General features: G+C 38.9%; 1 protein-coding gene and 2 pseudogenes across 1 annotated transcript; all 3 read left to right on the top strand.

Moving 5' to 3' along the window:
- Positions 1-11,531: 11,531 nt before the first annotated feature.
- Positions 11,532-26,943, top strand: LOC126594360 (ubiquitin C-terminal hydrolase 13-like; annotated as a pseudogene).
- A 5,306-nt stretch (positions 26,944-32,249) lies between these two features.
- LOC126593646 (ubiquitin C-terminal hydrolase 12-like) lies at positions 32,250-45,842 on the top strand (annotated as a pseudogene).
- Positions 45,843-57,266: 11,424 nt separating this feature from the next.
- Positions 57,267-59,080, top strand: LOC126594362 (MATH domain and coiled-coil domain-containing protein At3g58250-like). The gene is made up of 3 exons (XM_050260653.1): positions 57,267-57,866; positions 57,973-58,130; positions 58,240-59,080. The coding sequence occupies exons 1-3, from the start codon at positions 57,778-57,780 to the stop codon at positions 58,986-58,988; spliced, it is 996 nt and encodes a 331-aa protein (XP_050116610.1). The 5' UTR covers positions 57,267-57,777; the 3' UTR covers positions 58,989-59,080.
- The last annotated feature ends 13,009 nt before the right edge of the window (positions 59,081-72,089 follow it).

Below are 72,089 nucleotides of genomic sequence, written 5' to 3'. Positions count from 1 at the left end.
AACATGTTCTAAATAGTATATCGTCATTCATTATATATCCTACAAAGAACATGGGTTCGATAGAAAATATGGTTTTCCAAAATATTCTAAGTAGTCATGATAATCATATAAGGTAAATCCCATTTACTCATAAAATGTTATCTAAAACGTGCTCATAAAATCATGCTTTTTATGTATGCATTTCTACTATTAAAACATGCATTTTAGAAAGTGTCCACTCACAGATACTTAGTTGCTGAAGAGCCACGCAACTAGTGAAGACGGAAACGTCACAAAGATTGCCCTTAAGCACATAAAGGGTCCAATTAATAAAACTATATTTAAAAAATTAAATTTGGGAAAACGGACTTCAAAATCGGGTCTAGGACGTCGAAAAGGGTCCCAGACGAAAACCCGAAAAACGTCGAAAAGTCAACGTTGACCTTTGACCGGTCAAAGTCAAAGTCAACGAGTCAACAGGGTCGGGTCAAACCTGGTCAACCAATTTGGGCTTAGGGTTGGACTGGGTTAGGCCTAAATGAGTGGGCTTGGGTTCCAAGGCCCAAAGGCCTAATATGATAGGTTTTGGTTCAAGGGGCCTCGGCTTGAAAGCCCGGCCCAAAGCAAAGGGTTTTGGGTTTTGGGCTTAAGAGCTTACGGGTCGAAGCTCTTTGTTCTTGGGCTGAAGGCTTGGCCCAACAAAAGGGTTTTGGGTTTAAATAAAAATAAAAGGAAAATAAATAGGTAAAAGGATTTTGGGTTTGGGCTTAACGGCTAACGGGCCTAAGGTCCAACTCGTAAACGGCCCAAAGGGCTTGGGTTCACTGTCATTCAAACCGTTTCTCGTCGAAGAAGAAGGCCGGAGCTTCTTGAGCTCTGGTCGTCGTCGTTTGGTCACCATAACTTACAATCTACCTACGAAATTGAAGGTAGAGGTGAGAGGGAGAAGTTGGTACCTGAGGTTTGCCGTGAAACGGCCAGAGATGGCCGAATTTGGGCTTACACAGCCACGGTTCACCGTACCTGGGTTTGGTGTTCCCTGGGTACCCCGGAGCTTCAAGAAGACGGTGGAGAGGAAATGGACGTCTATGAGGGTGGTGGTGGTGTCGCGCCGTTGTCAGGGTGTTTGGTTGGGTGTGTGGGTGTCGATCGGGAAAGGGAGTGAGAGGGAGAGTGAGATCCGAGAGTGAGAGAGTGAGAGAGAGAGCTCGGGAAAGAGAAAGAGAGAGATAGTGGATGAGTTAGGGTGGTGCCACGTGGCAAACGGAGAGAGAAGGAGAATCTAAAAGGGATGGTCCGGATTTGTTAAAGATAAGTGGACTAAATTGTAAAAATGAGTAAACCTTTAGGGGGAAAGTAAAATTCACAATAATTTGGGGATGGGATTTCACAGAAAAACCAACTTTTGTGGTCGAGCTCCGCTCTTGCAATCAAGTCGTTATGACTATCAGTTGGATGTCATGGCCGTCATGATAGGATTTTGTACCTCAACCAGTCGCTTACTCAATAGGGTTACTATTTTTGTTGGTTAATGGCACTTGTTTCACCAACTCCAATAACAATCAAACGAGACCAATCAGATATAACCTTTTCATCATGTATTATAGAAAATTATGTCATTTCGTAATCCAAATAGATATATGGAAATGAAAAATGCTCAAGGTGAATTCAAAATTGTGTCCATGTGGTATCGTTTGGTACGTGGGACGGGACGGAACGCAGTGGGATGAGGCGTTCCGTCCCACGTTTGGTGCATCCAAAAATCGTGTAGTGCGCTGTCCCATGGAACGGATTTTGGTCACTTTTTCGTTCCACCTTCCCCTGGAACGACTCGTTCCACCCCGTGGAACACAAAATTATATTTTTTTGGACAACAATACCCCTCTTCTTTTTCATTAATTACATTGTCTACCTCCCTTTCTCTCCCGTAACCTCCTCTCTTCTACCCTCGTCTCTCATGTAGCCTCATCTTCCTCCACTACAAACCCAGCAACCCAACTGCTAACCCAATCCCAGCAAACCCATCCGAACCCAACTATGGTTGCACCTTCTCCGACACCGTCACCATAGCCCGGCTGCCGACGATGACGACGACGCTGAACGGAGGATGATGACGACGCTGCAGGGAGGACGATGACGAAGCTGCAGAAATTGATTGAAATGAATTTGCAGATCCGACGAAGCCTCAGTAAATTGAAAAAAAAAAAACAATTTGGGATTTTTCTATGTTTGATTTGAAGAGAAAGAAATTAAAAGAATCTGGAACCCTAACACCTCCATTTCCAGAATTTCTGCGTTTTTTATCTTGTAATTGTTTGGGGAACTGATTGGTTGCCAAGAAAACGAAGGAAAACAAAATTGAATTGTCGTTTGTTGATGAATTATTCCCCTACAAATTTGGATTTGATCTGTTTTGTGAGAGTAGAAATTGATAGTGGCATTTTGTTTTTCTTTCCATGCTTGTTGAGATGCGGTTCAGGTTGATCCGGAGTCTCATGATCCAGTTGTTCATGTTAATGGCGTGAGCTACTTGTTTATACAGCATAACAATGTTTACTTGATGACTGCGTCCGGGCAGAACTGCAATGCCGCTAGTCTTCTCTTCTTTCTACACCGAACAGTCGATGTAAGCTCCATCAAGTTGAGAACTGCAGCCATTGAGTTCATACTCGCACTCAGCAATTGTACAACTTTTTTTAATTCTCCAGAACACAACAATTTACCGGAGCATAGTAATGTAGAGCAATTCCATTTACATTTTTAACTATCTACCTTTCTCTTTTATATGTTGGTATCAGCTAGCTACTTGTACTTACCCATGCATAAACACTGTACAATCCTTTCATTTTCTTTGTTTGAATATATCTCATCCCGTCCAGTCCTATGTATAAACAATGTACCAAACAACAGACGGAATAAAGTTAAGTTAGTCATTGTAAGCACAAAATGGGCCCACTTCTACACTCCTTTAATGTAGATAAAAAAATAAAAATAAAAAAGGTAAAAGACTGTTTACTACCCTCATGTTTTGTGGTTTTCAACATTTAGTATATCAAATTTTTTTCGTCTCAGATTCATACCTAAAGTGTAAATTTTGGGACAGTCTCATACATCCGTTAGTCAAACTGTTAAATCTGCCATTAATTGTGACGTGGTGCCATGACTGGGCGCTATGTGTCATCCACGTTTTTTTTTCTTTTTTTTCTTTTTTATCTTTTCTTCTTTCTTCTTCTTCCTTCTTCTTCTTCCTTCTTCTGTAACTTTTTTTTTTCCCTCCTTCTCCTTCTTCCTTCCTCCTTCCTTCCCCTTCTTCTCCTTCTTCTTCTTCTTCTTCCTCCGAATCTAGGGAAGTTTTTTTTTTTCTCTTTTTTCTTTTTTCTTCTTCTTCCTCGTTCTTCCTCTTTCTTCCTCTTCTTATTCCTTCTCCGACTGCAACTTTTTTCTTCTTCTTCCTTCTTCTCCTTCTTTCTTCCTCATTCTTCCTTCCCCTTCTTCTCCTTCTTCCTTCTTCTTCCTTCGAATCCGGGGAAGATGAAGGTTTTTTTTTCCCTTCTTTCTTCTTCTTCCTTCTTCTTCTTCTTCTTCCGACTGCAACTTTTTTTTTCTTCCTCCTTCTTCCTTCCCCTTCTTCTCCTTCTTCCTTCTTCCTTCTTCCTTCTCCTTCATCTTCCTCAAAAAAATTAAAAAAAATAAAAAGTTGCAGTCGGAGGAAGAAGAAGAAGAAGAAAGAAGAAGAAGGAGGAAGAAGAAGAAAAACGAAAAAAGAAAAAAGAAAAAAAAAAACTTCCCCAAATTCGGAGGAAGAAGAAGGAAGAAGGAGAAGAAGGGGAATGAAGAAGGAGGAAGGAAGAAGGAGAAGGAGGAAGAAAAAAAAAGTTGCAGAAGAAGGAAGAAGAAGAAAGAAGAAAAAACGAAAAAAAAAAATATGGATGACACGTGGCGCCCAATCATGGCGCCACGTCACAATTAATGGCAGATTTAACAGTTTGACTAACGGATGTATGAGACTGTCCCAAAATTTACACTTTAGGTATGAATCTGGAACGAAAAAAACTTGATGTACTAAATGTTGAAAACCACAAAACATGAGGGTAGTAAACAGTCTTTTACCCAAATAAAAACCTCCAACAACTATCTAAACTGATGTACTAATTAATCATAATTGTTTTTAAAATAAGTATATCGTTTTAATTTTATCCAATGTCGTCAAGGAAATTAAAAATAAGCAGATAAATTACAAATTAGCTAATAACTGGATATAATTTTATTCCCATTAGCCTCCCCATTGGAACATTGATCAGTGTCATAGAATTGGAAATGATCTCTCAATTCTTCTATCCTTTAGATTTGGTGAAGCCATTGCTAGAAATAAGTCTCTCTCTTTTCTTTTTCTTTTTTACCGAGAAACTTATAGTCAACTTTTTTTGTCAACTTTTTCCGTCTATTAGTTTTACAAGGACAGTCGGAACAACGGGTATTCAGCCACATCTGTCCAAACCCTAGGACTATACGTTCTTAGCTCATCATCATAGTTATTCGTGCTGATAATGTGTTGTAAAACTAATGATTCAGGGAGAGTAGAGAGAGTGCAGCAAAACTAAACAGAAAGAGAGAAGGGCGTGAGGAATTCTATGTGTAATTCCTCATGCCTAGTGCCTTTGTGTATGTACGTAGACTAATTCTTTAGACCAAATTTACAAATTATGTGATGTGTCACCAATAGAAAATAAGCACGTTTACGTTAATTAACACTTAAATAATAATTCAATAATCAACAGCTAAGTCATATGGTTTACAAAATTTGGTTCAAAAAGTTATCTCTCTAGCAATACCTTCTATTTATACTAATCATGATGAACTTTTTTGTCATACAGGTAATACAAAGTCTATGAGAATTTGATATCCAAATTCTATTGTGATTCTACTTTAAGTTTACACTATCACATTCCTAAATAAACATGTTATTTACAACAAGATGAACAATTCTTCTTTTTCATTTAAAATATTTGATTATCGAGTGATTGGCAAAAATATATATCCTTTTGCATGCCACATTTTTGTAATAAGTTTAACTATGATTTGGTGTAGATTTCACGTCCCGATACAAAAGTTGGGATGTGATATCACATGAAGGGTTTTTTTCTTACACCAATTCCCTTCTCTTAACATTCAACTAACTAATCAAACACTATCATTTTTCAAAAAGAAAAAAACTTGTGATTTATTCCAACTTTTGAAGGAGATGTCTTATTAGACAAAGTGCTTATTTGGATGTACTTTTAAAATGACTAAAAGAGTTTTTAGAAAAAATGTTTTTAGGTTTCAAAAGCACTTTAAGTGATTTCTATAAGAAGTACCAGTTATATGCTTCATCCAGGAAACACTTTAAGTACTTTTCCAGGATTTAATGATATTTTTACTAAGGATTATTTCTAAAAATATTTTCACCAAAAGCGATTTTAGTTATTTCAAAAGCACATCTAAACAAGCTCTAAGTTTAAAGTTAGACTGTGCATGTCGTGTGATCAAATTTAATAAAATTATGGATGAAAAATTGAAGTAGATAACATTTCCATTTATACTATAATTAAGAGAAGAACCATCGTCAAATTCTCTTTAGAATTTCAACAATGCCCTTTTTCTCAAATTTGCACTTACTATACTAAATAGGAAAAATTACACATAAAGTATACTTTTAGTACTTAATTTTATATTGAAACAACACTTTTTGAACGGGAAACTTTAGATGTGATCCTTAACTACCAATGTTCTTTGACTAAAACCTTTGTGATTTTCAATTTTTGATCGAAGTCCCTGACATTAATGTAATAATGTATTTCTATATAGGTTATTATATTTTTAAATTAAAAATGAAATTTGTAGTTATTTATATTGATGAGATTTTAAATAAAACCCATAATTTATGGGATCAAAAACATTAAATATAAATTATACTCTCCAATATATATTTTGTGTGTGTGTATATATATACATGGGTACGTTTATCAAAACTAACCAAAAAATTATTGTACCAAAACATGGGTACATTTTCAAAAAAATAAATAAAGAAGATATTATGCGTAATAACATTATTAAATTTCTTCTATTAAACTTGATATGGATACATTCTCAAATCAACGAAATATAATGCACCGATATAAGTTTATATAAGGGATTAAGAAAAAGATTAAATGAATTTTATATAAAAAAAATGGGTGCATTTTATTTAAAACAAGGTACATTTCACATATAACAAATTGGTATATTTAAGAATGAGTACTTTTTTTTTTGAACAAAATATATTATCTATACTAAGGGGAGGGGGTTGGGTACATTTAAGATTAGAAAAAATTGAAAAATTATATGAATGGGTACATTTAAGATTAGTAAGTTTCAAAATCCAAAATCAATTACTAATTTTTATTTTTAAAAATTATGTAACTAACATGTAATCATTAATACATTAATGCTAGGGACTTTGATCAAAATCCAAAAACTGATAAAGTTTCAATCAATGAACATTAAAAATTAGGGACTAGATCCTAATTTTTCCCTTTCTAAACATTTCAAGGTTGGACAAAAACTATTCTACCTCACAAGTGACGTCTAACATTTTTAAGTTGTTTTTCACATTTACAATTTTAACCTTTGGGTTTGAACGATCTCTCTATTTTTTTGTTAGCTGTCATAGTTCTCTCTATTTATATTTCCTCTCCATGGTACAATTGTAATTTTCTCTCTTATGCCCATTACCCAGAATTAAAACCAGAGAGGCAACACATAAAAACGGGTGCAACCTCGCCGCCTAATCGTACGTCGCCGTATCCTTTGAGATCTCCAATTATACTGCTGACACCGTCACCACCGGATCTGTGAAATGTCCACCCGTTGGTCTGCAAGGCCTGGAAATATGAGAGGTTTATTTCAATTCGATTATTGTAGTTACATCAGGTAGCCTTGGACATGGCAGTGATGATGGAGGCACATGGTGAACAGATGACGATATTGTACACCATCATTCAATACATGATATTGACCGGCAATGTCACAGCCCGTCCAGGAATTTTAATTCCGAGGACGTGAAAAGACGAAAATGCCCTTAAACGGGACTAAGGGGCGAAAATTTAACAATTGGTTTTACTTAAAGTTCCTAAGTTATTTGGTTTTAGGAACTTAAACTAGGCTTAAGTTTGGATTTTTATGTTGGAATTTATGAAATTGGGATTGGGTTGGACATGTGGGATCCCCACACCTCAAAACCCTCCCCATAACCCGTAACATTGTCCCTCTCTCTCTCCTCCCTCACGATTTCTCTCAGTTCTGTCTCTCTCTCCTTCGAACTCACACGGGCAAGCTCCAAAACCATATAAAACTTCTACCATCGTTCAATTTGAAACCACCATCGTGCTCCTGAAGACCACACGAACACAATGGTACCCATTTCAGGTAAGTTCTACTTCGGAAAACGTAGTTTTTAAAGTTCCCGTGAAGAGCACTGTTCATGATCTTTGAATATGTTGTGTTTTAGGGAAATCTAAGCTCACAGGGAGCTCTAGGAGGTTCCCACGAAGCTCGGAGTACTTCGTTTGAAGGATTTGGACGCCGGGATCACGTGGTTCATCTTTGGCCGGTTTTCTTGGAATTTTTCCGGTGAGATTTCCTGGTTTTTAGAGCTTTAAAGTAGTATATTGTGATTCTACATGTTTGGGGCTTCAATTTGATATATTATACGAAGAAAATGGTTGAGAAACGAAGGAGAACAAGGCATTTGAAAAATGCCCAGTTTTCCGGCCACCGGAGAAAAACCAGTCCGGCGAGCTCGCGAGGAAGAAGGTGCGCGTGGGCGCGCGTGTGCCCGTGCTTGCTCTGGCGCGTGGAGGCGCGTGGCACATCAAAAAAAATAATCTAAAAATATTTCGACGTCCGTGACGTCGAGTAGATCACTGTGGTATATTCATATACCCAAATTGAGCACCGTATGAGAAAGTTATTAAGGATTGTTGGTTAGGTGTTCAAATAACGTTTTATAGTTTTTGCATTTAGGTGAAAATATGAATTGACGATCCGACCGTTGGATCATCACCAAACTTTGATACGTTGCAATACGTAATATTTGAGGATTATAGGAACTTACGGATTGGGAATCCGATTTACGGATCTTCCGGAATTGGAGTTGTAAGTTCATAAAATAGAATGTAAACCGTCACTTAGTTTTGTTAATTGACGGAGATCCGACCGTTGGATGGTGATGAAATTTTAGGATGTTGTCCTAGAGATATATTGTGGACCTCTGGAAGTTATGGATTTAAAATCTGAGTGGCAGCTCTTCCGGATCGATCTACGTAGTGACGTATTTTATATAAGTTATATATTCTATCGATATGAATTCTGAGGCTGGATTTGATTACTGTTCTAGGCGGCGATCGTCATGACACCTTAATGTGTGGTGCTAGGGAGTTGTTGGACGAACTCCAGGTGAGTGGGCAGTTTTGTTTTCCATATACATATATACTTGCCGTTTTCCCAGAAATTGAAAATGCATGAAATTATGCTTTAAATGAAAATGTATAAAAGTATATGAGATATATTAGTTGAAATGCCATGCATAGAAGTATGCGAAAAGTATATAGAATTATACGAAAAATGTGAATTGAGATGCTATGCATAAAAGTATATGAAAAGTATATAGAAATGTGAATCGAATTGCCATGCATGAAATGATATGAAAAGCATGAATTGAGATATGATGCATATGAATGAATGGTGCGGCGGACGCACAGGTGAGTATCAGGTGAGTATTTAATTACTGTTATGATGATGTTGATGTATATTGAGCTCAAATCCTGCACCATAGTTTAGTGCTTATAGTATTCACCGCATCGCACGCTCGCCTTGGATCCAAGTAGATGCTGGTCGCACAGTCCACGCGGAGTGGGTGCGATGGGCCAGTCGAAGAGTGTTAGTGAGATTTCGACTGGTGGGTGACCTTAGATTATGTGCACAGATGATTGATGAGAGAAGCACTAGAGCGTAACTTATGTGCAGAAGGCCGTACAGGTCACAGAGGTGACTCCGGTAGAGTGAGAGTGATAGATTTTGAGCTCTAGGTTCAACCGTACAGGGCTATTAGAGGGCCTCTGGTTGATTACTTCTTGCACCTGATATAATTACTGTTGATGCATTCATACTTAACTGTTGAATTCCGATATGGCATGGCATATTTGTACTGAAAAATGTTGAGTTAATGAATTGAAGTATTGAGAATATATATGTATATTTATATTTTACATTTCTGGGAAAGTATACAGGTTTTACGGAGAGGGGTTACAACGTTTTGAGAAATGTTTGGATTTGGAAAAGAATTGTTTTACTGACCCACTCAATTTTGGTTTTGCGCCCCTCCAGGTTCAGGAAGCACAAAGGTGTGGTGGCTACGAGGAATTCAGCGGTGTTCTGACAGAATGGACAAAATTAGGACGCACCTTCGGGTGTATTAACTTTGAAGTTGTATAATTAAAGCTTCCGTACTGTGCAAATGGTTACGTCACTCTCACGTGACGGCCAGCATGCCCTCCTTCGGGACGGGGTGTGTCAGGCAAGGTGAAAAGAATATTGGGGAAGAAGACGAAAAGCCACATATGCTTTTGATTTTTGATTTTTGATTTATTTTATATAAAACATGATTGGATTTCCAATAAAATAAAAGTTAGATTTCCAATTAAAAAAAAGTTTGATTACGAGTTAAACTCTTAAGTGAGGTTAAGTGAACGACCAAATGTTAAATTGGTTCAACTAAAATTATTAAAATATATATATATATATATATATATATTAAGTGAATGACCAAATGTTAAATTGGTTCTACTAAAATTATTAAAATATATATATATATATTTTTTTTTTTTGAAACTGATGCTGCAAAAAATGGTTGATGAGAGGTTTGATTGATGGTATGCATGTAATTTTTTTTTTGAAAGTTTTGATTATACTAAAACTATACAAACTGAATCTACTAAAAAGTATACAAACTGATTATACATATATTTGATACTGATAAAAATGGTCGATGGGTTGGACTAATGACATGCATGTAATTTTGTTCAAAATATACAAACTAATTCTGCAAAAATGGTCGAAGACGGGTTGAACTGATTTTGCAAAAATGGTCGAAGACGGGTTGAATTGATTCTGCAAAAATTGTCGAAGATGGTCAATTGATTATGCAAAATGGTGGAGAGTAAGTTGAATTGATTCTACAAAAATGGTGGAGAGCGGGTTAAGCTGATTGTGCAAAAATGGTCGAATACGGATTGAACTGATTTTGTAAAAATGGTGGATGACGAGTTGAACTAATTCAGTAACAAAGGTCGATGACTGATTGAACTGATTCTGAAAGAATGGTCAGGACAACTTGAACTAATTTTGCCAAAATGATGTAGGACGTGATAAACTAATTCTGTATAAATGGTCGAAGACGAGTTGAACTGATTCTGCAAAAATAGTGGAGGACGGTTGAATTGATTCTACAAAAATAGTAGAATACGGGTTGAACTAATTTTGCAAGAATGATCGAGGACGAGTTGAACTGATTCTGCAAAAATGGTTGAAGACGAGTTAAATTAATTCTGCAAAAATGATTGAGAACTGATTGAACTGATTCTACAAAAATGATTGAGGACAAAATGAATTTATTCTAATAATAAAAGATACAAACTGAATCTACATATAACTTCAAAACTGATTCTACAAAGTTAGGTGGGAAAGATGGTGCAAAAGAAACTCCTTTTCGCAGTGCTAATTCTTTTACCATCGGTGTCCGAGTTTGATAAAGAATACGCACTGGGAAAAGGAATTTCCTTTTTCTTCACGACGGAACTACTTGCCCTACAAGTTTCCCTCATTCAATGAAGGGGTGGTCCCTCAAGTCTCAACGTGGCAACTTACACCAGAGCAAATTAGAGGGTTCACTTGGCCTTCTTAAAACTGAGTATGATTGATATTTTAAAACATTATTTTTATGTTTTTGGTCTGGACTTGAATTGTTTTTATGTTTTTGTGCCTTTTTAAAAAAATTAGTACAGTTCCTTAAAATATAGTAAAAGTTTTTATCTTTATATATAAAAACTCCTTTCAAATTGTGAATTTTCATCTAACTCTTTGTCATCTCATATTTTTTTTGCACGAAGATTCGTAAGATAAACACGAGAATTATGCAAAAACATAAAAATGGCAAATAGTACAAAAAGAGTCTTATTTTGAGGGAGTTTTTCATAACAGTTCTCTCTGTGCGGAATTACATCTATAATTTTATATTGTGATAAAGACTGAATCGCTTTTCACGCTTTTTTGATTCAGAAAGAAAATTTTGTTAATTAATTTAGATACCTTTCCGCACTGAGTGCTGGATTGTATGAAAGAAAACTAATGAAAAGGCTTGAAAACTTTGAGTTTTAATGATAAGGACAAAATAAAGGGTAAAGTGAATAGTACCAGGATTGACTTTTTAGTGTAAAAATGTGGTTTTTCGTTAAAATGAACAGTAACGGGTGCTTTTCGTTAAAGTTCCCTTGAATGAAAGTAGGAGAATCCAGTCCATCACCCACTTGAACAAAAGCTTGATTACCAGTGTACGAGGAAAGATCACATGCCGTCATTTGCCTGTTAAAAGTAACGCACGCGACCCTCTGGTTAGGTTTTTCTTGATCAGAGCTCTGATTTTTGCTTATTTTGTTAGCAGCAGCAGCAGCAAGAGGACGAAGAGATACTTGTGCCGCACTCGGATTTGGTCGAAGGCCCTCAGCCTATGGAAGGTTTAATTTTTAGCAATTTTTCGATGATTTGCTGTTTGAATTTCTTAAGTTTGTGTTTACGGTGTTGCCTAATCTGAAAGAATTGATTTTTGTGCGAATTTGGCGTCACGAGGTTTGATTAGAGGGCAAGTGATTGCATTTTCTTTAGTGTGGTGGTTTTGTTGTTTTGAAATTTATGGTATTTGGTGTGTTGCTAGTAGCCCAAGTGGAGCCGGCTTGTACAGTTGATAGTCAGCCAGTGGAGGATCCTCCAGCGATGAAATTCACTTGGACAATTGAGAACTTTACTAGGTTGAACACCAAGAAGCACTACTACTCTGACATGTTCGTTGTTGGCGGCTATAAATGGTATTTTCTCTTGTCTACCTGATGTCAAAAACTGATTTATGCTGCTTAAGTTTGGCTTATATTTGTATCTCGGCGTTTGGATTTTGAATTGCTTTTGGTATGTTTGATCAGGCGGATACTAATATTTCCCAAGGGAAACAATGTGGACTACTTGTCAATGTATTTGGATGCGGCAGATTCCAGGACATTGCCATATGGGTGGAGTAGGTGTGCGCAGTTCGGCTTGGCAGTAGTTAATCAGATCCATCCCAAGTACTCAATAAGAAAGGGTATATTTCTCTATTAGTCTTATTTCCTTTTAGCATTCAATTTTGTGCTTTATGACCAGAGTAGTCAAATTTTAAGACCTTTGTCCTTGATTGTTGTATGATATTGCAGACACACAACACCAGTTCAATGCAAGAGAAGGTGACTGGGGATACACTTCATTCATGCTTCTTGGTGATCTTTATGACCAGAGTAGGGGATATCTGGTGAACGATACAGTTGTGGTTGAAGCTGAGATTTCTGTCTGTAAGGTTCTTGATTATGGGTCATATGACTCGAAAAAGGAAACTGGTTATGTTGGGCTCAAGAATCAGGGAGCAAATGGTTATATGAATTCTCTACTCCGGACTTGGTACCATATACCATACTTCAGAAAGGTTGTTTACGTGATCTCCTGTTGTTACTGTAAGCTAAACATGAATTGTCTTTTGAATTTTATATGCAAGATCTTAATGTTGGAGTTACTTACCAGTGTGTGCATCATATGCCGACAACTGAGGATGACATGCCTTCAGGAAGCATCCCTTTGGCACTACAACGTTTATTCTATAAACTTCAATACAGTGAAAGCAGTGTTGCAAGTAAAGAATTGACCAAGTCTTTTGGTCCCACACATGATTTGTTTGTGAAACATGACCTGCCGGAACTTAATAGAGTTCTTATCAAAAAGCTTGAAGATAAAATGAAGGTATGGGAATGTTTCAGTTTTTTCCATGAGTATAGTTTGTGTTTCATTTTCATTCTGATAATTGTTCTGTGGGTCCAGGGAACTATTGTGGAGGGTACAATACAACAGTTATTTGAAGGACATTACAGGAATTACATTGAATGCTTCAATGTGGACTACAAATCTACATGGAAAGAATCATTTTATGGTAATATTTTCTTGCACAATTTAAAGTGTTAAGAGTGTGAAGTAGTTTGTGAATGTCAACACATGCCGCTGGTTTCTTCTTATTTCTTTGCAGACCTCCAGCTTGATGTGAAAGGCTGTCGGGATGTTTATGCTTCTTTTAGTAAGTTTTTGGAAGTTAAACGTCTTGAGGGTGACAACAAATACCACTCCGAAGAACTAGGTTTGCAGGTTAATTACCAAATTCCATTGGTGACTGCATTTATACTGTGATTCTAATCTGAGGCTGCTATTAGTTGTTTCCTTCCACAAACCACTTTATAAAACTAGTGGTCTTGCATTATTTCCTCTTCCACTTAGATTTTTAACATATGGTTCTCACAACGTTATATTTTAAGTTCTGATTGGATGCCGTCCTTAGTTTTGTCTTTTTATTAAATCACTTGCTGACGCCAGTATTCTTACATATATTTCTTTGATATTAAAAATTTAAAATATTGTTCTCAAGGAATATTTTGGATGTTTATTCCAGGATGCTAAGAAGGGTGTCCTGTTTATCGACTTCCCTCCCGTTCTTCAACTTCAGCTAAAGCGATTTGAATATGATTTTATGCGGGACACTACGGTTAAGGTTTGTACTGGAAGCTCATCTTCCTCCTGCTGCGTGTTTTATTACATGAAACATTGAAAGTGTAATGCTTTACTACAAAGCTTCTTAGTTGAAAACAAAACTGTAGCATGTAAATATTAATGGAAAGCAAATAAACTATCATGGTAAGAATGTTGTATTATTTTTTTTTTTGGCAGATAAATGATCGCTATGAATTTCCTCTTCAACTTGACCTTGATAGGGAGAATGGAAAATATCTATCACCTGAATCAGATAAGAGTGTTCGCAACCTCTACACTCTTCATAGGTATCTATTTTGCCTTGCACTATTGCACGATATAATATGGTTCATCTGTTTCCTAAATTTGGCATGTTATTTCAATGAATATTACTTTCTAGACCTTTGTATGCACTCTGTGCTTGGCAATATCTGAAGACGGTTATTCGAACCTGCTTTTTCATCTGCCTGTTTGGTGCTCTTCATGTTGTGTGGAGCTTCAAATTTTTACGTTGTAATTGGTTACTTACTATGATAATTTTCTACTGTTGCAGTGTCTTGGTTCATAGTGGTGGGGTTCATGGTGGACATTACCATGCTTTCATCAGACCAACCCTTTCAGACCAGTGGTACGGATCTCCTGGAATCGATTCTCTCTGTAATTGTTTCCAGTCTCACACACAAAAACACATAAGCACGAGACAGACATTCTCTCACACTACTCTTTTGCTTTGCTTCTTACTTTTCTTTGTTACTCCTTATTCAAATAACTTGGTTTATTGGAGTCTATATTTCTTACATTGCTTTCCCGATGGACTTTGACACCATAACTTGGTTACCTGACTGCCCGTTCGAGAACTTTAAAGAAAGCATCTGTTTTGTTATAACTTATATGCATTTTATGTTTTCAAGTAATACTTTGAAGTTTGCATTTCCTTATTTGGATTTTTATGCATGACTGAGTGTTCTTGTGCATGCATTTCATATGTGTTGATGTAATTTGTCATATCTTGTTTTAGGTACAAGTTTGGTGATAAATGTGTGACAAAAGAGGATGTGAAGAGGGCTTTAGAAGAGCAATATGGTGGTGAGGAAGAGGTAGTTTATTTTTGGCTGTATCCCAACTGCTATAATTCTCCTTATTTTAAGGTTACTTAATTCTCAACTGACCGTTTGTTGTTTTCTTTCCAACGGTTGCCACAGACCAATCCTGACTTCAATAATACTCCTTTCAAATTGACAAGACACTCAGATGCATACATGCTTGTGTATGTACGGGACAGTGATAAGGACAAAGTAATATGTAATGTGGATGAGAAAGACATAGCCGAACATCTGAGGGTAAAATGCTTGTCTTTACTTCTAGTTAATGGTAGTATAGGTTCTGGATTCCAGTGTCAGACTTAAGGGGCTGAACCTTTTTTCTATGATTCATTTCAGATAAGATTGAAAAAAGAACAAGAGAAAGAGAAAAAAGAGAGTTTAAGGAACAAGCACACCACTACACTATTATTAAGGTAAAGCTTTCTAGTTTATCCCTGTTCAGAATCTTCAGATGTGCTAGTACAGGTATTTGGTGTACACAAAAAAATAATAACAAAATTTATTGATATGTTTAGGTTGTTCGAGATGAGGACCTGGCAGAACAAATTGGAAGGGATATATATTTTGACCTTGTTGATCATGACAACAACAACAACAACAACAACAAAGCCTTTTCCCACTAAGTGGGGTCGGCTATATGAATCCTAGAACGCCATTGCGCTCGGTTTTGTGTCATGTCCTCCGTTAGATCCAAGTACTCTAAGTCTTTTCTTAGAGTCTCTTCCAAAGTTGTCCTAGGTCTTCCTCTACCCCTTCGGCCCTGAACCTCTGTCCCGTAGTCACATCTTCGAACCGGAGCGTCAGTCGGCCTTCTTTGCACATGTTCAAAATCACCGGAGCCGATTTTCTCTCATATTTCCTACAATTTCGGCTACTCCTACTTTACCTCGGATATCCTCATTCCCAATCTTATCCTTTCTCGTGTGCCCACACATCCCACGAAGCATCCTCATCTCCGCTACACCCATTTTGTGTACGTGTTGATGCTTCACCACCCAACATTCTGTGCCATACAACATCGCTAGCCTTATTGCCGTCCTATAAAATTTTCCCTTGAGCTTCAGTGGCCTACGACGGTCACACAACACGCCGGATGCACTCTTTCCATCCAGCTCGTATTCTATGGTTGAGATCTCCATCTAATTCTCCGTTCTCTTGCAAGATAGATCCTAGGTAGCGAAAACGATCGCTTTTTGTGATCTTCGCTAGATTGCTCCGGTCATTAGTGTGGATAAGTATATAAATGGATAGAGATAGGAAAGCAAACACAAGATGTACGTGGTTCACCCAGATTGGCTACGTCCACGGAATAGAAGAGTTCTCATTAATTGTGAAGGGTTTACACAAGTACATAGGTTCAAGCTCTCATTTAGTGAGTACAAGTGAATGATTTAGTACAAATGACATTAGGAAATATTGTGGGAGAATGATCTCGTAATCACGAAACTTCTAAGTATCGGAGTGTGGTGTCGTCTTGACTTGCCTTATCTGTCTCATAGGTAGATGTGGCATCTTCTCTGGAAGTACTCTTCCTCCATCCAGGGGTGGTATCTTTAACTGGTGGAGATGCACAAGGTAATGTATCAATTTCACTTGAAGCTTACTTGTAGTTTCAGGCTTGGTCAAGCGCGATACAAACCATGTAGTAGGAGTCCCCCAAGTCGCCGAGCTAGGGGGTCTGCTGAAAGAGGTGACAGACAAGGTAAGCCATCAGAGCTCCGACTGATTGTTCACCTTCTCCCCATCTTGCAGCAGCATGAAGGATAAAGAGAAGAAAAATGAGAAGAGATGATATGAGATACTTTTGCTTTTGAAGAAGTAACTTTCCACAGGCTTATTCTTGAACTGAGCTGGAGGGTTTTCTGGTTTCCTCCAGAGTATAAGGCCGACTGAAGAATTTGAGGGTCAAAACAAGTCCATCAAATCTAGAGTACGTTCCACCCTGCTGATATGGGATACTTTTGCTTTTGACAGAGTAATGAATGTATCGGCACGTGTGCTGTTACGCTTGTCTCCACATGCTTCCTTGTATCCTTCGCACTTGCCCTATCTGTTCCTCAAGCAGATGCGGAATCTTCCCTGGAAACATAAGATGTTGAAGATGAGTACTCGAGAGCAATGCCAGGTAAGTAATCAGGTAAGGGGTTCCAGGCAGTCAGTTCCTGGCTGGAAGCTTGATTCCAAGTGCTGACTGATTGCTCTCTTTCTCCTTGTCTTGTAGGTAAAAACAAGGCCAAAAGAAAAGACAGGGAAAAAGCATGATATGGGATACTCTTGCTTTTAACCCTGATGATATGAGATATTCTTGCTCTAGTATAGCTTGTTTGCAGAGGTATTATCGGGGGGAAAGAAAGCTGAATATTTCGAAAGGCTTCGTTGGGAGTGCCCTCTCAGATATGATGAAGGGTTGAGCATTTTTACAGGTCTGCCTGTCCGTTGGGGATGGAGGTCGACATATATAGGAGTCTCCCTAACAACAAGTAGTAATGCTATTCCTTTACCCTGCTTGGTCATAGCACGGTAGTGGGAGCTGCCAGTTTCACATGTTTTAACTATGTCAGAGCACTTTGAAAAAGTGGTCTGTGGTATCTGGCTCTCGAGATTCGGAGAACGATGCCTCTTCGATTTTTGAGAAAGCAATCATGCTGGGGGTATGACTCTCGAGATTCGGAGAGCAGTGTCTCTTCGATTTTTGAGGAAGTAATCATGTTGGGAGTCTGGATCTCGAGATTCGGAGGGCGGTGCCTCTTCGATTTTGGAGTAAGCAATCTTGTTGGGAGTGTTGTCTCGAATGTGAGTAAAGGTTGGGCATGTTTGCTAGTCTACCTTGCCACGAAGCACAAAGGTTGACACACATGGACTTTCCAATTATCCAGCAATGGTACTGTTCCTTTACCCTCTCTTCGATTTTGAGAAAGTAGTCATGTTGGGAGTCTGGCTCTCGAGATTCGGAGGACGGTGCCTCTTCGATTTTGGAGCAAGCAATCTTATTGGGAGTGTTTTCTCGAATGTGAGTAAAGGTTGGGCATGTTTGCTAGTCTACCTTGCCACGAAGCACAGAGGTTGACACACAGGGACTTTCCAATTATCCAGCAGTGGTACTGTTCCTTTACAGTTGTGGGTAATAATATGGTAGCTAGACCTTCAAAATTTATGTGTCTAAACTTTTGTTAGTGCTGTTTCTTTGCTATTCTTTTACCTTTCTTGGTCAGAGCGATGTAGTGGGAGCTGCAAGCTTCACGTGCTCAACTTTGGCAGAGAACTTTGGCAAAGTTATTTGTGGTACCCATGAGCTATTGTTGCGTGTGGGAAGTGGGTGATTGAACAGTAAGATTCATGTGATTTCTACTTCACCAGAAGTCTTCGACAGAATGCCCATAATTTCTGCAAAGCTGAGTGTGCGTGTGACAGGTGCTGACAAGGCTAGAAAAGTAGGTGCCTCTTCGATTTCTGAGATCGGCCCTCGTGGTCTCTGAGCAGCCCAGCTTTTGAGAAAGCGAGCGCCTCTTCGATTGATTCGGAGAACGATGCCTCATTGATTTTTGAGAAAGCAATCATGCTGGGGGTCTGGCTCTTGAGATTCGGGGAGCAGTGTCTCTTCGATTTTTGAGAAAGTAATCATGTTGGGAGTCTAGCTCTCGAGATTCGGAGGGCGGTGCCTCTTCGATTTTGGAGCAAGCAATCTTGTTGGGAGTGTTTTCTCGAATGTGAGTAAAGGTTGGGCATGTTTGCTAGTTTACCTTGCCACGAAGCACAGAGGTTGACACACAGGGACTTTCCAATTATCCAGCAATGGTACTGTTCCTTTACCCTCTCTTCGATTTTTAAGAAAGTAGTCATGTTGGGAGTCTGGCTCTCGAGATTCGGAGGACGGTGCCTCTTCGATTTTGGAGCAAGCAATCTTATTGGGAGTGTTTTCTCGAATGTGAGTAAAGGTTGGGCATGTTTGCTAGTCTACCTTGCCACGAAGCACAGAGATTGACACACAGGGACTTTCCAATTATCCAGCAGTGGTACTGTTCCTTTACCCTTGTGGGTAATAATATGGTAGCTAGACCTTCAAAATTTATGGGTCTAAACTTTGTTAGTGCTGTTTCTTTGCTATTCTTTTACCCTTCTTGGTCAGAGCGATGTAGTGGGAGCTGCAAGCTTCACGTGCTCAACTTTGGCAGAGAACTTTGGCAAAGTTATCTGTGGTACCCATGAGCTATTGTTGCGTGTGGGAAGTGGGTGATTGAACAGTAAGATTCATGTGTTTTCTACTTCCCCAGAAGTCTTTGACAGAATGCCTATAATTTCCGCAAAACTGAGTGTGCGTGTGACAGGTGCTGACAAGGCTGGAAAAGGCTGGAAAAGTAGGTGCCTCTTCGATTTCTGAGATCGGCCCTCGTGGTCTCTGGGGAGCCCAGCTTTTGAGAAAGCGAGCGCCTCTTCGATTTTTGAGATCGGCCTTCGTGGTCTTTGAGCAGCCCAACTTTTGAGAAAGCAAACGCCTCTTCGATTTCTGAGATCAACCCTCGTGATCTCTAAGCAGCCCAGCTTTTGAGAAAGCAAACGCCTCTTCGATTTCTGAGCAGGCGCCTCTTCGATTTCTGAAGCTTCGTCGAGTGCAGATTTTTATAGGGGCTGGCATTAAGTTCCAAAGCACACTTGAATCTCCACCAGTAGAAGCTTCATTCTTGCACTTCTAAGATCTTGATTTGTCCGACCTCTTCTCTCTTCAACACCTTTGAAAATGTCTGGCCCCTCCGACCGTCGTTTTGACTTGAACGTTGTTGAAGAGGCAGCCCCGCCTTCTCCAGACAACATATGGCGCCCATCCTTCGTCTCCCCTACTGGTCCTCTTACCGTTGGGGATTCCGTGATGAAGAATGATATGACCGCTGCGGTGGTGGCCAGGAACCTTCTCACTCCCAAAGATAACAGACTACTTTCCAAACGGTCTGATGAGTTAGCTGTTAAGGATTCGCTGGCTCTCAGTGTTCAGTGTGCAGGTTCTGTGTCTAATATGGCCCAACGCCTATTTGCTCGAACCCGCCAAGTTGAATCATTGGCGGCTGAAGTGATGAGTCTCAAACAGGAGATTAGAGGGCTCAAGCATGAGAATAAACAGTTGCACCGGCTCGCACATGACTATGCTACAAACATGAAGAGGAAGCTTGACCAGATGAAGGAAACTGATGGTCAGGTTTTACTTGATCATCAGAGATTTGTGGGTTTGTTCCAAAGGCATTTACTGCCTTCGTCTTCTGGGGCTGTACCGCGTAATGAAGCTCCAAATGATCAACCTCTGATGCCTCCTCCTTCTAGGGTTCTGTCCAGTACTGTGGCTCCAAATGATCCCCCTCCGGTGCCTTCTCTTTCTGGGGCTCTACCGACTGCTGAGACTTCTCCTAAGCAACCTTTGTGAAGGCTCCCTCTTGTGTGCTTATTTTGACTCATGTATATGTACATATTTGTAGCTTATCGGGGATATCAATAAATAAGCTTTCCTTCATTTCAACGTATTGTGTTAAATACACCAAAGCCGTCTTCGCTAAGTTCTTTGAATTTTCTTTTGTTAAAGCTTGTATGTTGAAGCTTTCTGAGTGGAGCATGTAGGTTGGGGTAGTGTTCCCTTAATTTCCCGAGTGAGGAAAACTTCTCGGTTGGAGACTTGGAAAATCCAAGTCACTGAGTGGGATCGGCTATATGAATCTTAGAACGCCATTGTGCTCGATCCTGTGTCATGTCCTTCGTTAGATCTAAGTACTCTAAGTTTTTTCTTAGTCTCTTCCAAAGTTTTCCTAGGTCTTCCTCTACCCCTTCGGCCCTGAACCTCTGTCCCATAGTCGCATCTTCTAATCGGAACGTCAATAGGCCTTCTTTGCACATGTCCAAACCACCGTAACCGATTTTCTCTCATCTTTCCTTCAATTTCGGCTACTCCTACTTTACCCCGGATATCCTCATTCCTAATCTTATCCTTTCTCGTGTGCCCACACATCCAACGAAGCATCCTCATCTCCGCTACACCCATTTTGTGTACGTGTTGATGTTTCACCGCCCAACATTCTGTGCCATACAGCATCGCCGGCCTTATTGCCGTCCTATAAAATTTTCCCTTGAGCTTCAGTGGCATACGGCGGTCACACAACACGCCGGATGCACTCTTCCACTTCATCCATCCAGCTTGTATTCTATGGTTGAGATCTCCATCTAATTCTCCGTTCTTTTGCAAGATAGATCCTAGGTAACGAAAACGGTCGCTCTTTGGTATTTCTTGATCTCCGATCCTCACCCCTAACTCGTTTTGGCCTCCATTTGCACTGAACTTGCACTCCATATATTCTGTCTTTGATCGGCTTAGGCGAAGACCTTTAGATTCCAACACTTCTCTCCAAAGGTTAAGCTTTGCATTTACCCCTTCCTGAGTTTCATCTATCAACACTATATCGTCTGCGAAAAGCATACACCAAGGAATATCATCTTGAATATGTCGTGTTAACTCATCCATTACCAACGCAAAAAGGTAAGGACTTAAGGATGAGCCTTGATGTAATCCTACAGTTATGGGAAAGCTTTCGGTTTGTCCTTCATGAGTTCTTACGGCAGTCTTTGCTCCTTCATACATATCCTTTATAGCTTGGATATATGCTACTCGTACTCCTTTCTTCTCTAAAATCCTCCAAAGAATGTCTCTTGGGACCCTATCATACGCTTTTTCCAAATCTATAAAGACCATGTGTAAATCCTTTTTCCCATCTCTATATCTTTCCATCAATCTTCGTAAGAGATAGATTGCCTCCATGGTTGAGCGCCCTGGCATGAACCCGAATTGGTTGTCCGAAACCCATGTCTCTTGCCTCAATCTATGCTCAATGACTCTCTCCCAGAGCTTCATTGTATGACTCATTAGCTTAATACCCCTATAGTTCATGCAATTTTGTACGTCGCCCTTATTCTTGTAGATAGGCACCAAAGTGCTCATTCGCCACTCATTTGGCATCTTCTTCGTTTTCAAAATCCTATTGAAAAGGTCAGTGAGCCATGTTATACCTGTCTCTCCCAAAAGTTTCCACACTTCGATTGGTATATCGTCTGGGCCTATTGCTTTTTTATGCTTCATCTTCTTCAAAGCTACAACCACTTCTTCCTTCCGGATTCGACGATAAAAAGAGTAGTTTCTACACTCTTCTGAGTTACTCAACTCCCCTAAAGAAGCACTCATTTCATGTCCTTCATTGAAAAGATTATGAAAATAACCTCTCCATCTGCTGCTCCTTGTTCCTTTCGTAATTCATAATTCTCATTTCGTCTCAATTTTTACTTTGCTGCGTCTGACACTAAGTTTTCAAGTTTATGAACGATTGATGTACGCTTATAACTGTCAATTTCTCTTGCGAAATTGGAATTTAAAAAGTTCTTAATTTATATTTCGATAATCATTATGCTTCCAGTATTGGATGAGGCATTTTAAATGAAGTTATTATAATATAAAAAAATTCTGATGGGCAGTGATAAACATTTGATCTCAGATTTTGAAATGATTGATAGTGTTTTAGCAGTACATTGGTGCCAAGAAGAGCTAATGATGACCCCTTGTGTTTTTACAGGTTGGACAAATTGAAGGGGTATCAAATAAAATGCACAATGCGGAGCTAAAGTTGTTTTTGGAAGTAGAGTTTGGACCGGTAATCCAATTTTACTATATTCTTGTTATGACCTGTGTTTTGAGGCTTATTGTAGTTCCAATTGCTTTATGGAAGACATCAAGTCTTATATTTTCTTGCTTGTATAAATTCTCCAGATTCTACGTCCTATTTCTCTGCCTAACAAAACCGAGGAAGATATCCTGCTTTTTTTTAAGCTTTATGAACCTGAGAAACAAGAACTACGGTATGGCTCTTTCTGCTCAGCCAAATAGTTCTCTTTTGAGTTTTGACTCATGTTTGCTGATTTAAGTTTCTTTTCTGTTTCCAGTTTTGTTGGCAGGCTTTTTGTGAAGAGTTTTACTAAGCCAGTGGAGATTTTAGCAAAGTTCAATCAACTTGCTGGTTTTTCCCTTGATGAAGAAATTGAAATTTATGAGGTGTGTTTCACATTAACTTTGTAGCTTCAGCTGCGTCTTAACTTAATAAATACGTACATTTAGAATGTATATGTGTTTGTCCTGCATTCAGGAAATAAGGTTTAAGCCTTCTGTCATGTGCCAACGCCTTGACAAGATGACCTCATTTCAGTCGAGCCAGGTAATTGTTGCTATATTGCATGCTTGGTATATTGTAAATATGTGTCTGCTATAAGATTTAAATTTTATGCTTTTATAGGTTTGTTGGTCCTGGTAGTTAATCTGTTGCTTTGCTTTTCCAGATTGAAGATGGGGACATTATATGCTTTCAGAAATCTACTCCGCTTGAAATTGACGAAGGATGTAAATACCCTGATGTTCCTTCATTTTTGGACTATGTGCACAATCGCCGGGTACAGGCTGTGGAAATTTATACTTTGTTTTTAGTTTAAATTAGATTTCATTATTCAATTAGTGGTTTTTCACGTTCTTTTACTTTTGTTGTCAGTGTTTTTTAATTTTGTATTTTGTTGAATGTTAAACCTAACTATATTGAATGATTTGATGCTATACAGATTGTTCATTTCCATTCTTTGGAGAAACCGACGGTGGAGGATTTTTGTTTAGAATTGTTAGTACTTAATCGTTGTCCCTCATAGTTGGACTGTCCATCTTTGTTTTATTGTTTGGTGCCAATGCTATAACTGTTTTTTTTCTTTGTACTTTTCTAGGTCAAAGCTACACACTTATGATGATGTGGTGGAAAAATTAGCTCACCACATTGGTTTGGAGGATCCTACCAAAATCAGACTCACTGCACATAACTGCTATTCTCAACAACCTAGGGCCCAACCCATCAAATATCGGGGAGTAGAGCATTTAACAGAAATGTTAACTCATTACAATCAAGTAAGTGCATCGTATTGGTCTCCTCTGTTGTTTAACTCTCTCTCATAAGCATCATGTGGTGTGGGTACTAATTATGCTTTGCCTTTGACAGACCTCTGATATTTTGTACTATGAAGTCTTTGAAATTACCCTGCCAGAATTGCAAGATCTGAAACATCTAAAAGTTGCTTTTCATCATGCTACAAAAGATGAGGTTCATGTAAAATTTGGTCTGCATCTTCTGCGTGTGGACGATTGTGCACATCATAATCTTGTGTTATTTGTTTGCAGGTGGAGATTCACAGTATTAGATTGCCTAAACAGAGCATTGTTGGGGATGTGATTAATGTACTTAAAACGAAGGTGAAGTCTCTCTCTCTCTCTCTCTATGCATTCCATGTATTATCCATGACTTGCCATCTAAAAATTTCTGCCAATTGTATGAGAAGTCCTCTGTTTGTTTTTAGTTTTTCATTTTTTGTTCAGGAAAGCTAATGATGCTTATCATACATTACTTTAGGGCTGCAGAGCTTGTAAAAAATGTGACCTTTAATTGAAAACTACTCTTTTCCCTTCCTTCTGCTGGTTTCTGTACTTTCTGTCCTTTATAGTTGCCAATAATAGATTACACTCAACTTGCAGTGGTGATCATTACTTGACAAAAGTGGTAGAAATTGTTATCACCGCCTCTTAAACAGTTTTCTTATAATGGATCTCTCTCAATGTGTGGTGTACCTGAAACAGGTAGAGTTGTCTCATCCAAATGCAGAACTGCGACTGCTTGAGGTTTTCGATCACAAGATCTACAAGGTAATTACTGCTGGTATGCCTGATGTATCAGCATGTTAGCTATTTTTTTCTGGTCTTAAGTTATTGTAGCATGCCTCATTTGTGATGCTGATTTGGTATCATGATGCTTTTGCTTATTTTCAGGATCTTATTGTATATGAATCCCTTCTACTGTATAGGACTGATGTAATTTTGTCTGATGTAGTAGCAGTAGCACTCATAATTCCTTGTGTTCTTTTTCAGATCTTCCCAAACAGTGAGAAAATTGAGAATATTAATAACCAGTACTGGACTTTGCGTGCAGAGGAGGCAAGTCCCTTTTCCCCCTCTTCTTTATTTAGTTTTATTTTGAAGAGTTTCTGGTTTAACTCTGTTGAAATTTTTTATATAGCTTTATGGGCAAGGTTCGTAATTCTGTTTGTTTTCACTTTCTGGATCAACATCCCATCAACATCCCATCAATATCCCTTTTTTTTTTCTTTTTCTTTTCTTGTGTAACAGATTCCAGAAGAAGAGAAAAACTTGGGTCTCTATCGTCGCTTGATTCATGTTTTCCACTTCACGGTTACTGTATTGAACCAGATGGTAGATGTAAACTATTTGATTACTGTTAAAGATGATTTTACCCAAAACTGTGATTTTTCGAATTGGTCATATTCTTATTATTTGTACATTTTACAGCAAGTACAAAATTTTGGGGAACCTTTCGTATTGGTTATCCATGAAGGGGAAACTTTAGCTGAAGTTAAAATAAGGATACAAAAGAAATTGCAAGTCCCGGATGAGGAGTTCTCAAAGGTACTTGACCCATGCCTTATATTCATTGGGATGGGGTCACTAGAGGAAAAGAATGTTCATTCGCATGTATAAATGATCTTTTATTTTGCTTCCTTGTCGATTTCCCCATTTGTTGTGCAGTGGAAGTTTGCATTCTTGTCACTTGGTCTTCCAGAGTACCTGCAGGATTCTGATATTGTTTCCAGACGATTTCAGGTGTATCTACGGTCTATCACAACTCGTGTCCCCCTTTCTTTTATATTATGTCTGCAGGCCAATCTAAACCATGTTTATGGGTATTACCTAGGTGGATTTCTTTTTTAACTTCCAACATTTGAAATTTTATTTTCCTCAGAGGAGAGAATCTTATGCCACATGGGAGCACTGCCTTGGGTTGGAGCACTCTGATAAAGCTCCTAAGAGGGCTCACGCAGCAAATCAAGTAAGTGCTGTTGTAAATATTTCTTTTCCAACCTCTATTTGCCAGGCAGAGCCAACTCCACAAGAAGACGTAAGAATCCGACCAAGCCCACATTCATTTTAAAAAAATTTAATCTTCATAATGATCTCTGGACTCTGATGCAGGCTGCCCAAGTAACCTTAGAGTCCATGGCGTCTAATGTTGGCCATGAGACAGCAAGCAGAGAAATTGAAATGCAAAATGATGACCTGGATGGCCCTGCTTCTCCAGCAGTTGATCGAACTCTGAGAAGACTTTCTGCTGCAGAGGATCTATTGAAGTCCACTTCAGCCAGAGGACCATCAGTAGAGACTTTGGCTGCATTAGACACTGTGAGCCGTTATGCAAGGAGCAGCCTAGACACACTCTGCACGAATGGGGCTTATGAGGAGTTCAAAGCAGCCTTGAAACTTGTGACTGAACAAGGGATGATCCCTTCAACGATCACTTCCATGTTCAAGGATCTTCTTTCGTCTTTGGATGGTGAAATGCTGAAGTACGTGGCCGCAGTAAAAGAGCTTACCCAAGCTGAAGATTTTCGAGTCGAACACGAAGGGATAGAAGCTCAAATGGGACTGGCCATGCAGAAATGCCAAGAGAGGAAATACATTGTGGCCAATTATGATGCCAAGGTTACAGAACTCGAGGCTGAACTGGTCCGAGTAAAGGCAGAACGAGCTGAGGCAATGGCGAATCTAGAAACTGCTGTGGATGAAATGGAACCTCTTAAGCAGAGGTTTGCAGATAGCTCATTAAAATCTGAAAACTTGATTGTGAGGCAGGCTACCTTGACATTGCAAAAGTGTAGTTCTGTTGGAACCTGGGCCGTCCTACAAGATGCACTGAAGAAGTACTTTAAGTTTTAGAAATATTTTCCTTTGTGAATAAGCCCTTTCTTGGTCCAAAAGTTTGTATGAACATGCAAAGAAATGAACACGTCGTGCAAAATTCAGGTAACTTGTTTCCTCACATTGTTCGAGTCTGAATGGGAAGGAAGATGATTGTGCTGATGGGTGTTTTTCGTTTACACTCCTACCCCTCCTCGTTTGGTTACTCCGACAAAATTGTGTTTTTGGCTTAATCTGCACCCTGCTAAAAGTGGATCTTTGTTTAACAACCACACATTGCCTAACCAACACTTCCTTGCGGAGGAGTAGCGGCCGATCTACCTCATAGCAGAAGGAATCGGAGCTAGACTTCGAAGTAAAAAATCCAAAATTTTATAAATTAATAAAGGAAAAACCGACCTGGTGGATGGGTCGAGCTTTTCTCTTGCAATCGGGTTGTTATGACTACCAGTTGGATGTCTTGGCGGTAATGATAGGATCTTGTACTTGAACCGGTGGCTCATTCTAGGGGTTGCTATTCAGTTTTTATCATAAATGGCCTATGAAGTTTAGCTAAATTATACAATTTGGGTTGTGTCACCTATTAATGGTCCAAGTGACCAAGTTGTGATATAAGTCTGGTCGTGTGTCCTAACACCTATTATTTTAACAGGTCAAGTCACCCAGTTAAGAACTTTTGTGGTGATGGATGGAAATTTATTTCAATGAGGCAACGCTCAACAACAATCAAACAAGACCAAATGATTCGGATATAACATTTTCATGGAGAGATGAAAAATGCCAAGGTAATATTGTGTCCATGGTCGGACGAAGAGGATAGTCTAGTGATTTATAACTTTATGCTAAAACAGATCCACATGTCCTACATAAAAAATATAAATCAAAATATTAAAATCTCCCTAAAATAATCATCAAAACCTACTAAGAATAGAGTAAAATATATAGTATGAAATCGACTCATCATGGAGAGGAAGCATAGTTAACTTTCTTTGTTTTTTTTTTTTTTTGGTACAACATTTTAAGTATCTACACTAAAGGGATACAGGTCGAGATTCGAACTTAAGATTTCTTAATTATAAGTAAAGAGGAATACTACTACATTGTAGTACTGAGTGACAACTGCTCTATCATTTATAACTTGGGTTTTGAACTTGCCATTAATTAGAGTCGAACATAATACCTTTAATTTTCAAGTGATGTAGAATATCACTAAAACGTAGTGCTAGTATAAAATTAACATTAAATAAATAAAGTATCAAAACATAATCAATGAAAAATGTAAAAATCATATTCGGGTATGGGCTGATAAGAATGATTTAGGCGGGTCGCGTGTGGTTTCTCCGAACCGTTGGCCATTCAGTAGTATAGCGATACGTTTTGCACGATTAGAGCTCTGGATTTATTGCTTTGCTCACACGAACAGATGCTTGTGCATGCCACACTCAAATTTGGTCACAGATCCAATTGCTTATAAGCACATGCATACTCTCAACACGCCGTTTCATGTGTGGACTTTATACTCTCAGCATACCGCCTCACGTGTGGAGAATTTTCAAGCTTAGCATGTGAACAACAAAAATCGGATGACGTGGGTCGGATGACGTGGAGCGGATGACGAGCCTTACATTTTGGACAACTTGCTATGATAACATGAAGAAGATTGAGATTCCATCATAAAACTAACTGACAATATGGATAGTAGCTCAATTTACTTATTTTCTCTCATCTAATTGGCCATATAGAGAGTAGTCTTACTTATAAGCCATGCAAGTCTGTTCTCCCGTCAATCCTCAACAATTTGAATTTCTAAAAAATAATAGTGGATTGCGGTTATGGATAGAGTTTTCTTCTTCTTCCTGAGTGAGTCCAAATCATTCCCCTCCTTAGTATAGTTCAGGGTAACAATGGCGTCTGACTAGAGTGTAACTGATCACATTTTCTGTAGGGTTTTTGAAATATGTAGAAAATGAATTCTGGATACTTTCGTTGAGTTTACATGTATATATAATTACAAAGAAGAACCCTAGCCATATAAAACTAGGACTCTTAACTACAAAGATAACTACTTAGAAGTAAATGAAGCCTTATCAATAATTCGTTAACAAAATAAATGGTATTTGGTGTGCTGGTAGACGCGCAATTGGAGGATCTTACGAGCATGAAACTCGGAAAATTGATAACTTTACTACTCTGAACACCAGGAATGTCTATTCTGATATCTTCATTGCTGGCGGTTATAAATGGTAATTTTTTTCTTCTTCCCTAGATATAGACCTTCATGTCAACATTCGATTTACGCACCCGAAGTTGGTTTATATATTTTTCTTCTTGGTTGATTGGATTTTGAATTGCTATGGTTTGTTTGATCAGGAGGATACTAATATTGTTGGAAGTTCAAATCAAATATAGTGGCCGAAAGTGGTGGAAAACTTTTCAGAAAGTGGTGGAACACTTTTTAGAAATTGTTGGAACACTTTTCAGAAAGTGTGAGCTACTAGCCGAAAGGTTGTGATGTTTGTTTATTAAAAGATGGTAAACACCATCATTGATTGCATGTGTGTGTGTATTTTTTTATTAAAAAGCACTTGAGTGATTTGTAACTTTTGCATGTATAATTAAGCCTCTTGTAAGACTTTAGAAAAAACCATCCGAATTCCCATTCCATTCCAATTCCCATTCTCATTTTTCAGCTTGTAACCTTTAAGAGTTATAAACTCTTCTAATATTTCAAAGTATTTTGTTATCAACAAGTTTGCCACTTCTTTCCTTTCGTTTGTCCAATTTTATTGAGAGTGATAGTGAGAGGTGTGATAAAGTTAGAAAACTTATCACCCACATATTTTTGGCATTGAGTTACTAAACTTTTAAATACCAACATTTGGTATCAGAGCCAGGTTACCTTTATGGCAAGTGCAGTAGCTATGGCATCTAACTTAGTGCAGCTCCAGGTTCCCACATTGAAGAAAGAAAATTATGAAAGATGGTGCATCTAGTTCAAAGCATTGTTTGGATCATAGGACCTATGGGAAGTTGTCAGTAATGGGTATGATGAACCCACTACTGAGCAAGAAGCTGCCTACACTATAGATCAAAGGAATACTCTCAAGGACTTACGAAAGAAGGACAAGAAGGTGCTATATCTTCTATATCAAGGATTAGAAGATTCAACGTTCGAGAAGGTTGCAAAAGCAACAACTAGCAAGCAAGTTTGGGACACTCTGAGGACAATTTACCAAGGAGTAGATCGAGTAAAAAGAGTCCGGCTTCAATCATTAAGAGCAGATTTTGAGGCTACTTATATGAAAAAAGGAGAAAACATTTCAAACTACTACTCTCGACTACTTGTAATTGTGAATCAAATGAAAAGGAATGGCGAGAAGCTTGAAGATGTTCGTGTCATGGAGAAAATCCTTCGATCCCTTACATGCAAATTTGAGCATGTGGTGACTGCCATTGAGGAATCCAAGGATTTGGAGAAAATGAGCGCAAAGGAACTGCTAGGATCCCTTCTGGTTCACGAGCAATGCATTCAGAAGAATGCAAGCCCAACAATGCTAGAGCAAGCTTTGGAGTCAAAGTTGAATATTCACAAACCAAATGGAGGTCGTGGGCAGTGGAACTCACGTTGTGGGATTTCATCCAACCTAGCACAGGACGAGCCCGAGGAAGAGGTCGAGGCTATGCACAAAACCGAGGTCAATCTCAAGAGTGGAGATCTACTAGAGGAAATGCTCATATCCAGTGTCACAGTTGCAAGCAATATGGACATTATGCCAATGACTGTTCATAAAAAAATGGTGAGCATGTTAACATGGTAGAATCAAGTGGAAATGCTGGTGAGGAATTTACAGTCTTACTAGCACACCATGATATCAGTAGCCAATAAGATGTTTGGTATTTGGACTCTGGTGCAAGCAACCACATGTGTGGAAAGAAAGAGTTTTTTGTCGAACTCAAAGATAGGCCTTATGGATCTGTGAGTCTTGGTGGCTCCTCAAAGTTTCCAGTTGAAGGCAAAGGAAAAATCAAAATCATCCAGAAGGGATGGTAGAGAAGAATACATATCCGATACCTACTACATACCAGGTATGAAGAGCAACATTCTGAGCATTGGTCAACTGCTCCAGAAAGGGCATGTTATACATATGGAGAATTTGCTTCTCACTCTCAGGAATGCAAAGAGAAAGCTTATTGCACGTATTCAAATGTCAAAGAAATGAATGTTCCTGTTGAAGTTGAACACAAATATTGGAAGCTACAACATTGGTGTGATGAAAGATGAGTCATGGAAATGGCATCTTCGGTTTGGCCATCTTCATTTCAATGGTCTAAAGTTATTGTCAAGTGGAGAAATGGTTCGTGGTCTACCCCAGATTGAAGCCACACACAATGTATGTGAAGGTTGTGTACTTGGTAAACAAGCACGACTATCGTTCCCTGTTGGTGATACATGGAGAGCAAAGGCAACACTGCAGTTAGTGCACACAGATATATGTGGTCCGTTGGATCCTATGTCCTATGGAGGTAATAGGTATTTTATTACCTTCATTGATGATTTTAGTAGGAAGACTTGGGTTTATTTTCTCAAGGAGAAGTCGACTGCCCTAAGAGTCTTCAAGGAGTTTAAGGCATTCACAGAAGCTGAAAGCAACCACAAGCTTGTGGCTGTGAGATTAGATATAGGTGGAGAGTACACCTCCAATGCTTTCCAAGCATATTACAAGGAGCAAGGAATTAGACATCAACTGACTGCTGCCTATACCCCACAACAAAATGGGATAGCCGAAAGAAAGAATCGAACCATCCTTGACATGACAAGGCCTATGCTTAAAGAGAAGAATTTGCCAAAAGAATTGTGGGCAGAAACTGTAGCTTGTTCGATTTATTTGTTGAATCGATGTCCAACAAAAAGTGTCAAGAGGATGACACCACAAGAGGCTTGGAGTGGATACAAGCCGAATGTTGCACACCTAAGAGTTTTTGGGTGTGTTACATATGCTCAAGTTCCAAAAGCCAAGAGGAGGAAGCTTGATGATCGAGGTGAAAAATGTGTGTTTGTGGGCTATAGTGAAGAGTCTAAGGCATACAAACTCTACAACCCACTAACTAGCAAACTAGTGGTTAGTAGAGATGTCATCTTCAACGAGGAAGATGCATGGAAGTGGAACAACAAAGAAGTCGGTAAAGAGAATATCGTCTCCACTGATTTTGAAGAACCAGAAGTTGTACCACCTGTCGAGTAACAACCTGCTCAAACAATCACAACAACTCCATTACACAGACATGCAAGGAGTGGCCCTACATCCAGTGAAGAAAGCAGCTCCTCAACTTTAGTGAGGCTAAGAAGTCTCACCGAGATATATGGATAAGAAGAAGAAGAAGAAGAAACCAACCTTTTCTGCTTGTATGCAGACCACGAGCCCTTCTCATTCAATGAAGCTGTGGAAGAAGATCGTTGAAGAATAACCATGGAGGAAGAAATCCATGCCATCGAGAAGAATGGCACTTGCGAGTTGACAAAGCTCCCACCAAATCAGAAGGCTATTGGTGTCAAGTGGGTGTATAAGATCAAACGCAATGCAGATGGGAGTACAAGGAGAAGAAGAAAATGTGTATCGTTTGAAGAAGGCTTTGTATGGCCTCAAGCAAGCACCACGAGCTTGGAACTCAAGGATTGATAACTACCTTCACCAAAATGGATTTCAGAAATGTCCATACGAGCATTCAGTTTACATGAAGAATGGTACAAAAGGGGAGTTCTTAATTATTTGTCTCTATGTAGATGACTTATTGTTTACAGGAAACAATGAAGCAATGTTTCGTGAGTTAAAGCAATCCATGTTCAGTGAATTTGAGATGACTGATAATGGATTAATGTCATACTTTCTTGGCATAGAGGTGAAGCAAGAAAGTGATGGTATCTACATCTCTCAACAGAAGTACATGAGAGATATATTGGAGAAATTCAATATGGACAAGTGTAATATTGTCAACACTCCAGTTGCAACTGGATTGAAGCTGTCCAAGGAAGGAGAAGGTGAGTTTGTAAACTCAACCGTGTAAAAAAGCTTGGTTGGAAGCCTAAAGTACCTTACAATCACACAAGACCTGATATAGTTTATGGCGTTGGACTCGTGAGTTGGTACACGGAAATACCTAGGGAGTCTCATTGGCTGGCCGCCAAGAGAATTTTGAGGTACATAAGAGGTACTCTAAACTATGGTCTGTTTTATAATTTTCGTGAAGATGCAAAATTATTTGGTTATTCAGATAGTGATTGGGGAGGTGACCAAGATGAAAGGAAAAGCACAACTGGCTATGTGTTTTTTCTAGGATCAACAGCTTTCTCATGGACTTCAAAGAAGCAATCAATTATTGCTTTGTCATCGTGTGAAGCCGAATACGTTGCTGTAGCCTCAACTGTGTGTGAGACAATTTGGTTAAGAAATCTGTTGAAGTCAATGTGTCATCCACAAGTGGAATCGACTGTGATTCATGTGGATAACATCTCAGCTATCAAGCTTGCTAGGAATCCAGTCCAACATGGAAGGAGCAAGCATATTGATACCAGGTTCCATTTTCTGAGGGACCACGTGAAACAAAAAACAATTGAACTTGTCCATTGTCACACGAAGGAACAAGTAGTTGACATCTTCACAAAGCCACTACCAGTTGAATCATTTCGATTGCTGCGTGAAATGCTAGGCATGAAGGTATTTTGATTTGAGGGGGCGTGTTGGAAGTTCAAATCAAATACAGTGGCCGAAAGTGGTGGAACACTTTTCAGAAAGTGGTGGAACACTTTTCAGAAATTGTTGGAACACTTTTCAGAAAGTGTGAGCTACTAGCCGAAAGGTTGTGATGTTTGTTTATTAAAAGATGGTAAACACCATCATTGATTGCATGTGTGTGTATTTTTTTTATTAAAAAGCACTTGAGTGGTTTGTAACTTTTGCATGTATAATTAAGCTTCTTGTAAGGCTTTAGAAAAAACCATCCGAATTCCCATTCTCATTTTTCAGCTTGTAACCTTTAAGAGTTATAAACTCTTCTAATATTTCAAAGTGTTTTGTTATCAACAAGTTTGCTACTTCTTTCCTTTAGTTTGTCCAGTTTTATTGAGAGTGATAGTGAGAGGTGTGATAAAATTAGAAAACTTATCACCCACATATTTTTGGTATTGAGTTACTAAACTTTGAAATACCAACAAATATTTCCAAAGGGAAGCAACAATGTGGGCTGGTTTTCCATGTACTTAGATGCTGCAGATTCTGGGACATTGCCAGACGGGTGGAGTCGATATGTTCAGTTCAGCTTGGCTGTAGTCAATCAGATCCATAGCAAGGATTCAGTAACAAAGGGTATACTTCTTTATCAGTTTAAATTTTTTTCTTTGAAATCAAAACAAGAAAGGTAAAATCAAAGCAAGAGACCAAGTGGGGCCAGCTGCCTTACTGAAGTTTTTTCCTTGATCATATGTTCAGAGTTTATGCTTTTTAATGCATTCGTCATCTAACGGTTAGATATGATATTCTCTATTTTTGGTTGCATATATAACCGTTAGATCATGAATGTATTAAGTAAATGCATGTACCGTACCCAAGTAATTAAGGGGTTTGAAAAGGTAATAGAAAATGAGGGGAAACAAATGTAGCTCACTAACAGAAAATTGCACTGGAAAAAAATGTTATTAAAAAAATTAATGCCTAATTACCTGCTGCTAGCATGTAGTGATCTTCACCAATACATTTCTCTTTTGTTAATGGTGTATGTTACAATTGTGTTAAAAAAAAAAGTTTATGTGTCCTAGAATCGATCAAGTTTTGTTCACATTTTGAGTATTTTCTGAACCTCGATTCCTGATTCTTTACATGGAGTTTCAGAAACACATCACCAGTTCTGTACAAATGAAATTGGCCTTGGATTCACCTGCTTCATGCCTCTCATTGAGCTTTATGATCCTAGTATGGGTTATCTGGTGAATGATACAGTCTTCATTTGTCTCTACGTCTAGTTAATGCTACATTGAGCGTAAGTTCTCCATTCAAGTGTACAACTAAGAGACTGAGGTCACTTAACTGACATTTTTTTTAATTTCAGATCAGGACCATAAGGTTGAAGAACGAAGAAGAAAAGGAAGAAACAAGGAGATACAAGGCACAAGTGGACTGTTATACTCTTATTAGGGTGAAGACTTCTTGTACCTACCACTGCTTGTTTAGAAGTGCTACTACAGGTATTTGGTTTACATCCAAAAATTACGGCAGACGGAATTTATTTATATGGTCAGTTTCTCAAGACGTGGACCTGGAAAAACAGATTGAAAGGGACATATATTTTGACCTTGTGGACCATGACAAAATTCGTAGTTTTCCTATTAAAAAAAAGATGCACTTTTGGCGTTTCAAGGTACAGACAGTAGTACCTCAGATTTCCGAATTCAGTTGTGTTATTACCATTAGAATTCTAATTTTGAAATGGTTCACAGGAGGACGTTGCAGAAGAGTTTGGAATACCAGTGCAATTTCAGCGCTTCTGGTATTGGGTTAAGAGAAAAAACCAAACATATCGCCCTTGTCGACCATTGACACCCAAGGAGGAATCACAATCTGTATTTACTTTACACTTCATTTCTGGTAGATGCAAAATCCCCAATACAGGCTGCGGGAACTTTACCTGCTTTTTAGTGTTCTTGGTTATTGTCGAGTTAGTGTTACGTCAATCATAAGTTCTGCTTTCAAGTGTCCATCTAAGAGACTGAATTGTCACTCTGTTTCATTTCAGACAAGTTTGAAAAGAAAAAAAGAACAAGAGGAGGAGGACGACGAAAAATGGCATAAGACACAAGCTCAACTTTATACTATCATTAAGGTTAAGACTTCTTCTCTTTCCCCGCTTTCACCATTACTTTTTCAGAAGTGCTAGTACAGGGACTTGATGTACATCAAAGAATTATGAGAGAGGCTATTTATTAATATGCTTAGGTTGCTCGAGATGAGAATCTGGTAAAACAAATTGGAAGGGAACATACTTCGACCTTGTGGACCATGACAAAGTTCGTAGTTTCCCCATTAAGAAACAGATTCCCGTTTATGTTTTCAAGGTACGGCAGTACAGGTTCACTTTTCGGCATTCATGTCTGGTTTTTCCTTTTATACCCTTTCGGGTTTGTGTAATTGATGATTGTTGAGGGCAGCAGATTCTTAATTCAGTTTGAAATGGTTCCCAGGAGTGGTTGCACAAGAGTTTGGCATACCAGTGCAATTTCAGCGGTTTTGGATTTGGGCCAAGAGACACAACCACACATACTGCCCCATTCGACCATTGACACCCGAAGAACAATTACAATCAGTAATTACTTTACACTTTCTACTTTTTAAGTGCCCAATGAATGGATTTGTTGGAAGTCCATATTTGAAATGATCAGAAGACTAGTAGTGTTTTGATGTGCTTATTGTTTCCTTTCACAGCTTCGTATATGTTCCTTATGCGTGCTAATCAAGACCTTTTGCTTCGTAGGTCGAAAAATTGAAGGTCTACATAAACAGCACAAAAATTCAGAGATAATGTTGTTTTTAGAAGTAGAGCTTGGGCCGGAATCCAGTCTCTATCATTGTGTTGACCTATGGTTTGAGATTTACTTGCAGCTACAATTTCTGTACGGAAGATGTTTTCTTATGATTTTCTTGCTTCGATGCAATTCTCCAGGATAAACGTCCTATTCCTCCGCCTGAGAAAACCAAAGAAGATATCTTGCTTTTGTTTAAGCTTTATGAACCGGAGAAATAAGAACTACGGTACCTCTGGCTCTTTCTGCTGAGCTAAATAGTTTTTCCTTTTAATTCATTGTTTGTGATTAAGTTTCTTTTGTGTATACCAGTTTCGTTGGTAGGTTTTTTGTGAATATTTCTAGCGAGCCAGTAGAGATTTTAGCAAAATTAAATCAACTGGCTGGTTTTTCCCGAGGAAGAAATTGAACTTCATGAGGTCTATTTCACATCTATTTTTTTTAGCAAATAGCCGTGTCATAACTATCAGATGCACGTTTCGGTTACCTGTTTTTATGCTACATTCAGGAAATAAAGTTCGACCCAAGGGACAGGTGTGATCATCTCGGCAAGAGGACCTCATTTCGATTAAGTGAGGTAAGTGTTGCTATATTGCAAGCTTGGCATATTGCAAACAAGTGCCTGAAATAGGAATGAACAGTTTTGCTGCTATCCGGATTGCTAGGTAAATATTAGTGCTTTGTTTTTCCGATTGAAGATGGGGACATTATCTGCTTTCAAAAATCCACTCCACTTGAAAGCGAAGAAGAATGTTTATATCTTGACGTCCTTTCATTTTTGGAATATTTAAATAAAATCCTGGTACAGGATGTGGAAGCTTTTACATGTTTTTCGCACCTCCTTTTACTTGTTTCGGGTGGACTGTCATTACGGTATTATAAGAGTTGCCTTAGGTTTTCTAAACCTAACTATATTGACCATTGAGTGATTTGGAGTTCTATAGATCGTTCATTTCCGTTCTTTGGAGAAGCCAAACGAGGATGATTTTATTTCAGAATTGTGAGTACTTCTGTCTAGAACCATTGTCCCTCATAGTTGATAAAGGTTTGTTTGTTTTGGATGATTTTGGTTATATTTTGGATCGGTTTCTTAGCAGAGAATGGAGAGGACTTGGAGATGTGATTGACTGCTTGATTGGCTATGTAAAATGCAGCAGCTCAGATTTCATTAACTAAGGGAAATGTAGTAGGGTATGGTGCATTGCCATGACCCATACTTGTGTAAAAAGGTGATTGACAAGAGGCTTAACAACCATTTTAACCTTACTACTCCATATTTAATCATAGTCCTTCATTTGGGTTTTAAGGGACCTAATATGGAGTGTACACTTGTCACTCACACACTCACACATTCATTTAAACAAAAACTAGCCGTTGGAAGCTTTAACCCTTTATTTCTTCTTTCTTCTTCGATGTAGATAGAAACCATGCTCGGGAGCTCCTTGCTGCCTTCGATCCTTCGACTTCAGAAGCTGTTTAGCTTCCAAAACTCCCTTCTAAACTGCTTATGGGAGTCATTCCAAGCAATCCCCTCAGGTAATTGAATCTCTCATTCTGTAATGCTTTTGTGAAAATGTCTGTGATCTGATCTTCTATGTTGCAATAAATTAGCTTGATTGTGTTGTTCTGCAATGCCTCTCTGATGAAATGATATCTTCTTTTGATGTGCTTTGTTCTCTGATGAAATACTGGGTTTTTGGTCATGGCAATTGCAGAGGTGTTGTCACACAAAAGTGGTGTGGCATCAACCTGCAATTCGCCAAAGTCTTTGAGTATAAACCTTAGCCAAATAGCTTGAGCTGTAGCTTCTGATACACTCATATACTCTGCCTCGGTTGTGGACAGTGCAACACTTTGTTGCTTCACAGAGGCCCATGAAAATTCCCCTGATCCAAAGGTGAAAGCATAGCCCGATATGCTTCTGCTATCATCTTCACTGCCACCCTAGTCATTGTCACAAAATCCAATTAAGATAGTTGACTTCCTCATTTCATACTTGATCCCATAATCAAGTGTTCCTTGCACATATCTTAAAACTCTTTTTGCTGTTCCCATGTGTATCTTGCTAGGATTATGCATAAACCTAGAAAGTAAGCTTGCTAAGAACATTAGATCCGGCCTTGTTGCAGTTAGATACAATAGACTGCCAACAATGCTTTTATAGAGACTAGCATCTGCATGTTCACTTCCATCCTCCTTCTTAAGCTTTTCATTTGCAATTAGGGGTGCAGAGACTGGTCTGCTTCCCTTTAATCCAAACTTTTCAAGCAAAGTTTTAGCATACTTCCTTTGATGAATAAAGATGCTAAATGAGTAAGAGGCCTAGGTCAGTCATTTCATACCTCTTCATCATCTCTTCCTTGAACTTTTCAATCATTGCAACATCATTTCCAGTATAGACAACATCATCCACATAGATTGAGACAATGAGTGTCTTGTTGTTGCTTTCTATCTTGGTGTAGAGTGTAGCTTCACTAGGACTTTTCTGAAATCCTTTCTCAGTGAAATAGGAATCAATCTCACTGTACCAAGCTCTTAGAGCTTGTTTTAGGCCATAGAGAGCCTTCCTTAGCTCGTACACCTTTTCTGGAAACTCTTGATTTGTGAACCCTTGAGGTTGTTCTACAAACATCTCATCCTCTAGCACTCCATTTAGAAATGCAGATTTGACATCCAATTGATGTAGTTTCCAACCCTTCTTGGCTGTTAGGGCTATCAAGGTCCTTATGGTGTCTAACCTTGCTACTGGAGCAAAGGTTTCATTGAAGTCTACACCTGGTTTCTATAAGTAACCTTTGGCAACCAACCTGGCCTTGTTCTTTTGCATAGAACCATCTAGGTTGAGCTTGGTTTTGTACACCCATTTCACTCCAATCACAGGCTTGTCACTTGGTCGATTTACAAATTCCCAAGTATCATTTTTCTCTATCATTTCAAGCTTTTCCTTCATTGCTTTCTCCCAAGCTTTGTCTTTCTCAGCTTCTTCATATGTTTCTGGTTCCATTACACAGTAATTACATGTAGCATATATCTCATCCAAGTTTCTCAACCTCACTGGAGTTGAACTTGGAGTTGTTATCTATGATTGACTCGGTTGTGGACTCATGCTAGCTTGCTGTGGAGTCCCTTGTATGTCACCATTTTCTGTGACTTCTTCTTGAACTGAGGTCTCCATAGGCTCCCTTGTTTACCTTTTGTTGAGGTCAAGTTGTAAAGAGACATTGTCCTTCTCTTCTACCCTTGTTTCCCAGTTCTATGTTGAGTCTTCATCAAATATAACATCCCTTGATAGGATTATCTTCTGAGTTGACAGATTGTAAACTATGTACCCTTTCTCACTGGTTCCATAACCCACAAAAAACACCCTTGTTACTTGATTTCTCCAACTTCTGCCTTAGTTGTTGAGGAATGTGGGTATAGCACACTGAGCCAACACACTCTCATATGCTTCACAGAAGGCTTCCTTCAACTGAACACTTCAAATAGAGTCTTATTGTCCAATGCTTTAGTAGGGCACCTATTCAATAGGTACACTGAGGTGTTCACAGCTTCACCCTAAAATGTATAGGGCATGTTCTTCTCATGCATCATAGACTTAGCCATTTCGACTATAGTCCTATTCTTCCTTTCTGCAATGTCATTCTGTTGTGGTAAATATGCCACAGTGAGTTGCTTCTCCAACCCCACATCTTCACAGAATGCATTAAACTCAAGAGAAGTGTACTCTCCCCCTATCATTTCTTAGTCTTTTGATTTGATATCCACTTTGCAATTCCACCATTGCCTTGAACTTCTTGAATATTGTGAATACTTCAGACTTGAACCTCATGAAATACACCCAACACATCCGTGAGTAATCATCAATGAAGGTTAGGAAATACCAGTTTCCACTGATTGTTGTTGTTTGCATTGGTCCACACATATCCGTGTGAATCAATTCGAGTGGCTTTGTTGCCCTCCAAGCCTTTCCAGCTTCAAATGGATCTTTGTGATGTTTGCCAAATACACACCATTCACAGGTTTCATTGCATTGATCCATCTTTGGTATACCTTGCACCATTTCATGTTTTTGCAGATTTTGTAAGCTTGTCATATTTAAATGACCAAGCCTTTTGTGCCATAACTTCATAGAACCTGTCACACTTGCTTTCCTTGATACTTCCTCTAGGTACTTCAACATAAGTGGAAAGCTTCTGTTTTTCACTTCCACTATACTCACTAAGTTTGATAGGGACCTGTCATCATAGATCTCAATCACAGTTCCCCCCAAGAGTAGGAAATAACCATGCTCCATCATTTGACCCACACTAAGTAGATTCTCATCCAATCCATGCACTAACATCACTTCCCTTATGCATCTTCTTCCTTTCTTAGTGTTATGACCAGAGTTCCTCTTTCAGTGGCTTTGACAATGTTTCCATCCCCCATTTTCACTTTTCCAGTGAAGTTTGTGTCAATATCAATGAGTAATGACTCATGTGCAGTCATATGGTTGCTGCAACCACTATCAATGTACCACACTTCATTGTTTTTCTCCACTTTTGCATTGAAAGCACATAACACATTTGTTTCTTCTTCAACTTGGTTTGCACAGTTCACTTGCTGCACATTTCTTGATCTGCAATCCTTCATAATGTGCCCGAACTTGTTACATTTGTGACATCTAGGCTTGTCCTTGAACCAACACTCCCCAAGATAGAATTTATCACAGTGCTTGCATTGTTGCTTGGTTCTTGGACCTTCATTTGAGTTGCTGCCTTAGTTAGGTCTAGGGTTTTGATACCATTTTCCTTCCCATTTCTTGTTCTTGCTCTTCCACTGTGGTTTTTGTTTACTTGCACTAGCTTGACTACTAGATCCAACATTGAGTGATTGAAAAGCTTTCTCAGGTGAAAAATTAGCATGCCTCTCAAGCCTTTGGTCAAAAACTCTTAAAGATGCCATCACTTCTTGCACACTAAGAGTTTCAGTGTCTTTGGTTTCTTCAATAACACTCACTATTGAATCATAGGGTTTAGTCAAACTAATCAATAATTTCTAGACAATTCTTTCATAGGCAGTTCTTCACCATATGTTCTCATCTTATTTACAACATCAAATAGCCTAGTAAAGTAATCTTTCAACAACTCATTTTCCGTCATTCTTGTATACTCGAAATATCTCCTAAGGGACTGAAGTTTTACCCTTATAACTTTGGTGTCTCATCTGTACTCTTGTTGTAAAACTTCCTAAGCTCCCTTTGCAATCTCTTCATTTGTTATCCTCGAGAAAATTGTGCCTGAGACAGCACCTTGGATGATTCCAAGTGCTCTAGCATCCTCCATTCGGTTATGCTTCAGTGTTTTGAGTTGTGTTTCTGTGAGGTCCTCCTCTAGAGCATCGACCTCCATCTCAGGTAGTTCATACCCATGTTGAACCATATCCCATATATCATAGGACTTGAAAATGGTTGTCATTCTTATTCTCCAAAAGTCATAGTTATCTCCATCAAAGATTGGAACTTTTAGCTCACTGCTACTGCTTGATCCCTTCATTTGCAGAATTGTTTATTGGTTGTTGTTGTTGAGGACACTAAGTAGGTGCTCCCAAATATCTCAACTTGCACAGATTGCGCCCAGAAAGTTGTAAGATCAGAAAACTAGCTCTGAGGCCATGATAAAGGTTTGTTTGTTTTGGATGATTTTGTTTATATTTTGGATCGGTTTCTTAGCAAAGAATGGAGAGGACTTGGAGATGTGATTGACTGCTTGATTGGCTATGCAAAATGCAGCAACTCATATTTCATTAAGTAAGGGAAATGTAGTAGGGTGTGGTGCATTGCCATAACCCATACTTGTGTAAAAAGGTGATTGACAAGAGGCTTAACAACCATTTTAACCTTACTACTCCATATTGAATCCTAACCCTTCATTTGGGTTTTAAGTAACCTAATCTGGAGTGTACACTTGTCACTCACACACTCACACATTCATTTAAACAAAAACTAGCCGTTGGAGGCTTTAACCCTTCATTTCTTTTTTCTTCTTCGATGCAGATAGAAACCATGCTCGGGAGCTCCTTGCTACCTTCGATCCTTTGACTTTAGAACCTGTTTAGCTTCCAACAATAGTAGGAGTGTCCGTCATTGTTGTGTTAGTCAGTGCTGCAACTATTTTTTTCTTCTTCGTGTTTTCTAGGTCAAAGTTACACACTTACAATGATGCGATGGAGAAGGTAGCTAGCAAAATTGGTTTAGAAGATCCCACCAAAATCAGACTCATTGTTTATAGCTACTATTCTCAACAACCTAGTCGCCAACCGATCAATTAACGGAGCGTAAAGCATTTAACAGATATGCTCGTCCATTACAATCTAGTAGGTGGCACTATATTGAGATGCCTCTGTCGTTTAATTTATTATTGATGCTCATTGTGATTGTCGTTCTCTATACAGGGCTCTGATATTCTATATTATGAAGTCCTGGACATCCCCTGGCCAGAAGTGCAAGCCCTAAGGTCATCTCCAACGGAGAGAGCTAAGGGTTCAAAAGCTAAAAAATGGCTTGATTTGTCCAAAAACTCATCTCCAATGAATAGCTATGTTATAATTCTATAGAGCCAACCAGACTATTATTTGGCCAAAAGAGCATCAAACTGACCAAATGTAGCCCCCCTCTTAGCCCCTTTTTGGGGTCCAGCTCCTCAACTGTAATAACTTATTCAAATTCAACAGTTATATTTGAAACCATCTAACAGTAATTTAACTAAATTAACCAATAAATTTAAAGTATAAACTTAAAACTAATAAATTATTGAAGGGGCTATGTTTAGCCCTTTCGGTTGGAGATAGTATAAGAGTATGGCATGATAATGTTGATTTAATAATAATTTTTTTGCAGGGCTATAATTCTGAACGGGGCTATATTTAACCCTTTTCGGTTGGAGATGACCTAAGAAGTCTACAAGTTGCTTTTCATCCTACTACAAAAGATGAGGTCGTGAAATATTTGATCGTATTCCCTACTTATGGACCGTTATTACACCATTCAACTCATCATAATCTTTTGTAATTTGTTCACAGTTGGAGATTCACTGTATTAGATTGCCCAAACAGAACACTGTCGGGGATGTGATTAGTATACTTAAAAGGAAGGTTAGATGTCTTTATTTTGGCATTGCTTATTTAAAATATGTTGCTACTACATTTTATTATCCATGATTGTCCATCTAAAAACTTCTGCCAGCTATACGAGCAGTTCCATTTGTGTTTGGTGCTGTTTTGTTTTGTATCCAAAACCAAATGGCGCTGTCATAAATTGATATTTCTATTTTCCTTCTGAAGTTTTTTCTTGTAAGACACAAATCTTATGCACAATGTCTGTAGCAATCTTGTTCTGAGAATCATTTGTAGACACAATCGACAGATACTCGAAGTAAAAACATCCCCACACACCCTAGCCAAATCCCCCCTTTTCATCTTAGAGTTGTGCATAACTGGTTTTACTCAACGTACGATGTATCTGAAATAGGTCCAGCTGTCTCATCCAGATGCAGATATTAGACTGCTTGAGGTTTACCATCACAAGATTCATAGGGTAAGTACTTGTTCTTGTATCAGCATGGATTAGGGTTTGCCCAGAAAGTGTGGCTTTTCCCCATTTATGTCGTTGACCGATTGTATGAGACTTTGATCTCTTATTTATGTGTTTCAAATGAAAGAGCATTCATAATTTCTCAGGTTTCCTTTTCAGATCATCCCATGCAGTGAAAAAATTGAGAATATTGAAGATGTTGAGAATAAGTCCCACATAGGAGGGACCTTGTATGGGCTTATAAGAGGTTAGGCTACTCCTCATATTGCCATTTGGTGTTGTGATGGAACCCCAATCTATGAAGAAAGTTGAGGTTCCACTGTATGTAAAACCAATTGGCAATATAGGGAGTAGCTCAACCTCTTATAAGCCCATCCAAGGTCCCTCCTCCTATCAATGTGGCCAATTGGTTTTATGATGGAAGGTCCCTCCTCCATCATAAAACCAATTGGCAATATGAGGAGTATAAGCCCATGTAAGGTCCCTCCTCCCATCAATGTGGAACTTATTATCAAGAAGACTGGTTATGGACTTTACGAGCTGAGGAGGCAAGTTCCTTTTCCCGCTTCTCTTTTTTCACCTCTCCCAGACCCTGCGTAAAGCGGGAGCCTTGTGCACTGGGTACGACTTTTTTTTTATGGTCAAGAACTGTAATATTTATATGGTTTTCCGGTTTTTAATCTGCATTCATATACTGTATAAGACTAGAATGGCCTGAAATTCGATTCCAGTGTCTTTCTGAAGCTGAGTTCTTTGTATTTTTTGTGTATCAGATTCCAGAAGAAGTGAAAATCTTGAGGCTTCATCAACGCTTGATTCAAGTTTACCACTTCACAAAAGAGACTGCACAGAACAAGATGGTATTGGAATTTTCTAAAAAAATTCAAAGAAGGAAATTTTGATAATTTTTAATGCGAGTTTTCTTTTCCGAATCAAAATATTGGCTTACTAGTTCAGTTAAACCTAGAGAATTATTGCACCAAGTACTTTTTGATTCTTTTTAATGATCTTGTTCACTGTTCTTTGTACACATTTCAAATAGCAAGTAATAAATTTCGAGAAACCTTTCTTCCTGGTCATCCATGAAGGTGAAACTTTAGCAGAAGTTTAAAGTACGCGTACAAATAAAGGAAACTGCAGGATCCCAATAAAGAGTTCATGAAGGTGCTTCACCCACACCTTATATCTATTAGGTTGTCACAAGAGGAATATAGTGTTCTATATTGCTAGAATTTAGCGGTTCTTTATTGCCACCTCGTCTATTTCCCTTTCGGTTGTGCTGTAGAAGTTTGCATTCATGTCACTTAGTCGTTCAGAGTATTTGTAGGATTCTGATATTGTTTCTAGCTGATTTCAGGTATGTATATGGTCTATTGCAATTCATGTCCTTTTTCTTTCATATTATATGTCTGAGGGTCAATCTGAACCGTTGTTGTGGGTATTCGTATTGCTTTGATGTTCAACTTTTGAACTTTGTTTTCTTCAGAGAAGAGATGTTTATGGTGCATGAGAGCAGTACCATGGGTTGGAGCACTCTCCGGTAAGTGGTGCAGAAAAAAAAGACTAAGAGATCAAAGCTCGATTGGGACTGACCATGCATAAATTGTAAAGTTGTGAATGACAATGAATGATGTATTGGATTACTTGTGTTGTAAGCCACTTGTTTATCGAGTTGTTAACGACATAATTAATCTAATAGTCCTAGTAAAATAAGGATTATGGAGTCTTAACCTTTGCAATTGACCTCAAAGACATCTAATAGGTTTCGCTACAAAGATATAGAATCATGGTAGGACTCAATCACTTAAGTGATAGGATTTGATTTTCACAACCAATAATAGGTCGGCTGTGATTAAACCCTAATGATATAAATACTATGGTTAAGTCCCTGCTTTCATATGCTTAATCTCTCAGATACGCTGAACCCTATTCATATAGCAGAGAGATATTATTGAAGTACTGGAAGTAGAAGACTCATTTTGAAACCCTAGCAGTCATGGCGTCTTTTTCCTCTGCTTTGGAAGATAAGTTTATTTCCCTTAATTGTTTGATTGGTTTATTGTAATTATTTATGTTTTATGTGTGATCCTAGTAACTTGTTGTTTTTCGAATTACTTCTTACATAAATGTCAAAAGAGAAGATAGCATGGCCACTTACGATGTCAAGGCAGCATAACTCGAGTCTGAATTGGCGGAAGTTAAAGGCAAAACAAGCAGACTCTGTTAGATTATATGTTTTGTATTGTGATTCAATGGATTTATGTATGGATTTCTGAGAATTGCAGAGAGTATTCACAGTGATGAAAGCAAAACTAATTTCATTGATTCTCACCTTCTCTCTACAAGTGCGATCGGAATATGACCGTTGCAACAGAAAATGAATAATTCCACTCTTTCTCTCTCTCTCTTCTAACATAAAGAAATGATCTCACCCCTCCATGTCATCTATCCTATGAGATAGTTAAATGTGTCACATAATAACACTTATACTAACTTAATCTAGATCATCCATTTGGAATGTGATCCAAGGGCTTTGATTAAAACAAACAAAATGGCTAAAGCTATTTCTGCTAATACACTTACATATTAACAATCCCTTCTAAGTGTTTAGCTGAAATCACCCCCAAAGCTTTCCTCAAATACTCAAATAGATCTCTAGCCTAGGCCTTTGTGAATATATCAACAATTTACTCTTCAGTTTTGCAATAGACTAGATCAATTTCATCATTCTGCAATGCATCTCTGATGAAATGGAACCTTCTGTTGATATGCCTTGCCTTGTGATGTGCTATTGGATTCTTCGAAATTGCTATGGCAGAGGTGTTATCACATAAAATTTGAGTTGGCTCCACTTTTTCCTCACCAAAGTTTAAGAGAACAAACCTTAACCAGATGGCTTGTGCAATTGCTTTTACAACACTTACATAATCTGCCTCTGCAATGGATAATTGACACGTCCCGATCCTGATATTCCCCGAATACCAAGATAAGCACGGCCGACACCCGAGGGTGACGAAAGCCATTTATTGAGTGCAAAAGCTGAAAATAAGGGATAAATAAGACTTATAATTATAAAAGAATAAAGAACATGCATTTAAGGAACGTGTTCAGAGCATACAACTACTAGAACACTAAAAGAAATAATATAAAATTGAATTAATAAAGTAATGGGTCCTACACCGAGAGGACTCGACAATGCTGATGCGGAAGTGCCTTGATGCCGGAATTGTATGTCTCGATTCTAAACCCTGAAGGGGGCGCAAAACAAACATGAGTGGACCAAGTTGATATAGATATAATAAAACAGTTATCAACATACTAACCCCCAGGTTTTATGAAAACACACATATAATGATAAACATAGGTTTTCCGAAACCTAGCATGTCATGCAATGTCTCAAATCATAACTTGTATATATAATAATCACTAGTGAATGTCCGATAACCCCCATGCCCCATGTTGGTTCCCCGTCTCTGAGCAGACAGTCAGAGGAAAATACACTTCAGGCCCCATGCCGGCTCCTCATCCCTGTGCTAATAGCCAGAGGAAACATACTCTAGGCCCTATGCCAACACCAAACCGTCACCCGGGATGGACCGGAATCTATCCCTACGTCCCGTAGTAAAAAAGACCAGTAGGTAAGTACAAAACCATTGAACATATATATATGTATTGAAAAGCAACTTTATAGTATAAAGTCATCCATCATCTATACTATAAAGAGGTGTTCGAAACATGTTCTAAATATCATATCGTCATCCATGGGATATTCTATAAGAACATGGGTTATAGGAAAAATAATAGTAAGCCTTAGTAAGCATGTTATCTCACAAAACATTTCATAAAACATAATCATTAAATCATGCTTTTCATGTATGCATTTCTACTATTTAAACATGCATTTTTAGAAAGGGTCCACTCACAGATACTTAGCCGTCGAAGAGCCACGCAAACTAGCAAACACAAAAACGTCACAATAATTGCCCCTAAGCACGTAAAGGGTCCAATTAATAAAACTATACTCAAGCGATTTAATTTGGGAAAACAGACGTCGAAAACAGATTCAAAACGTCGAATTACCCTAAGAAAGGTCCCAGATAATTTTGTAAACGTCAATAGAATATTCCAAAGAATATTTCCTGATGGAAAATTCTATAATGGAATATTCCACATAAAGGGTTTGGGTCGGTTAGGGTTTAGGGTTAGGACTTTAGGGTTTAGGTTTAGGGCTTTAGGGTTTAGGGTTTAGGGTTAGACTTAGGGGTTTAGGGTTTATAGGAAAAATGTTTAGAATTTGGGTTTTTGGGTTTTAGAATTAGAGTTAATGGGTTTCGGAAAAATGGGTGGGCTGGGTTAGGGTTTAAACTTCACGGGCCCAAAGGCCCAATCTCCTTACGGCCCGAATGCCTAATTTGAAAAAGGTTTTGTGTTTATAGATAAGGCCCAAAGGCCTTTAACAATTTAATTAAACCAAAACAATTAATAATAAACGAAAATGACTTGGGCTTGGGTCTGAAACGGGCCTAAGGCCCGATGGTCTCTGAGGTGGCCTAAAAGGCCTGTTTCGACTAGGAAAGGTGGACGCCGGACCTCAGGGAAGAGGAAGGCCGAAATTCGGCCGGAAAGTTCCTTAACTTTAAACGTTCATAACTTTGTCAATACTCAACGAAATCAAGTGATTCAAAAATGGAAACCATAGCCCTCGAAGAGACAAAGAGAATGGTACCTAGTACAATGTCTAACGCACCGTGTTTTGGCCGAAAAAAGCCTCGAAAGGGGCTATGCTCGCCGGAAAATATGGAGAATGCTCCCCGAGCAGTTTTCACATTTAAACCTTCACCAAAAACCAGTTTTTAGCAACCACTAAGCCTTGTAGACTACTAGGGAGAAAGATGGAACAGTGGTTCAACTTACCTTCATTGGAAAACACTTGCACAGTGATTGTGCATAGTGCCAAAGATAAACCGGAGATGTGAAGGAGAGAATGGAGGTTCGAGTGATGGTGATGGGTGGTGCGTCATGGCCAGTTGGGTGTGAGAATGAGTGTGTGTGGGTGGGTGGATGGGGGTGCATCGGAGAGGTATGGAAAGAGTTGTTGAGAGATATAGGAATGAGACAGAGGGAGCTCAGAGAGAAGGAAATAATAGAGAAATGAGAAGGAAAATGAACTGATGACACAAATAAAGGGGTAGGCCCCTTGGGCTCACCAATTAAAACCAAAAATATTTTTAAAATGGGGTATGGTGTAACAATAATGCTACATTACTTTGCTTGATTGAGGCCCAAGAGAATGCCCCAGAACCAAAATTGAAAACATAGCCTGAAGTACTCTTCATATCATCTTTACTCCCTGCCCAATTACTATCACAATAGCCAATAAGCACAACATCTTTGTCTTTCTCATATGCAATTCCATAATCCAGTGTTCCTTGGATATACCTCAGCATCCTCTTTGCAGTTCCTATGTGCTTTCTGGTTGGATTATGCATAAATCTTGCTAGCAAACTCGCAACAACATAATATCAAGTCTTGTAGTTGTTAAGTATAACAAACTACCAACAATAAAGACTTTCATCAACAATTTCACTACCATCAACTTTTCATAGTTTTTCATTTGTTGCAAGTAGAGTGGCAACATATTTGCAATCCTTCAGTCCAAACTTCTCTAGCAAGGTTCTAGAATATTTCTTTTGATGCATGAAGATGCAGTCTTCTGTTTGAATTACACCAAGCCCCATGAAGTGATGCAACAGACCTAAATCTGACATCTCATATTTCTTCATCATTTCATCTTTAAACTCATCCATCATTGCACTAGAACTTCATGTGTATATGATGTCATCCACATACAAAGAAACAATGAGAATTCATGCTTCAGTTGCTTTGATGTAAAGAGTTGCCTCACTTGGACTTCTATGAAAGCCAGAATTATAGAAATAAGAGTCAATCTCTTCATACCAGGCCCTTAGTGCCTGTTTCAAACCATAGAGCGTTTTCTTGAGCTTGTAAACCTTGTTTTCCTTTCCTGCAACCACAAACCCAAGTGGCTGATCCATATACACTTCTTCATTTAGAACCCTATTCAAGAATGCTAATTTTACATCAAGTTGGAATAATCTCCACCATTTCTGTGCAACTAAACCAATTAGAGTTCTAATTGTATCAAGTCTTGCCACAAGAGCAAATGTCTCATTGAAATCAACCCCAGGCTTTTAAGAGTACCTCTTTGCAACCAATCTTGCTTTGTATAGATCCAACTAGGTTTAATTTTGTCTTGTAGATCCACTTGACACTAATTACTGGCTTGTCAAATGGTTTATCAACAAGCTCTCAAGTGTAGTTCTTCTCTATCATAGCAATTTCTACCTTCATTACTTTCTGTCATGGCTCATCTTTGGCTGCCTCCTCAAAGCTTTTAGGCTCAACAATACACAAATTACACTTGGCATACACTTCTGTCATGCTCTTAAATTTCAGTGGAGTGTGGTCATATTCTTGAGGACCTGTTTTATTCTGCATTAGTACCAATCTTGAACTATTTTCAATTGATTCACAAGTTTCAGATGCTGATATCAGAGGCTCATTACTTATATCACATCTATCACTTGAACTCCCTTCTTCCCTTTGTTCACAAAGATCTTCATCAGTTATTGGTACACTGATACTCTTCTCAGATTGACATTTCTAATCTCAGCAAGCATTTTCATCAAATATAACATCCCTTGATACAATCTTCTTCTTTGAATCAAGGTTATAAAGTGTATAACCTTCACATGTACCATAGCCCAAGAAAATGCATTTGACACTAGTTTCATACAACTTCTGTCTGAGATGACTTGGAATATAAGCATAACATATAGAACCAAAGACCTTGAAGTGCTTAATTCCAGGCTTTCTTCCACTATAAACCTCAAAATGAGTCTTTTTGTCAAGAGACTTAGTGGGACATGGCACGCCCGACCCTGATATTCCCCAAACACCAGAGTAGGCACGTGCTGGCCGACATCCGAGGGTGACAAAAGCCATTTATTGAAAACAGGAGAAATAAAATATGAATAAGATAAGAGAAATTTAAATATAAATAATATGCAAATCAGGAACGTGTTCAAAGCATACAACTAACTAGAACACTAAAAGAAATCATATAAAATTGAATGAATAAAAGAATGGGTCCTATACCGAGAGGACTCGAAGATGCTGATGAGGAAGTGCCTTGACGTCAGGATCGTATGCCTCAAATCTAAATCCTGAGAGGGCGCAAAACAAACATGAGTGGACCAAGTTGATATATATATATATATATATATATATATATATATATATATAATTGAAACAGTTATCAACATATTAACCCCTAAGTTTTATGAAAACTCAATAGTGTAATATGTAGTAGGTTTTCTGAAAACTCAATACCTTTCATAAACATATCTCGTATATAGTGTGTTAACTAGTGATATCATATATTAGTGTCATACGGCCAAAGCCACGAATCTACACCCGGCCGAAGCCGATATAAGTATCTCCCGGCCAAAGCCACCAACCTACACCCGACCAAAGCTAATATAAGAGTATCATCGCCCTCAGGCACCAACCTATGCCCGGCCGAAGCCACCAACCTACACCCAAACGAAGCCAATATAAGAGTATCATCGCCCTTAGGCACCAACCTATGCCCGGCCGAAGCCATTATATGTATCATTGTCCTCATGCACCAACCTACGCCCTGCCGAAGCCATTATATGTATCATTGCCCTCAGGCACCAACCTACGCCCTACCGAAGCCTATCATCACCTGCAGGTAGAACAGTGACCACTAGATATGCACAAAAACATTAAATATAGTCTTTCCAAACATAGGTGCATATATCTCAAAAACATCTTCATAGTATAAAGTCATCCATCATCTATACTATAAAGAAGTGTGTAAAAACATGTTCTAAATAGTATATCGTCATCCATCAGATACCCTACAAGAACATTGGTTTGATAGAAAGTATGGTATTCCAAAATATTCTAAGTAAGCATAATATCTCATAAAACATTTCATAAAACGTAATCATTAAATCATGCTTTTCATGTATGCATTTATACTATTAAGGGTTTTGGGTTAGGGAAAAATGGTTGGGCTCCCAAAGGTTTAGGCTTGGGATTCTTGCACGGCCCAAGGCCTGGGTTGCATTAGGTTTAAAGGGTTTTAGGTTAATGGGTCGAATGCCCTATTTGAATGGCCCAAGGGCCTCAATTCAAAAGGTTTAGGTTTAGGTTAGGAAAGGGTTTAGGCTCGGGCTTGTAGCAAGCCGAATGCCCAATGTTTGGTCATGGCCCGAAGGGCCTGGGTTTCTGGGCTGTGGGTTTCCAAATTCAAGGGAAGAAAAAGGCTGGATTTTGGCCTGAATTTCCTGAGCTTCGATGAAACTCAAAACTCAACCAAAACATGTCATTCCATATACCAAAATGAAGCCCAAAGAATAAGGAATCAAACCATGCCTTTGGTGCCCACAAATATGGTCGGAAAAAAGGCTCGAAGCTAGTGGACATTCGTCGGAAAATATGGAGAATGCTTCCTGAGTAGTTTTCTACATTCAAACGTTCCAAACTTCTTAAAAACAACCCAATCTAACTTATAACAACAACTAAAGAGGTCTAGGGTGCTTACCATGGTCGGAGGTTCAAGAAACTCGTCGGAGGTTACAAGCACAGTGATCGTGCTACTGTGCTGAGAGGCAAAGAGGGTGAGGTCGAAGAGGTGAGGGAGAGAAGTGAGAATCCAGTGTGGTGAGGTCACCTGAGTGAGAGCCACGGTAATGGTGAAAGTTGTTGTATGCATGCGTGCGTGGGTGTTGAGCACAGACAGAAGGAGAGAGTGCAGAAAGAGTTGAGAGAATAAAGGTGAGAGAGAGAACTGGATGAGAGTAGAGAGGAGATAGGCCGGGGGACACAAAAACAAGGTGGCCCCCACGTGGCTCACCAACCAATCCCATAAAATAATTTAAAAAGAACCAAAAGTATTCTAAACTTGGTGAAATTACAAAGATGCCATTTTCGTTTGTAAATCTCGAGACGGGCTGTCACATGACACCTATTCAAGATGTACACTGCTGTGTTGATAGCTTCAGCCCAAAATTCAAATGGAACTCTCTTTTCATCAACATGCACCTTGCCATTTCTACTATGGTTATGTTCTTCCTCTCAACTACACCATTTTGCTATGGTGTATAGACGATTGTAAATTGTCTTTCCATGCCCATTTCTTCACATCACTGAATTCAATATATGTGTACTCCCATCCTCTATCACTTTTCAACCTTTTGAACTGATATCCACTTTGTAACTCAGCAGTGGCCTTAAACTTCTTAAATACTCCAAACACTTATAACTTGTATCTCAAGAAATAGACCCAACACATTCTTATGCAATCATCTATAAAGGTAAGATAATACCTATTCCTAGCCTTTATAGGAGTTTGCATAGGTCCATAAATGTCTGAATGAACAAGTTCTAGAGGAAGAGATGCCATCCACGATGCTTTATTTGGAAATGCATATCTACAATGCTTCCTAAGAGCACATCCTTTCAATATCTCATATGTTAGTTTGATTTCAGGCAATCCCAGCACCATATCTTGCTCTTTGAGTTGTCTCAGACTACTCGTATTCAAGTGTCCAAGTCTTATGTGCCATATTAAGGATGACTGACTCGCATTAGCTTTTAAAGTGATGTGCATCTCATGTTGAAGTTTCAAGGGAAAAATCATATTTCCTTTCATTGGTATCTTGGCTACCAAGTTTGACAGTGAGCAATCATCATATATCTCAGCATTTGTACCACCAAACACCAAAAAGTAGCCATGTTCCATCATTTTCCCTACACTGAGCAAATTTTCTTTTAACCCTGGAACCAACATCACTTCTTTAATATATCTTCTTCCCATCTAGGTTTTAATTACCAAGCTTCCTTTGCCTGTGACATCAATAAGCTGACCAATGCCTATTTCAACTTTAGCAATCACTTTTCTATCAATATCAACCAACAAATCCTCCCTTTCAGTCATGTGGTTGCTGCATCCACTATCCACATACCATATGTCTTCACATCTTTTCACAGTGGCATTGTTGCAAGCATAAAACATTGTAGGAATGTCATTAACTTGATTAACGAAGTTTACATGCTTCTGATTCTTACCTGGATAATCCTTAGCATTATGCCCCAACTTATTGCAGTTATGACATCTAGGCTTATCCTTGAACCAACACTCACCAAAATGCAATTTATCACAGTGTATACAAGGATTCTTTGCTCCCTCAGTAGTGCTAGCAACTTTTCCAGCTTGATTTGCAGGCCTATTATCCCACTTCTTGCCTTTTGACTTCTAGTTTTTCTGTGGCTTGAAATTTTTGTTTCCATTGTACTTACTTTGTTCTATATTAAGATTAGCAAATGCCTTCTCAGTTTGAATCTCAACATGCCTATCAATCCTTTGTTCATACCCTTTTAGGATAGCAACAACATCTTGAGCATCAACAGTCTCTAGATCCTTAGTGTTCTCAATCACAATGACAATACTATCATAAGATTTAGGTAAACTTATCAGCAATTTTTGAACTATTCTTTAATTACTAATATCTTCACCATAGCTCCTCATTTGACTAATTAAATCAAACAATCTAACTAGATATGCAGAGAAAGCTTCATTTTCACCCATTCTAGTATATTCAAAATCTTGGCATAAGCCTTGAAGTTTCACAGCTCTCACCTGTTTATCTCCCACAAATTCTTGATTCAAGACATTCCAAGCAGAGTTTGCAGCATCTTGGATGGTGATTCTCGAAAAAATCTGATCAGAAACCGCCCCTTGGATGATTCCAAGTGCCTTTGCATCTTTGATGATGTTCTCCTTCAATGGCTTGTCCTCCGCTACGGTGAGTTCCTCCTCTTTCTTCGCCGGAGTATCAAAGCCCTTCTCGACTATATCCCAAAGTTCATGGGATTGAAATATCGTCTTCATTAGAATCTGCCAGAAATCGAAGTTGTCTTCATTGAACACTGGTGCTCAAAGATCTGCACCACTTGATCCAACCATATGAGACTCGATATCAAGGTCATTGAGATTTTTTCTTTTGAATTTCCTTTAGCAACAAAGCTCAATGATCGGATGGAGTTCTTCGCTGCCAAAGTCACAGATTTATGCCCAGTTGCAGATGATGCAACCTGGCTCTAAGGCCATGTTAGATTATATGTTTTGTACTATGATTCAAATTCAATGTGTTTATGTAAGGATTTCTGAGAATTGCAAAAGAGTATTCACAGTGATGAGAGCAAAACTAATTTCATTGATTCTCACCTTCTCTCTACAAGTGCAATCGGAATATGACTGTTGCAACAGAAAAGGAATAATTCCACTCTCTTCTAACAGAAAGAAATGATCTCAGCCCTCCATGTCATCTATCGTATGAGATAGTTACATATGTCACATAATATCACTTACTCTAACTTAATCTAGAGCATCCATTTGGAATATGATCCAAGAGCTCTCATTAAAACAAACAAAATGGCTAAAGCTATTTTTGCTAATATACTTACACATTAACGGACTCAGCAGAGCCAATGGCAAATAAAAAAACTGCAGTACATGAAATGGAGCTTATTAAACAAAGGTTCGCAGATAGCTCTTGTTCACTGTTCCTTGTACATTTCAAATAGCAACTACAAAATTTCGGCGAACCTTTTCTTCTTCGACATCCATGGCGCTCATACGTTTTTTTGCTTTGTTTTTCTTTATGTTGTTATTACACCAAATTATCGTTTTCATGTCCTATAAAATGAATTTTTTCGGAGAGGAAAAAGGGAAGATTCCTTCCTTTCAATTTCAAAGAGCCGAAAGCATAAGAAAAAGCAAAGAGAAATACTATTTTATTTATTGGGTGTGTCAGAAGAACATCATGGAAAGTGAAAAGTATGTTTTGTTTTTCCTTTTTTGACTTTAAAAAACGGTGAAAAAATATGGCTGGACATTACAAAAAAAAAACAAAAAAAAAACAAACCAATGAACCGCTCGAATGGCAACTGCAGTTTAGATTGGTTTGATTTTTATTTTTTTATTTTCGGTGATTAAATTGAACTGCGTCAATCTTAATCAGTTCGGCAATTGGTTCTCACAATTTTTAGGGTGAGGTTAACTGAACCGACTGCATGTATTTAATTTAATTTTTTAATCATAATTAATACGTGTAGTAATATAAATGGTTAATTATTTACGAGATTACCGTGTTTTCACCACATGAAAACAAAACCTGATTAGTTTAAGAGTCCTTTTGGAGAAGAACGGGGGGACCATTTGGAGAAGGCAGTAGTAGCTGCTTTGGTGCTCTCTCCTTGGGCTGCTTTATTTGTGCTTTTTTTTTAGCAATCAGTTATATTGGTACTACGTTTTATAGATTTTGGGAGAGAATATTTCTTATGTATTTTCGTCTTCACATAAATTGAGAATAGACTCAAACCAACTTGCCACTGTCGGTTAACGAGCCTGATCGGTTTTAGATCTAACTTGGTCAGTTTCAATTTGCAATTTTAGCCCAACCGACTACGTCGGTTTGGTTTCGATTTTGGCCCAAAACCAACCAAATCAACCCACGCCCAACCCCATGAAACAGAAGAAATAATAATGTGTGAAGAAACACCGAAAGGAGTGGACCCCATTTGCAATTCGTAAAAAGAATGAGAATAAGGAAATAATGATTAAGAGGGGAGATAATCCTCTCTCTCTCTCTCTCTCTCCATCCTGAGCGGTGGAAAAAAGGAAGTAGGAAGATGAAGCCTCCATATGTCCACGGAGGGATGGGATCCGCCAGCAACAAAGGAAAAGAAAAATGGAAGCGTGTCATCTCTTGGGGAAAAGGATCCAGCGAGGATCTTTTTATGGGGATTCTAGGGATTTCTGTGATCGTGATCGTTCATCAGACATCATGCGGTTATAAATTATTTCAAAATTTAAAATTTAAAATTAAATATAAATAATACCTTACTAAAACTAATCGCACGATGTACGATGAACGATCACGATCACATGATCCTTAGGATCCCTAGGAAGAGGTTCGGTGAGGATCCTTTTCCATCTCCTTGCTGCTCTAAAGGACCCCTTTGTATTAAAAAAGAATGGCAGATCACTTTAGACCATCTCCAAAGATGATTATTAAAATATAAAATTTAAATTTAATAACTTACGTGGTAATTTTATATTTTTAAAGTTTTGCTCTCCATACAATATGCAAATTTTAAACATAAAATAAATTGAATGAACAAGAAGAAATCGAAGTATTATAAAACAAATTTAAAAAAAGAATCCACAGATTAAGTTGAAGAAAGAACGAGAAGAGATCGAAGTATTATGAAACGTTATATGTTAGACACAAGCACAACCTTGTGGTTTTACATTAATTCACTGTTTCGATTGCTTATACTTTGTTCATGGCGTAGTTTTTAAGCTTTATGTGTTGCATAGTTGATCTCCAAATTTTTCTTGTGTGTTTCTGTTTAAAGTGCAAGTGAGTGCATTTCATAAGGGCCAATTTGATTACGATTTTGTGTTTAGTTTTTTTATATATTTTTGTGTTAGAAATAGAGGAAAAATTTATGGGAGAAATGAGGGATATATAAGTGATAGGGAAGAATGGTGTGAAGGAAACGCACACAGAATGAATATATTTTTGAGGCTTTATATCTTGCACTAGTTCTTAAAATTTTGATTCTTTGAGTTTTGTTGTATGTTTTGATATTTGTGATATTTGATCTTTTGGTAGTAGTTCAAGTCGACCCTTTCTAGCAGTACAGTTAATTGTCACAGCTTTATGGATCTCCAGCCATGAAATTCACTTGGACAATCGAAAACTTTACTAGGCTGAACACCAAGAAACTCTACTCTGATATCTTCCTCGCCGAGGATTATAAATGGTATGTTTACCATTTCAACCACATGTTAAAAGCTGAAATTTCCTGTGTTTGTTCTTTTTATCTTGGTGACTGGATTCTGATCAATTGCTTTGGTTTGTCTGATCAGGCGGGTACTAATATTTCCCAAGGGAAACGATGTAGACTTCTTGTCCGCGTATTTAGATGTGGCGGATTCTGAGTCATTGCCATATGGGTGGAGTAGAATTGCGGATTTCAGCTTGACTGTAGTTAATCAGATTCACAGAAAGGATTCAATGAGAGAGAGTATATTATTCTTTCCTTCTTTGTTATTCTCTTCGGTTCAAATGTCTCTTAGCTTTTTTTTTTTATTGATTCCTTACTATGATTTTTTTTTTTTTTTTTTTTTTTGCAGCCGGACAAGAGAAAGTGACTGGGGGATTCACACGTTTAATATCTCTTGCTGTGCTTTGTGACCCATGCTGGGGTTTTCTGCTGAATGATATAGTCGTAATTGAAGCCGAGGTTGCTGACAACCTTACTTTGAAAAGGTTGTCTGCTGCTGAGGAACTACTGAAATCCACTTTGGCCAGTGCACCATCGGCCGAGGCTTTGGCTGCGTTAGACACTGTGAGCCTCTATTCTAGAAGCAGCCTAGCCACTCTCTGCTCAGATGCGGCTTACGAGGAGTTCACTTCCGCCCTGAAACTCCTCACTGAACAAGGGATGATCCCCTTGAGTATCACTTCCATGCTTAAGAATCTTCTCGAGTCATTGGAGAGAGAAATCCCGAAGTATGTGGCTGCAGAAAAAGAACTTACCCCAGCCGAGGAGTTTGTAGCCCAGTTCGAAGTGATGAAGGTTCAATTGGGACGGGCCATGCAGACATGTGAAGAGAAAAAAGACATTGTTGCCAATTACGATGCCAAGATTGCTGAACTCGAAGCTGAACTGGCTCGGGCCAAGGGAAAGCGAGCTGGGGCAATGGCAAATCTGAAAACTGCAGTGGATGAAATGGAGCCTCTTAAGCAAAGTTTCACGGATAGCTCTTCTAAATCCGAAAGCTTCTATGTCAAGCAGGCTACATTGACTGCACAAAAGGGTGTCCCTGCTGGAATTTGGGTCGTCATACAAGATGTACTGAAGAAGTACTTCAAATTTTAGTAACTTTTTCTTCTGTGAATAGCCATTCTTGGCTTGAAAGTTCGGATGTTCATAAAAGGAAATGATACATTAAACTTAGTTCATTGCTTTAATCCAAACATTTCGTTTTTCAGCAGCAGCTACACTTTGACATAAATAAAGCATACAAAATTTAAATTTTGTGAAAATCATTGGGTTTGTTGTTGAATTATGAAAGAGACAGGCCAACGGTCTACTTCCAACAACATCGATATTGTCCCTAACTTGGTAATTACAACCTACACAATACGTCAGGTGTCACGTTTTATTACTAAGGGCATGGGTGTTAGTTAGAACTTAGAGTGGGGTTGGGATACTTAAACTATTACTTATCTTTTTCCACAGCCGATTTGGGTTTCAACACGCCCCCTCACGTGGGACCCAATTAATGGGTCACACGTGGAAGATCCACAATTCAGCAACCACATGGAGTCAATGGGACTCACCCTAGAAAATAAAGAAGAAAATATTTTAGGATTTGATTTAATTAGTGATTTTATATTATTTGATTAGAATTTTGATATGATTTGATTTGGTCTAGGTTTCCTTGTCTTGTAGACAAAGGATTTTTTTTATTTATTTCCTAGTATTGCTCATTTGCAATCTTATAAATACCTCCATATGAAGAAGAATAAAGTATCGAAATTGTATTTGAGAATTGTGAGATTGTAGAGAACTCTAAATTTATCATAAACCCTTTATTTTCAACTTGGTATCGGAGTAGAGTTTGATTTTTTGTTGAACTTTGCTATGAGCACTTCCATGTGGGCACACAAAGCTAATTTTCTCGTTCACCCACATGCCATGAACTTGAGGTGAAGATTGTTTACGATTGTTAGAAGAAGATAAATTTCCGCTGCCATGAAGAAGAATAAAGAGAAGAAAAGTGTGTGATTTCAATGCCTTGGAGGAAAGAGATTAGAAGAAGAAAAAAGTTTTGTCAAGGTAGGATACATTTCCAATCATGAAAGATTTTGGGTTTTGTTTTATTTATTTATTTTTTTAATTTAGTTTAGTTATGAGTTTGAGGAAGAAAATAAAGAAAAAAAAAACAAGAAGAATGAAAAAAGAATTACAGGAAAAAAATATTTGGTGGTTGGGGCTTTCAAAAAGAGGCGTTACTTTCAGTTGAGCTTTCAAAAAGATTAGCATTTGTTTCAACTGGGCTTTCAAAGAGAGGCATTGATTCCAACATATCAAGAGATTTATATATCAGGCTTTCAAAAAAAAAGACGTTAGTTCCAATTGGGCTTTCGAAAAAAATAGCGTTAGTTCCAGTTGGGTTTTCGAAAAGAGACGTTAGTTCCGAGGATTATGATGTGCTCATCGGGCTTTTGAAAAGAGACGTTTGTTCTAATTAGTCTTTCGAAAAGATTGGCGCTAGTTCCAAATGGGCATTTGAAAATAGGTGTCAGTTCTGACGGATTGTGATTTGCTGAGTTTTCGGAAAGATTGGCGTTAGTTACAACATGTCAATGAAGATTTCCTCCTCGGAAAACTCATGATTTCACATCATGCGGTTGAGGGGTGATGGAAAATAAAGAGGAAAATATTTTAGGATTTGATTTAATTAGGGTTTTCATATAATTTGATTTGGTCTAGGTTTCCTTGTCTTGTAGACAAATCATTGTTTTGATTTAGTTCTTAGTATTGCTCATTTGTAATCTTATAAATACCTCATTATGGAGAAGAATAAAGTATCAAAGTTGTATTTGAGAATTGTGAGATTATAGAGAACTCTAAATTTATCCTAAACACTTTATTTTCAACTTTTGTATCATCTCTTTCTTCTTGGAGGTGACGATTTTAACAGGGTACAACAACAACAACAACAACAACAACAACAAAGCCTTTTCCCACTAAGTGGGGTCGGCTATATGAATCCTAGAACGCCATTGCGCTCGGTTTTGTGTCATGTCCTCCGTTAGATCCAAGTACTCTAAGTCTTTTCTTAGAGTCTCTTCCAAAGTTTTCCTAGGTCTTCCTCTACCCCTTCGGCCCTGAACCTCTGTCCCGTAGTCACATCTTCGAACCGGAGCGTCAGTCGGCCTTCTTTGCACATGTCCAAATCACCAGAGCCGATTTTCTCTCATCTTTCCTACAATTCGGCTACTCCTACTTTACCTCGGATATCCTCATTCCCAATCTTATCCTTTCTCGTGTGCCCACACATCCCACGAAGCATCCTCATCTCCGCTACACCCATTTGGTGTACGTGTTGATGCTTCACCACCCAACATTCTCTGCCATACACCATCGCTGGCCTTATTGCCGTCCTATAAAATTTTCCCTTGAGCTTCAGTGGCCTACGACGGTCACACAACACGCCGGATGCACTCTTTCCATCCAGCTCGTATTCTATGGTTGAGATCTCCATCTAATTCTCCGTTCTCTTGCAAGATAGATCCTAGGTAACGAAAACGGTCGCTTTTTGTGATCTTCGCTAGATTGCTCCGGTCATTAGTGTGGATAAGTATATAAATGGATAGAGATAGGAAAGCAAACACAAGATGTACGTGGTTCACCCAGATTGGCTACGTCCACGGAATAGAAGAGTTCTCATTAATTGTGAAGGGTTTACACAAGTACATAGGTTCAAGCTCTCCTTTAGTGAGTACGAGTGAATGATTTAGTACAAATGACATTAGGAAATATTGTGGGAGAATGATCTCGTAATCACGAAACTTCTAAGTATCGGAGAGTGGTGTCGTCTTGACTTGCCTTATCTGTCTCATAGGTAGATGTGGCATCTTCTCTGGAAGTACTCTTCCTCCATCCAGGGGTGGTAACTTTAACTGGTGGAGATGCACAAGGTAATGTATCAATTTCACTTGAAGCTTACTTGTAGTTTCAGGCTTGGTCAAGCGCGATACAAACCATGTAGTAGGAGTCCCCCAAGTCGCCGAGCTAGGGGGTCTGCTGAAAGAGGTGACAGACAAGGTAAGCAATCAGAGCTCCGACTGATTGTTCACCTTCTCCCCATCTTGCAGCAGCATGAAGGATAAAGAGAAGAAAAATGAGAAGAGATGATATGAGATACTTTTGCTTTTGAAGAAGTAACTTTCCACAGGCTTATTCTTGAACTGAGCTGGAGGGTTTTCTGGTTTCCTCCAGAGTATAAGGCCGACTGAAGAATTTGAGGGTCAAAACAAGTCCATCAAATCTAGAGTACGTTCCACCCTGCTGATATGGGATACTTTTGCTTTTGACAGAGTAATGGATGTATCGGCACGTGTGCTGTTACGCTTGTCTCCACATGCTTCCTTGTATCCTTCGCACTTGCCCTATCTGTTCCTCAAGCAGATGCGGAATCTTCCCTGGAAACATAAGATGTTGAAGATGAGTACTCGAGAGCAATGCCAGGTAAGTAATCAGGTAAGGGGTTCCAGGTAGTCAGTTCCTGGCTGGAAGCTTGATTCCAAGTGCTGACTGATTGCTCTCTTTCTCCTTGTCTTGCAGGTAAAAACAAGGCCAAAAGAAAAAACAAGGAAAAAGCATGATATGGGATACTCTTGCTTTTAACCCTGATGATATGAGATATTCTTGCTCTAGTATAGCTTGTTTGCAGAGGTATTATCGGGGGGAAAGAAAGCTGAATATTTCGAAAGGCTTTGTTGGGAGTGCCCTCTCAGATATGATGAAGGGTTGAGCATTTTTGCAGGTCTGCCTGTCCGTTGGGGATGGAGGTCGACATATATAGGAGTCTCCCTAACAACAAGTAGTAATGCTATTCCTTTACCCTGCTTGGTCATAGCACGGTAGTGGGAGCTGCCAGTTTCACATGTTTTAACTCTGTCAGAGCACTTTGAAAAAGAGGTCTGTGGTATCTGGCTCTCGAGATTCGGAGAACAATGCCTCTTCGATTTTTGAGAAAGCAATCATGCTGGGGGTCTGACTCTCGAGATTCGGAGAGCAGTGTCTCTTCGATTTTTGAGGAAGTAATCATGTTGGGAGTCTGGCTCTCGAGATTCAGAGGGCGGTGCCTCTTCGATTTTGGAGCAAGCAATCTTGTTGGGAGTGTTGTCTCGAATGTGAGTAAAGGTTGGACATGTTTGCTAGTCTACCTTGCCACGAAGCACAAAGGTTGACACACAGGGACTTTCCAATTATCCAGCAATGGTACTGTTCCTTTACCCTCTCTTCGATTTTGAGAAAGTAATCATGTTGGGAGTCTGGCTCTCGAGATTCGGAGGACGGTGCCTTTTCGATTTTGGAGCAAGCAATCTTGTTGGGACTGTTTTCTCGAATGTGAGTAAAGGTTGGGCATGTTTGCTAGTCTACCTTGCCACGAAGCACAGAGGTTGACACACAGGGACTTTCCAATTATCCAGCAGTGGTACTGTTCCTTTACCCTTGTGGGTAATAATATGGTAGCTAGACCTTCAAAATTTATGTGTCTAAACTTTGTTAGTGCTGTTTCTTTGCTATTCTTTTACCTTTTTTGGTCAGAGCGATGTAGTGGGAGCTGCAAGCTTCACGTGCTCAACTTTGGCAGAGAACTTTGGCAAAGTGATCTGTGGTACCCATGAGTTATTGTTGCGTGTGGGAAGTGGGTGATTGAACAGTAAGATTCATGTGCTTTCTACTTCACCAGAAGTCTTCGACAGAATGCCCATAATTTCTGCAAAGCTGAGTGTGCGTGTGACAGGTGCTGACAAGGCTAGAAAAGTAGGTGCCTCTTCGATTTCTGAGATCGGCCCTCGTGGTCTCTGAGCAGCCCAGCTTTTGAGAAAGCGAGCGTCTCTTCGATTGATTCGGAGAACGGTGCCTCACCGATTTTTGAGAAAGCAATCATGCTGGGGGTCTGGCTCTCGAGATTCGGGGAGCAGTGTCTCTTCGATTTTTGAGAAAGTAATCATGTTGGGAGAGTGGCTCTCGAGATTCGGAGGGCGGTGCCTCTTCGATTTTGGAGCAAGCAATCTTGTTGGGAGTGTTTTCTCGAATGTGAGTAAAGGTTGGGCATGTTTGCTAGTCTACCTTGCCAAAAAGCACAGAGGTTGACACACAGGGACTTTCCAATTATCCAGCAATGGTACTGTTCCTTTACCCTCTCTTCGATTTTTAAGAAAGTAGTCATGTTGGGAGTCTGGCTCTTTAGATTCGGAGGACGGTGCCTCTTCGATTTTGGAGCAAGCAATCTTATTGGGAGTGTTTTCTCGAATGTGAGTAAAGGTTGGGCATGTTTGCTAGTCTACCTTGCCACGAAGCACAGAGGTTGACATACATGGACTTTCCAATTATCCAGCAGTGGTACTGTTCCTTTACCCTTGTGGGTAATAATATGGTAGCTAGACCGTCAAAATTTATGGGTCTAAACTTTGTTAGTGCTGTTTCTTTGCTATTCTTTTACCCTTCTTGGTCAGAGCGATGTAGTGGGAGCTGCAAGCTTCACGTGCTCAACTTTGGCAGAGAACTTTGGCAAAGTTATCTGTGGTACCCATGAGCTATTGTTGCGTGTGGGAAGTGGGTGATTGAACAGTAAGATTCATGTGTTTTCTACTTCCCCAGAAGTCTTTGACAGAATGCCCATAATTTCCGCAAAGCTGAGTGTGCGTGTGACAGGTGCTGACAAGGCTGGAAAAGTAGGTGCCTCTTCGATTTCTGAGATCGGCCCTCGTGGTCTCTAGGGAGCCCAGCTTTTGAGAAAGCGAGCGCCTCTTCGATTTCTGAGATCGGCCTTCGTGGTCTTTGAGCAGCCCAACTTTTGAGAAAGCAAACGGCTCTTCGATTTCTGAGATCAACCCTCGTGATCTCTAAGCAGCCCAACTTTTGAGAAAGCAAACGCCTCTTCGATTTCTGAGCAGGCGCCTCTTTGATTTCTGAAGCTCCGTCGAGTGCAGATTTTTATAGGGGCTGGCATTAAGTTCCAAAGCACACTTGAATCTCCACCAGTAGAAGCTTCATTCTTGCACTTCTAAGATCTTGATTTGTCCGACCTCTTCTCTCTTCAACACCTTTGAAAATGTCTGGCCCCTCCGACCGTCGTTTTGACTTGAACCTTGTTGAAGAGGCAGCCCCGCCTTCTCCAGACAACATATGGCGCCCATCCTTCGTCTCCCCAACTGGTCATCTTACCGTTGGGGATTCCGTGATGAAGAATGATATGACCGCTGCGGTGGTGGCCAGGAACCTTCTCACTCCCAAAGATAACAGACTACTTTCCAAACGGTCTGATGAGTTAGCTGTTAAGGATTCGCTGGCTCTCAGTGTTCAGTGTGCAGGTTCTGTGTCTAATATGGCCCAACGCCTATTTGCTCGAACCCGGCAAGTTGAATCATTGGCGGCTGAAGTGATGAGTCTCAAACAGGAGATTAGAGGGCTCAAGCATGAGAATAAACAGTTGCACCGGCTCGCACATGACTATGCTACAAACATGAAGAGGAAGATTGACCAGATGAAGGAAACTGATGGTCAGGTTTTACTTGATCATCAGAGATTTGTGGGTTTGTTCCAAAGGCATTTATTGCCTTCGTCTTCTGGGGCTGTACCGCGTAATGAAGCTCCAAATGATCAACCTCTGATGCCTCCTCCTTCTAGGGTTCTGTCCAGTACTGAGGCTCCAAATGATCCCCCTCCGGTGCCTTCTCTTTCTGGGGCTCTACCGACTGCTGAGACTTCTCCTAAGCAACCTTTGTGAAGGCTCCCTCTTGTGTGTTTATTTTGACTCATGTATATGTACATATTTGTAGCTTATCGGGGATATCAATAAATAAGCTTTCCTTCATTTCAACGTATTGTGTTAAATACACCAAAGCCTTCTTCGCTAAGTTCTTTGAATTTTTTTTTTTGTTGAAGCTTGTATGTTGAATCTTTCTGAGTGGAGCATGTAGGTTGGGGTAGTGTTCCCTTAATTTCCCGAGTGAGGAAAACTTCTTGGTTGGAGACTTGGAAAATCCAAGTCACTGAGTGGGATCGGCTATATGAATCTTAGAACGCCATTGTGCTCGATCCTGTGTCATGTCCTTCGTTAGATCCAAGTACTCTAAGTCTTTTCTTAGAGTCTCTTCCAAAGTTTTCCTAGGTCTTCCTCTACCCCTTCGGCCCTGAACCTCTGTCCCATAGTCGCATCTTCTAATCGGAGCGTCAGTAGGCCTTCTTTGCACATGTCCAAACCACCGTAACCGATTTTCTCTCATCTTTCCTTCAATTTCGGCTACTCCTACTTTACCCCGGATATCCTCATTCCTAATCTTATCCTTTCTCGTGTGCCCACACATCCAACGAAGCATCCTCATCTCCGCTACACCCATTTTATGTACGTGTTGATGTTTCACCGCCCAACATTCTGTGCCATACAGCATCGCCGGCCTTATTGCCGTCCTATAAAATTTTCCCTTGAGCTTCAGTGGCATACGGCGGTCACACAACACGCCGGATGCACTCTTCCACTTCATCCATCCAGCTTGTATTCTATGGTTGAGATCTCCATCTAATTCTCCGTTCTTTTGCAAGATAGATCCTAGGTAACGAAAACGGTCGCTCTTTGGTATTTCTTGATCTCCGATCCTCACCCCTAACTCGTTTTGGCCTCCATTTGCACTGAACTTGCACTCCATATATTCTGTCTTTGATCGGCTTAGGCGAAGACCTTTAGATTCCAACACTTTTCTCCAAAGGTTAAGCTTTGCATTTACCCCTTCCTGAGTTTCATCTATCAACACTATATCGTCTGCGAAAAGCATACACCAAGGAATATCATCTTGAATATGTCTTGTTAACTCATCCATTACCAACGCAAAAAGGTAAGGACTTAAGGATGAGCCTTGATGTAATCCTACAGTTATGGGAAAGCTTTCGGTTTGTCCTTCATGAGTTCTTACGGCAGTCTTTGCTCCTTCATACATATCCTTTATAGCTTGGATATATGCTACTCGTACTCCTTTCTTCTCTAAAATCCTCCAAAGAATGTCTCTTGGGACCCTATCATACGCTTTTTCCAAATCTATAAAGACCATGTGTAAATCCTTTTTCCCATCTCTATATCTTTCCATCAATCTTCGTAAGAGATAGATTGCCTCCATGGTTGAGCGCCCTGGCATGAACCCGAATTGGTTGTCCGAAACCCGTGTCTCTTGCCTCAATCTATGCTCAATGACTCTCTCCCAGAGCTTCATTGTATGACTCATTAGCTTAATACCCCTATAGTTCATGCAATTTTGTACGTCGCCCTTATTCTTGTAGATAGGCACCAAAGTGCTCGTTCGCCACTCATTTGGCATCTTCTTCGTTTTCAAAATCCTATTGAAAAGGTCAGTGAGCCATGTTATACCTGTCTCTCCCAAAACTTTCCACACTTCGATTGGTATATCGTCTGGGCCTATTGCTTTTCTATGCTTCATCTTCTTCAAAGCTACAACCACTTCTTCCTTCCGGATTCGACGATAAAAGGAGTAGTTTCTACACTCTTCTGAGTTACTCAACTCCCCTAAAGAAGCACTCCTTTCATGTCCTTCATTGAAAAGATTATGAAAATAACCTCTCCATCTGTCTTTAACCGCGTTCTCTGTAGCAAGAACCTTTCCATCCTCATCCTTGATGCACCTCACTTGGTTTAGGTCCCTTGTCTTCTTTTCCCTTGCTCTAGCTAGTTTATAGATATCCAACTCTCCTTCTTTGGTATCTAGTCGTTTATACATATCGTCGTAAGCCGCTAACTTAGCTTCTCTGACAGCTTTCTTCGCCTCTTGCTTCGCTTTTCTATACCTTTCACCATTTTCATCGGTCCTCTCCTTGTATAAGGCTTTACAACATTCCTTCTTAGCCTTCACCTTTGTTTGTACCTCCTCATTCCACCACCAAGATTCCTTTTGGTGTGGGGCAAAGCCCTTGGACTCTCCTAGTACCTCTTTTGCTACTTTTCGGATACAACTAGCCATGGAATCCCACATTTGGCTAGCTTCCCCCTCTCTATCCCACACACATTGGATGATTACCTTCTCTTTGAAAATAGCTTGTTTTTCTTCTTTTAGATTCCACCATCTAGTTCTTGGGCACTTCCAAGTCTTGTTCTTTTGTCTTACTCTTTTGATTTGTACATCCATCACCAACAAGCGATGTTGATTAGCCACGCTCTCTCCTGGTATAACTTTGCAATCCTTACAAGTTATACGATCCCCTTTCCTCATTAGAAGAAAATCTATTTGTGTTTTTGACGACCCACTCTTGTAGGTGATCACATGTTCTTCTCTCTTCTTAAAGAAGGTGTTGGCTAAGAAGAGATCATATGCCATTGCAAAATCCAAGATAGCTTCCCCATCCTCGTTTCTCTCCCCAAAACCATGGCCACCATGAAAACCTCCATAGTTGCCTGTCTCCCTGCCCACGTGTCCATTTAAATCTCCTCCTATAAATAACTTCTCCGTCTGAGCAATTCCTTGCACCAAGTCTCCAAGATCTTCCCAAAATTTCTCCTTCGAACTCGTATCCAACCCTACTTGAGGTGCGTACGCACTAATCACATTGATAAGTTCTTGTCCTATTACAATCTTGATTGCCATGATTCTATCTCCTACCCTCTTGACATCTACAACATCTTGTACCAAGGTCTTGTCCACGATGATGCCAACACCGTTTCTCGTTCTATTTGTGCCCGAATACCAAAGTTTAAACCCTGAGTTTTCTAGATCCTTTGCCTTACTACCAACCCACTTAGTTTCTTGTAGGCACATAATATTTATCCTTCTCCTCACCATAACTTCCACTACTTCCATAGATTTTCCCGTTAAGGTTCCTATATTCCACGTTCCTAAACGCATTTTGCTCTCTTGAACTCTACCCTTCTGTCCTAGCTTCTTCACCCTCCCCCGTCTAATAGGATCAAAGTACTTCTTTTGTGTGTCCCGGGTAAAGTTGATAGGAGCATATGCTCCCAAACAACTTTGAGTGGAGTCGTTCGAAAAGAAGTTTCTATGGCCCCCTTGCTCATTTAACACTGCATCCGGGTGCCGATGGAGATACAGCGACCCTTGCTCACTTATCACTGTACAACAACACAATTTGAATTTAACACCAAATTAGCGAGTTTGATTGACCATTGCTTGACAATTTGACGTGATACAAATTGTTTTTTTTTTAACAAACGATATTATCTTCACTAATGGCGTGTTTACTAAACCAGAATGGAGGTAGAAGAATGAGAATTGAATTCTTCCCCAACTGATTCCCGCGTTTACTAAATTTTGGGAATGAAAATAAGGAAAACTAATGAAAAGGGTTTGAAAACTTTGAGTTTTAATGATAAGGTCAAAATAAAGGGTAAAGTGAATAGTACCAGGTTTGACTTTTTAATGTAAAAATGTGGTTTTTCGTTAAAATGAACAGTACCGTGGGCTTTTCGTTAAAACTCCCATGAAAATATTCGTGGGCTCCACCCAAAATCAGTAATCAGATTCCTAATATTGTCGGAATCCAATTACTAACTTGGAGGAGGTATTTGAATTCCGAAAGAAGGCCAACTTCCGGAATCAGACTTCTTTACCGAAATTAGTCTGCCCTTTTCATCACGATTCAACCATGAAAAGCACACTCATCCCCACTCCTTAATCAACTCACACCACCGCACCACCTCCTAGACTGCCAAGACCCACCACCAACCGACCCCAACAGTTCTACCAACAAACTCCCGATAGTCGCAGATCCAATTCCAGTTGTGGAGAGACAGATGCAGAGGAGTATATAGATAAAAGCAAACCTTATGATTTGCACACTGAGAATCGAATTGGAAAAATGGCAACTTGACTTACAGTTTGGTTTTTTTTCCCAATTCGATTTCAGACATTTTTACAGATAGCATTGAGCGGCTGACAAGGGGTTGTGAAATCCAAGAATGGTTGCCAACAAGGAGTTCATCGTTTACAACTCGATGACCCGACAGAAGGAGAGTAAAGAACAAGGTCAAGAGATGATGGCAAAAACCAATTGAGAATGCAGAGGGGGGAGAGTAAAGAAGGTTGTGGTGGAAGTGGAACTGTGAAGGTTCCAGAACCTCTCCCGACTCCTGTTATTTTTGTTGTTGGGTTTTTTAACTTTTTTTGTCGAATAAGTTTTTTACTCATGAAAGAGCAAAAAGTGAAAGAAAAAAAAAAGAATTCAAGTTTTATTAAAAATAACAAACACAGGAATCGTTAAAATTTCAAATAATTTTTTTTTCTTACTATTATATATTACATCAAATTTTATTAAAAAAAAAGTATATAAAATATTTGATTTGGGACTAGGGCATTTTAGTAATCATACTAGTTTATATTCCGATTCTGTTAAATTAGTAAACAGCTTTATAGAATTAATATCATTTCTATTCCGATTCCAAAACATTTAAGTAAACTGCTTCAACAGGAATCCGATTCTGAATCCACCTCATTCCAATTCCTCATCAATTCAATTCCCCTCAATTTGATTACGGATTAGTAAACGCGCCATCAGTATGTACATCACAATTCCTACCTTTGAAAGAATTTTCTATTCAAGCATAAACTTGGAGGCACTGCTCCTTGTTCCTTTTGTGATTCATACTTCTCATTGTGTCTGAATTTTTACTTTAGGTCCGACACTGAAGTTTTCAAGTTTATGAACGAATGATGTATGCTCATAACTGTCAATTTCTCTTTCGACATTGGAATGTAAAAAGTTGTTAATGAATATTTCGATAATCATTTTGTTTTCAGTATTGGATAAGGCATTTTAAATGAAGTTATTATTGTAAAAAAAAAAGGGAACTTTAATGAAAAGCACCCGGTACTGTTCACTTTAACGAAAAACCATATTTTTACACTAAAAAGTCAATCATGGTACTATTCACTTTACCCTTTATTTTGTTCTTATCATTAAAACTCAAAATTTTCAAGCCCTTTTCATTAGTTTTCCAAAAAAAAAAGGTTGATGGGCAGTTATAAACATTGGATCTCAAATTTTGAAATGGTTGATTGTCTTTTGGCTGTACATCGGTGTCAACCAGAGCTAATGATGACTCCTTGTGTTTTACAGGATGGACAACTTAGAGGGGTATCATGTCAGCACAGTGCGGAGCTAAAGTCGTTTTTGGAAGTAGAGTTTGGACCGGTAATCCAGTCTTACTATATTCTTGTTATGACCCGTGTTTTGAGGCTTGTTGTAGTTCCAAGTGCTTTATGAAAACCATAATTTCTTATATTTTCTGCTTGTATAAATTCTCCAGAATCTACGTCCCATTCCTCTTCCTGACAAAACCAAGGAAGATATCCTGCTTTTCTTTAAGCTTTATGAACCTGAGAAACAAGAACTGCGGTATGGCTCTTTCTGCTCATAGTTTTCTTATGATTCATCTTTGCTGATTTAAGGTTCTTTTCTGTTTCCAGTTTTGTTGGCAGGCTTTCCCTGAAGAGTTTTTACAAAGCCAGTAGAGATTTTAATAAAGTTCAATCAACTTGCTGGTTTTTCCCTTGATGATGAACTTGAAATTTATGAGGTGTGTTTCACATTAATTTTGTAGCATCAGTTGTGTCTTATATACGTACATTAGGCCAACTCCAACCCATGGCTTAAAACCTATAATTTCCCTTCTATTCCCCCCAATCCATTCCAACCCAAGTTCTAATTTGGACCTAAAACCAAAAAAAAAAAGCCAAATTTAGGCCAAGATTAGTGGTGGAGCCCCCACCCACATGGGTGTGTCTCCCACTTGTCTGCCAATAAAATTGAGCCCAACGGCTCTTTTTGTTGATCAACGGTTCACATTCAAATGAGTTGTTGGTTATCCAACGATCTACGTTTAATTTAGTTAATATTTTTGTTTTATATTTATAAATTTATTGAATCCAACGACTGAGATCGAATATAATCAAATCTAACAATAAAAAAAAACATCTAACAGCCCAAATTTAAATTCAACTATTAAAATAATTATAAAAGGTTATTTAACTCAAAATTCAACCAAAAACTCTATAAATACTTATATATTTGTTGAAACATCCACACAAAACTCACTTTTCGCCTATAATTCTTCTAATTTTTCTTTCTACAATCTTCCAAAATCATGTGTTTGCTCATGTGTCTTGTGTTTATACATCACTATCATGTGTTTCAGATTCTTCAATAGTGTTTTATGAG

The sequence above is a fragment of the Malus sylvestris genome, chromosome 12 (assembly GCF_916048215.2).
Source record: "Malus sylvestris chromosome 12, drMalSylv7.2, whole genome shotgun sequence".
Classification (NCBI taxonomy): Eukaryota; Viridiplantae; Streptophyta; class Magnoliopsida; order Rosales; family Rosaceae; genus Malus; species Malus sylvestris.
This window is presented reverse-complemented; position numbering and strand designations above follow the sequence as displayed.

Coding starts and splice junctions, on each gene's coding strand:
- LOC126594362 (XM_050260653.1), top strand. CDS start 57,778: ATGAAATTCACTTGGACAATCGAAAACTTTACTAGGCTGAACACCAAG. Junction 57,867..57,972: donor CTCGCCGAGGATTATAAATG/GTATGTTTACCA, acceptor TTGTCTGATCAG/GCGGGTACTAATATTTCCCA. Junction 58,131..58,239: donor AAAGGATTCAATGAGAGAGA/GTATATTATTCT, acceptor TTTTTTTTGCAG/CCGGACAAGAGAAAGTGACT.